Genomic DNA, 72089 nt, shown 5'->3' with positions numbered 1-72089 from the left:
GGCTAATTGGGTGGGGAAGCATGGTTAAGTCCAACCCTCCAGCCCCTGAGAGAACAGCTTGCATGCTGCTAGTGAGTGGAATATTCCAGAGGGGTACAAGTGTGCCAACCAATTCTAGAGGGCCACATCCCAAAGAGCCCTATAGTTTGAAAGCCAATGAAACATTGTATAATTCATGACATGGAAGATGACTTCACTAGGGGTGGGCACAGCTGTCCACCTGACCTTAGCGATCCAATCACACTCCTGTTCCCCATAGACAGTATACGTATATGTTCCTCTTAAGCCTATCATAAACCCCGTAGGTTTTTGCTTATTTTGCCACGTAGTATGGCATCACGTATGACAAATATTTGTTATAGATATGTTTTTTTTCATGTGAAACATTGAGAATGCTTGTGCGGTGTCCGTTGATGCCCGTTGTACTCCCTCTTTAGATACTTGTTAATAAAACAGCTAAAGATTTGGCAACTTCGTGAGTCGGTCTGATTATTGGTGCGAGAGTAAGATCCGCATCCCCATCCATCCCATAGAGCACTACCTTGCTTAAAGAGCCTACGGATTCACGTGGTAGCAGAGGATGGTTTCGATCTATCGATTAGTAGGTTTTAGTGTTTTCGGAAAATCGGACTGCCTCCCCCATCTAGTCAGAGGATCGCAAAGCTTCCTGTGGAGAGCGGCCGATATAGAACTCTTGCAAGAAAATCGAAACAGGTGGGACAGGTCTCTCTTTGACGAAATCCCTCCTGGTTTCCACAGGCGCTGAGCGGACTGAAGGCCGATGGTGGTCGATTGGAGGAGGGGGACGATGTCGAACGTCTTGAGTTGTAAAGCAAATGGTGAGTAGATTAAGGGGACTGGCAAAATATGGGAATGGGATTGTGGTAATGTAGATAAGTAATGGGCCGGGGGTTGTTTAGTATATGGTGAGTAGTGTGTAAACGAGGAACGTTTTGGAGATCCGGGGTTTCCTACCTCAAGGTAGGTCTAGAAGGAGTCATTTCAAAACCCCAAGGGGGTAAATAGGCGGCACATAAATAGGTTTATGACAGGGAATGGCTCAAACTCCAATCAGGGTATTTTAGGGACTAGGAGAAAAGGAGTACCATGGTGGATATGTGTAAAGTCGACTAGTCCGTCTGTTTGTGTACTTTGTAATTGAGAAAAAGTGTCGAAGACCGACAAGAGCCAATTGTGAGGTTAAAGAACAGATAAAAAGTTGTTATCTATCTTTTAGTCATTGTCGGCGCCGGCTAAAATGGATAGGTTGAGATAATTGAGAAGTAGAGGCTTATAGCAGCGAGGTTGGAGGATGCTCATATTTGTTGTTTTTCTGAAACGTATCCGTGTAACTAATGGTAAATATTGACAGTCAATTGAGACTTGTCTCCAATGGGGGATGTTACTCCACTGATGCATTTGTGCACGAGTCTGCCAAAACACATGCCTAATCTCAAACAGTATAGTGCGGAGTGGGTAAAGGGCACACCAGACAAGATGTTCATACCATGGCCACAAGAGGGATCCCTGTCAAAGGCTGTTTTGCAACACATGACCACGTACTTGCAAGCTGCGTACACAGGGAAGAAATTGGAGAAAAGGCTAGCTAGTTTAGAACTTTGGAAAAATTCCCAGGCGGAGCGGGAGGATCCACCTCCTGAGGACTGGATGCTTAATCAGTGTAGGGATGAAGGTGCTGAGCTTTCTGCTCCCCTTAACTTGCCCGAAGTAAACAGCGATAGTACAGACAATGTAGGTTTGTATTCGTTAAAGGAACTAAAAGCCGTGACAGGATATAGTAATCCGATATATGAACCGCTTGCCTACAGCAGTGACGATAGTCCTGAAGAGACTAAAAGAAAGGAGGAGATATTTAAGGTCTCAAAGGACAAGGAGGAGAAAAGTGAACGACCGGATATATTGGCAGGCAGAGAACGAGAGATTAAGAGATGGAAAGGAGAAAAGGATGAAGCTGACGAGGTAACACTCGTACAGAACGAATGGACGGGTGGACAGATATTGCTCAAGTTCAATGGGAAAAGTATCGAGGAAATTAGGCAAAAGAAAGATCAAGTGGAAAAGGATAGAAAAGACAGAGAACGAGAGAAGAGACTGAAGGAATATGAGTACAAGAGAAAGAATAGGCAGAAATGAGAACAGATGTATCAGGAAGAACAGCAGAGAAAGGAAGAAAGGGCAGAGGAGCAAGAGAATTATGACAACAGGCAGAGAGCAATAGAAGAACGAGATAGGCAAGAGAAGAGGAGAGGAAGCACAGAAATGTAGGGATAAAAGAATGCAAAGACAAAGGGAAGAAGAAGAGCGGAGAGTGAATGAAAGAAGGCAAGGGAAAAAGACAATGAAGAGGAAAGGGTTAGATGGGAATCAAAAAAGAAGACAAAGGGAACACAACATTGATCGCATTCAGAAAGAGTCAATGGAACTGAGTCCAGTCATATCATGGGGCCATAGAGAAAAGTTCCTCCCAGCGCAGGGAGCAATGGCAGGGCCATCTAGGATAACCCTAGAGGAGAATTATGACATAGGCAGCATCGGGGAGAGGATCGATAAAGCCTATCAACACTTAAGAGAAAGCAGCAAATTGGGAAGCCGAGAGAAAGGAGAACAATCACTGGTCTTCCAATCACAGGGTGAAGAAAGAGACCTGTTCAGTCTCGAGCATAGAGCCTTGTCCTTAGACGGGCTGACTTTAAATAAGGGTGATGGGGACGAAAGCCATACTAGTTTGAGACTAAATATGTCAGACGAAGAGAGAGAAACCTTCCATGGAGAGGAGGGAGAAAGTGCATGTGGTGCCGAGGGATGTCTGCAGACATACAAAGAAGTGAGATGGTCTGATATAGGGCATCCTAAGGATAGGATGCCAGATCCTATGGTGTATCCAGAGCAATATAAAGGACGATCGCATAGTGATAAGGGAGAGTCGCCATCATATATGAGCAGGCTGAGGTCATTACCAGGTAGAGGGCGACCAGGAACCATTGTCCCCACTATGGATAGGCAGACGATGGGAGCCGATTACGGATTTGGGTTCACGCAGTTCCATTTATTGGAGAAAGGAGGGGCCAGATGACAGTATATTCCCTGGCCACAAATGGATAAGGATAGTTTAAGAAGTAAACCTCTCAGCTTAATGGCAGGTGCGAGGAAATGGATTTATGAGCTTGAAAAGATGACAGGAAGAAATACTCTAGCAATAGGGGACATTAAGGGTCACCTAGCAGCCATTCTTGGGGAGAGGGCTGATGACATTTGGATGAGAGCAGGCTACTCAAGTGTCATGGCACAGAACACAGCGCATGATGGAGCGCCATTTAATAATTGTAGAGCAGATGTTTGGAGAGCACTCAGGGTACAGTATCCTGATACGTCAGATATGGGTGCTATTATGGCACGTAAAATGAAAGATGATGATCTGCTTGCTTACATTCAAAGCATTCAGGAATGCTGGACACTTGAAACGAGGGAGCCGTGGGGGAAATCAGTGGCAGTATTTTACCACATTTTGTGTCAGGAATTACTGGAGCAGGTACAGAGACAGATCAAGAAATTAGTGGGAATGGAAGCGAAGCCATGGGCAGAAATAGAGTTCACTATACCGCATCACTGCCGGCTGTTACAAGAGAAAAATAAGAAGAAGGAAGATGCTAGAAAATTTGAGGAAGGCAGGTTAGTTCAGAAGAAATGGTCAAAGTACACCATAGAAGGGGAGCTACTGACAAGCAGTGTGTGCATCACAGGCGAATAATCAACGCTAAATGGACCAAAGAGGGAATGGGTTTATGCCGCAAGACAGAGGAATGTGTTACAGAGCAAGGGGTGGTTTTCAAAATAACCAAGGCGGGTTTCAGAATATGCAGAATGATAATCAAAATGTGCAAGTAGGATTTAATCAAGTGGGGCTAGTCAGAAGAGCTCCTCTTGTAAGTTGCACATGTGGCATGACAGGGCACATAGTGCGAACATGTGGAAGCGAAGGGTATGTACAGAATGGGCAATTCTCAAGAGGGTGGCCAGCTTATACTCCAGCATATAGGTCACACGCTTGTGAAACCTGATAGTATGGAGAAGCCTGGTTTGTTTATCATTATGGAATCATTACACATTGTTAGAGAATCATTACCCATTTAGGGATCCAGTTATCCATCATTGCATCCTGTTTAGTTATCCATCATACATTCTGATTAGTACTGATTAGTAGTGACATGAAGTAGCATCATTAGACTATGTACATTATTCTGCCACTTTGTATGCATTTGAATAGAATGAGGCCTGTTATATATTTAGAGAAACATGTAGAGATATGTTATGCATTATGTATGCATTGTAGAGAGACACGCATTGAGTGTGCATTTAGAATATGCATTGAGCTTTGAGTATAGTGCTTGGTATGAATGAATGTGTTAGGCACTTCATTCGAGAATAGAAAGCATGAAGCCATTCCACTCAATGAGACACACAGAATCACTGCGGAGTACGGAGAGATTGTTATGAGTTACAGTGTACAAGTATTCGTAAACAGTTGCTTCGCAGAGACCGATAACATGACCCTTGTCCGAGTGGAGAGAGATGCTGGCCTTATCAGCATGGCTGGTGCTTCGCAGACAGAGAAAAGGTTGGGGCAGCGCCATGGAGAGGAAGAGCTTGTGCAGGGAGAGACATGCATGAGAAGGATAGAGGGAATGAATGAAGAAATATGAGGAGATGGTGTAGGCAGACAGAAGATAGATATGGTATAGATATGTAGAAAATGTCACATTGACCAGAACACGTAGTGATGAAAAAGTACAGACATGCATTACAGACATTTAGGCACTGCTCATATTTGGTATTGCTGACAGACAGAGAGGCATTTTAGCTTGGAGAGAGCAAGTGTAACCAAAGGGATATGTATACATCATTGAATAGTATAACCAGAGGTGAGGAGATTGTAGTTTTTAGATGTAGATGGTGATGACTTGGAGAGAGATGTTTTGGTTGGCATGAGATCGAGAGGCGAATGAAAGGAAGTTGCCATTGAGGGAGCAGCAGAATCCAATGGCTTTGGGAGTTCGGAAGCTTGGGGAAGCATTCTGATGAGAGCAGCAGCTTGGCAGAGGCATTGAGGCAGTTCGAGTGACCAGGCTATTTGCAGAGTTAGCGGGACAGGAGAGACAGAGCAAAACAAGAGAAAAAGGGAGTATTGCTGAATAAGACACGTGCATGGGGAATTAGAACAGACACTCACACAGAGATATAGATGGGGTAATCAGACAGGGTTTGTCTTAGAGAGAGAGTGTGAAGTATGGGGTGGAATGGAGAGGAATTGTGTGCTTATTAGATCTCTTGCATTAGAAGACTGTAAGGCTTATGGTAATTGCATTGCTGGTAGATTTGCACCAAAAGCATAAAAGGGGAAAATTCGGGATGTGCATTATAGTAGTGTTTGCATCATGCATTGTTATGTATGAATAAAAGTGTTTCAATTATTGAATTGATTAATGTGTTTTCTTATGTTAGTGTGTCCTAGGAGTATGTTGTTAGGAGTAATCTAGGAGTAACACAGGGCACAAAGGCCCAGAGATACAAGAGCAGGGGGGGAGGCATAGTGATCCACACCCCCCTGGGAGATTGTCTAAGACTGATGCATGGTCGCCCACTAGGGGTAGGCCAAAGGCAGATTTGTCTCACTGTCTCACAAGCTAGGGAAGGGTTTGCCCAAGATCAGACAGCGTATCAAGCACAAGCGCAGCAAATGCAACAGGCATTGCAGCCACAGCAAGCACCATTGAATCCGCTGCAAGGGCAGTCACAACACGCACCCATGCAGATTCAGCCGAATGCAAACACAGGACAGTTATTGACACCTGGAGTAGGGGGTGTCACTGTGGTGGGGGGGAGTCATTTTACAGGGGCAGGCAAAAGTATGTACCCACAATAGGACAGCTCACAGGGTGACTTGATGTGTTCAGTACTATCAGTGACACCAGACCCCCAAGAGGAACCAAGGGTTGATGTGACAATGGGAGGAAAATCTTTTTCTTTTTAAGTAGACACTGGGGCTACTCTTTTATGTACATGAAAAGGCAAATATCCAATGTCGGGAACTGCCATGAATGTGCAAGATTTCTCTGGAGCGACAAGTAGAGTTCCTTTTACTGATGAATTACCATCTTATCTCCATAGAAGACTGTGACATGTCTGTTCCATTATTGTATTAAAGGCGGGCACTGGTAAACATTTTGGGAAGAGATTTAATGACAAAGCTCAATATGACGATTTCTTTTACTGATGAAGGCATAGTGTGTTCTACTCCAGGGATACATTATATAAATGTCGGTGAATTTATATTGGTGTTTACAGGGCAAATGGCTCTGCGAGTAATGCCATTAGAGCCAGAAGTCTTTCTTTGTGGGGTATGCATTTTGTTGACATGGATACAAGGCCTAGTGGGAAAGATTATGAGAATACCTGATGAATTTGTATCCAAGGCTATAGATACCTATGGAGGAAGAGGGGGGACAAACTATTCCTCTAGAGTTAAATGCAGCGATAGTGCGAGGGGAATTGGCCATGCTCGAAGGAACAGAGGAGGAGGGCAGGCCATGGAGAACAGTGATCACCATTGAGGAAGGGTACAGATTGACTGACGTCACTGATGAGGATATGTTTAGAGATGATCCAGCAGATGATGAAGTAATATTCGAGATGAGTATTACCTATTGGATCAGAATAGAGAAAGGGGAAATCCCACAGTGAGTGGTGATAGTTCAGCAGCGCCCCGCATGTTTTGATGAAGATTTTGAAAAAGTGCCAAACTCCTTATGGACTACAGGCCCCTAGGACGTAGGCCTATTGAAGGGGATAGGGAAGGTTAAGATTGAATCGGAGCCAGGAGCAATTTTACCTCGAGCAAGACAGTACCCAATGTCTCGAGAGGCGGATGAGGGTATTGTTAAGACTATATCAGCCCTGATGGAACAAGGCATTTTAGTGACACCAGAGTCATTGTGTAATACCACGTTGTACCCTGTGAAGAAATCGAAGGGGGGTCGTGGAGATTTATTCAGGTCATGAGACCAATTTACTAGATTGTAGAGGCTGAGTTTCCTTTAGTTACAAATCCAGTGACGATATTGTGTAGTATCCCAGCAGAGGCACAATATTTCATTGTGATTGGGCCTCATTCTAAGGTGGGTCGTAAGGGGTTAATGGCACCGGTAAGGGTGCCGGTGCTGTTAACCCCTTACCGCCGCATTACGAGGTCCTTTAGCAGGTCCCGCTAAGGGCGGCTGGTTTTACTAGGTGCCCTTAGTGGGAGCCGCTAAACGACCAGCATGCTAACAACGGGCCCATTATTTACGGGCCCGTTGTTAGCATAGTCCCCATTCCCATTGAGCCCTGTGGGGGCTCGAGTGGGAATGGGGATGGTTTCCCTGAATGGGAAAATACCGGGTCCTCCAAGGTTGGAATGGCCCGGTAATTCCCCATTCAGGGAACCCGGACCCGGTGGGTAGCCATGGGGCTAATTGCGCCATGGCTACCTACAACCTAGGAATGAGGCCCATTGACTTGAAGAATGTGTTTTTCTCAATCCTGTTGCATAAGGACTCCAAAGACCTTACGTCATTTATGTTTCGTCAAACCAAGCTGAAGAGCACTTGTTTGCCCCAAGGGTATTCTGAGTCTCCATCGATCTTTAATAGGGTCCTGCGATGGACCTAAGCAATATTGATTTGCAAAGTGTTGTGCTGCCGTACATTTTAGTTTGTAGCATGACAGAAGATGAGTGCAGGCAAGATTCGATTCAGTTAATGACTATTCTAGCAGACAAGGGATATGAAGTGGACAAGGAGAAATTGCAATATTGTCAAGAAGAGGTGTTGTATATACGTCAGTTAATCTGACATGAGGGAAGAAAGTCACACCTGAAAGAGATGAGGCGATTATGAAAATAGCAAAACCGCACACGATAAAACAAATGCAGCAGTTTATGGGATTGTGCAACTATGTTAGAGCATGGGTATTTGATTATAGCGCATATAGAAGCCCCTTTTGTAGGCTCTGAAGAAAGCACAAGTGAACAAGGAAAACATAGAATGGACTGAGGAAATAAAGGGAGGGTTTGAAGAATTGAAGAAAGCAATTTGTACAGCTCCAGTTTTAGGAATTTCCAACTATGATGAGGAATTCTTTTTGTTTTAACATACGAATGGGACAGTTATGACAGGAGTGTTAACACAGATGACTACATCGTGGTACCAACCCCAGGCATATTATAGTGGGATTCTAGATTCAGTTATGAGAGGGTACTTTCCTTGTGAACAATTGCTGGCAGCAGCCGTGTTCGCTATAGAGAAGTCTACTAGTATTGTGATGGGGTGTTCTTAGACATTGTTGAGCATACTTTGTTTTCCATTTTGGAGAAACCTAAGGGTACATTGACATCTCAGAGGGCTTCTGCATATGAGGTAGTTAGATCGAATCCACTAATCAAATAGTCAGGTGTAAAATAGTGAACCCTGCCACTTTTGTAGCTGAGCCTGTGACAGAGGATGAGCATGTGCATGATTGCACTAAATAGGAGTTCTACGATGATATTACAAGAGTAAAGGAGAATGCGTTAGCAGAGGGGGAGATTCTCTTTATTGACGGGTCTTCAAAAATTGATCAAACCAATGGGGAAAGGCATTCAGATTCAGCTGTGGTAAGACACAGAGCCAATGGTGAATTTGAGGTTGTAGCAAGTGCAACCTACCATCTCACTTTTCGGCACAAGCAGCAGAATTGGTGGTGCTTATTGTCGCGCTCGAGTAACACACAGGGCAGGAAGTAACGGTGGGCTAGGACATTGGAAAAGGAGGGGCTACCTCTGAGCGGACGGCACTCCAGTGCAACATGCAGCATTATTGGACAGGCTTATTAAGGCACTACAACTCCCAGTAGCCATCGCAATAGTTAAATGTGCAGCACATAGTAAGTGAACAGACTTTATCCCTTGCAGAAATGAAGCTGCAGACGTGGCCAAAAGGGTTGCATATTCACCAGATATTTCAAGTTTTGATACTTCAGATGTAAAAGAAAAAGTAGTCACAATTATGATTGTAAATGAAGGGTTTAATCATTTGTCAAGAACATATTTGTTGAAGGTTCAAGGCAGTGCACCACAGGAAGAGCAAAATTTGTGGAAGCAGAAAGCCGGTGATGCCTGTAGCTTTGTTGAGGGTAGCGCTTAAACAGCTGCACTACCCTGCGCATGTAACTAGGGAAAGCCTCGCAGCAGCTATTGCAGAGGACTGGTTCATACCGAACCTGTTAGAACACATTGCATTTAAGTAATAAATTGCATCGTATGTCAAATGTTTACCGCTGGGCACACACTGCAAATAATCGGAGGTGTGATATCTCGACTGAATGGTCCTTTTCAGCATTTACATATTGACTATGTTGATATTATGCAAGTATGTAGTAGATATAGGTAAATGATAGTGGTTCTGTGTCCCTTTTATAGGTGGATAAAAGCAGGTCCATGTACACTCTCTGATGCCACTTGCGCAGCAAAGTTTTTAGTCCGGGAAGATTGTCCTAGATGGGGAGTATGTGAGGTGCTGAGATCCGACAACGGGCTCCATTTTGTTAATGAAGTATTTGAACAGATGAGCCTATTGCTTAGTATAAAACACAAGTTTTCTTCTGCCTATCACCTGCAAGCGAATGGGATATGTGAGAGACTCAACGGCCTCCTTAAATAGAGAATTGCCAAATTGAAGTTGACACTGAAAAAGGGATGGCTGTACTGCCTGCCCCTTGCAGTATATGCATTAAGGAATCATCCTGTGTCTGACCACCACCTCACACCCCACGAGCTAATGACAGGAAGGCAAATGAGAACGCATTTGTCTCCTCCATCAAGGAACAGAAGTGATGCCCAGACGACTGCAGAATTGTTAGGAAATGAGTTACGTGCATATTTGACATGTATGACCGCTAATATCTCAGTCATTTCAGATCAACGTAAGTGTAAGGGGCGTCGGTCTCAGGACACAGATGAAGACCATTCAGCAACCAAACTGCAAGAACTACTACCTATACCTAAATTTTTTGTGGGAGATTCATTCCTAATGCGCAACCTCACAAGGAAGTGGCACGAGCCTGGTTTTAGTGGTCCCTTTATTGTTGAAAATATTACTCCCTCAGCAGTAAAAGTCCAAGAAAGACATGCTTGGATACATTTGGGTGACATCAATCCATATATTGGTGAGACCGTTATACCTCCAATCGTTGATTCGGAAGCAAGACAAGAAGGAGTTCAGCACGTGCAGACTTGATCAATGACAAGGAAGAAGGATGCTAAGATTGCTGATTAAATAAATGCAAGTGTGTATTTGGACTGTGGCTCAACCCGGACAATCTTTATAGATATTTTAGCAGGAGTGCTAAGCAAAGTTCTTGAGCTGCAGGAATCTTTGAATTGGACTTTAGAAAGTGTTGATGTGCTAAAAATGCCAAATCTAGAATTTGAGTTCAACGACTGGAAAAGGGAGCAGTTTCCCGATTCATTCCTCACCGAGTTTCTCTTTGGCTAACCTCATGGTTCTGTCAGATGTTGATGCCCAAAGACTACTTCTCGCTGTCTTCATATACATACTTCAAGCTTATCCTTCTCTTGTTTGGCGTAGTACTAATATATGTGTGTTTCTGCAACATCTTTAAAATGGCCCTGCAATTAGTAGGTTACGTATGACGAAAGTTGAACAGATCCTGCAGCTACCTGAACATTTAACAAGGCATTAAAAATGTTTCCTTCCTTAAAGCAGTAAACAGCCAGGATATGGACTTTTGAGAATAATACAGTTCCAGAAAGTGAGCAAACCCAATGACGTGTGGAGAGTCAAAAATGGTGGGCTCTTTTGGTGCATAATGTATGCTTGCTCATCATTTATTATTGTTTTTCAGATTTTGCTAATCCATACTGTCTGCTTCATTGGCCCAAGTAAGACAGAAGTCCCTTTGATTTTTCTCACTCCAGTGACTAATGCAGAATTATCTGTTGCCAAAAGACCAAGGCCATTTGTGATTATCTCTACACCAGTGACACATGGAAGGTCACCCATTTCTCTGACAAGTGTTCCTATGATTCCCCCTGTAGGAAGGACCCTTATTGATGTACCTCATTAGCATTACGCACGCACCTTCCTTGCAAGAGGGAGAGACAAGAGAAGCACAAGGAAAGATGATTACGAGTTAAATAATTATCTAGACAGTACAGCACATTTGGGGAATAACATTTGGTATCAGCACATGAAAGAAGTGGGAAAAATGACCTCTAAGGAGAGTTGTTATGTGTGTGCTCTCCTACCTTATGCTATGGGGAATTGCAAGATATTCATAGATGTAGAAGTGGGAGTCCAGACAGCTCATTGCCTGACACACCTTGCGCTCTGCCATACGAAAGGTCAGTTCCGGGGTCGAGCAGCATCCTCGGTATGGATAACTGAATGGACAGCTCCAGAAGAAGATGATTACGTGCAAGATTTAAATACAAGAGAGAAACCATACACAAGAGATTATGTGATAAGATACGAACAGGCTGGAATGAAGGGAGCAGGAATCAGATGGGAAATAAGTAAAAAACTCAATTGTCAAGGAAAGAATGATGGAGAAATATGAAGATGCAACGAGAGAGGCCAGATGTAAATCAGGGGAACAGTACTTTCTCCAGATGGTTGGGAGGAAGGCATAGTTGTATGCAGAGCGGTAGCAGTAAAAGGACATTGCAAGCCAGTTATAGAACGTGTGGAAAAGGGATGCAAACCTCTATGGCCAAAGCTTGCAAAGTTGCTGACATGGGTTGATGACAAAGGAGGCCCGTTGCAGATGTGCCTCTGGCTAGTGCAGAGCTATGCTTGAGAACCAATGGCACAAGAAAAGTTGCGGTCGAATCTTAGATGTACCAGGAATGAAGGATGGAACAGTAGTGATAATGGACCACTACTGTGCCTATGGATCAAGACCATGCATGAAGTTGCCCAAGGACTGGGGAGGGCTGTGTTCCATAGTAATTGTCCATGTTCCAGCATTGGTGATTCCAAAGAGTGACCTGAAAATTCGAGAGTTTACAAAAGCAGATGCTCACCTGAGAAAAAAGAGATCAGTTAAATTTCTCAATCGAACAAAGAGAGAGAACTACTTTGCAGCTAAAACGATAGCAGCCTTTGATTATATTCCGCATGAACACCGCTTGTTCAGTCAGACTTCAGCAGTATTCACAACAATGTTCATGCCAGGGATCCAGACGATGGAGCTCCTGCAGATGATCAACACTATCAAGGAAGAATTGAGAGCCATAAAACTGATGAGTCTTCAGAATAGATATGTCTTGGACATGATTACAGACATGAATAGTGTTTGTGCCAAAATCAGAGACTCATGTTGCACTTTCATACCTTTTCAGGATGAGGAGAATGGGACCTTAACAGAGGCCATAACGATGCTCACGAATTTGCACATCAAGATGGAAGATGAAGTAGAAGATATTGCTGATGACAGCTGGTTTGCATCGATCTTATCATGGGTTCCACAATTGATGGCAAATATCTTCAAGTTCCTGAGAGCATTGTTGGTGATGATCATGTTTGGGTTCTGTGTGATCAGAATAATATTCACACAGTGCAAGAAGACAGTAAAGAAAGCAGTAGGAATGAAGATCATGATCGATGTCGAGTCAGGGTTTGGACCCAAAGAGCTGACAGATGAAGAAATCAGAAAGTATATTGAAGCCAGCATTTTAGCACCTGTGGGAATGAAGTTCCTGTATCTGAGAAACCACAAGAAATATGTGGGAAGATGGATCTACTGCAGCCCGAATGGACAATGTAGTCTCATGACCTGGAGTGTTGATGAGCATGTAAAATCAGTTGGATCTCTGAAAGGAGTAAAGGACCTATGGACTCCAAAGAAGCACTTTTTTCAGATGAGGATGTCTAGATGTGAAGACTGATCGGAGAGTGGTCGATGAATCAACCAGAGGGGGTTGTGCAGAAGAGGAGCCAAGTGCCTCTACTGGAAATCCGACCCCCATATTGCCTATATGTTGGAAACCAGAATTTTCGACATGCGCAACGCCAGTGATGGTACCTATACCATGAAGAGTCCTTAACAAGGTATCCATTGAGAAAACCCTATATGATGTACCCACAGAGAAATGACAGTCTTCTGAAGGATGTTCCGGAAGAAGTATGAAGATGAATGAAAGAAAGGACTTGTGACGTCACATGAAGCAGAAATGACGCACCCAGAAGAGATGCCAATGAAGAGAATATATAGACCTTATAGAATCTGATGGTGAAGTATAGAATTGAGTAACATTTCATGTTCAGAATGAAGATTGCACGTGCGGAAAGCACTGAAGAAAATGCAAGCCGTTTTATAATTGTACAGATGCTGAAATGCATGTAGTCTAAGTAATCATGAGGCCGGCTATACGTAGTGAATAGACTGCAGGCAGTGCCGCCAATATATATATAAGTGTGTATAGAATCTGGATGTTCCACTGCGCAATTTAGCAAACTGGGACCCCATGAATTGAAGGTCTGAAAGTGTGGCGGAGTACAAGAAAACAGCTGAAGGAAGATTTGAGAAGGCTTGTCTGGCCCAGTGTCAATGGTTGGGGCAGCTAAGAAACTGGTTATCATTTTGAGAAGATACAATGAACGTGATAAGCGAGATGAGCTCCTGTTGAGGAGTAATGGAAAAACACTAGAAGCGCCAGGTTTTATTCATTTAATAGTGTTAAATGGGAAGAAGGAGCTCAAAACACGGTCTCCTGTCACACGGTCAAGTTGAAAACAGACTTTGGGCAAGCTACACCGAGACCAGAAGATAAGACCATGCTCACACTCCCTTTTATTCTCAGGCACAGTGATCCTTTGCAAGGCTGAGTTGAAAGAACTAACTGAATGGCAGCCAGCAGGAGTGATGAGGGATGATGGGCTAATTGGGTGGCGAGGCATGGTCAAGTCCAACCCTCCAGGTGCTACCAGCTTGCGTGCTACTAATGAGTGGCATATTCCAGAGGGGTAAAAGCATGCCAACCAATACCCGAGGGCCACGTAGCAAAGAGCCTTATAGTTTGAAAGCCAATGAAACATTGTGTAATTCAAGATACGGAAGATGACTTGCACTAGGAGTGGGCACAGCTGTCCACCTGACCTTAGTGACCAAATCATGCTCCTGTTCCCCATAGAAAGTATACCTAGATGTTCCCCTTAAGCCTATCATAAACCCCCGTAGGTTTTCGCTTAGTTTGCCATGTAGTATGACATCACATATGACAAATCATTGTTATAAATGGCCGGCATCTCTTGGAATGCCCTCCCCTATCACATCAGGTCGATTGACTTCCATACAGACTTCAGGAAAGCTATCAAAACCAGGCTCTTTGTATGACAGTGCACATGAACCACCTGTATGTTTCTCTGACAGTGCACAGTTACTACCTGTTTGTATCTCTGTTTATGTAACTTAGCAACCTGTACTAAGTAATTTTGTTGGGCCGCATTCATGTAACCCTGAATTAAGACTTTTTACGCTCCTATTATACACCTCAACGCCCGTGGCTGTAGTGCACTCTAAAAATCCCAAAAATAATAATAATATATAAATATGTGTTTTTTCATGTCACAAATTGAGAATGCTTGTGTGGCGTCCATTGATGCCCTTTGTACTCCCTGTTTTAGATACTTGTTAATAAAACAGCTAAAGATTTGCCAACTTCCTGAGTCGGTCTGATTATTGTTAAGCAATCCCTTTTATATTCAAATACACAACATGCATTTTTTAAACCGTTGCAAAAATGAGGGATTTCCCTTCAGAAAAGTAAAGGTTAAAAATGATGTATCATTTTACAATATGAAATGCATGCCTATGCTTAAGTCAAGCACAGAGTTCCCACAGGTGGCAAAATGATGTTTAGAAGCAAGCACTAATTTCCCTCCACGGCACAACATTTCACTGGTCTGTGGCTGCACAAAAGGTGCAAGCATGAAAAAGATCATAGAGGAGTAAATTTGAATGCGCAAGTGCTTCAAGAAGCCTTTGAAAGGATACCCAAAGCCATAGAAGGGTAAAAACAACAACTGTGTGCCAAAGGTGGACATTGTTTAGCTCTAAATGTGCCCCGTAAAGATATCCATGCAGCCATCTTTACAGAAGCTCCTCAGTGCTTAGCAGGCAAATGGCATCCCTGCTGGGTTTATCACGTCTCTTTGATGACATTCTGCTGCATGCTGAGTACTACCAGGAGAACCAACTTCAAAGTATGTCACACAATGCATAAATGTGGTATTTATAAGTAATCTTTACATTAATAATATTTTAAATACAAGGTAGGACTTGTACTGTAAAACAGTACTTCAAACAACAGCAGGACATCTATATCTATACGCACACATTTCAAAATGTTCTTATGTATTGTACTGTCCAACCAATTCTATGGAGTTAACAAACATTTTAAATGACCTTAAACGCAAGCTGGCAAGACCCATAGCCTAAACCACACACACAAAGGTAATATTGTGCTGGAACGCCTGATGCATTGCTCAATTTTACTCTTGGAGTGTTGGTTATTTTGAACAATTGCACAAACAGCAGCTGGATCCCTGTGCAGGCGCCATGCCTCAATGCAGTGTGATCGAAGCTTATTATGTAAGTGTACCTGCTTACTCCATACATTGGTTGGTTCCTCTGGAGTGACCTCGCTTTCGAGGCATCAGTCAATAAACACAGCAGGTGAATATACCTGTGCAGTAAGTGTCACATGGCTCTAATGAAACCAGCTCTTCCCTCTCTCCACTTAAATAGGAAATTGGCTTTTAATCAACAGTTGAATGGTAATTTTAAACATTATTTTCCATAGGAACTTTTTTTTAAAACAACAATGCCAATATATTTTTTTTTATTATGGGCAACATTTGTAAAGCAATACATTTTTCAATGTACTACCCCTTTGAAGAGGAAAACGGATTAATGTGAAGGCATGGACTCATATTGTATTCAGCAAAATAAAGGACAAACATATTCTGAATACAGATTTTTCACACTAAGATGCATGGTATCTTTCCCATTCAAAGATGGCAGCTAGTTTTGGCCTGTTTCCAGAGAGCTTCCTTGGAACAGTCATGCAAGATGGCTGCCTTCATGGAACAGCTCAGAGCTCAAAGAGTTCTGAGATGGGCAGGAATGGATGGGATTAGCCATAGGGATTAGCATGGCTAGGGGCAGAGAATGAGAGGGATTTAATAACCAAACAACTGTGTACCCCTTCTCATATGTCATCTGGCATTGAAAAGCATTACAGACCCCCATTCAAAGCCTCTATTTGAAGCTCTTATGTTAAAGCTCTTATTTTAATGACAATAGTTTCGGCTTAAAGGTAGCGCTTTGAGCGCTACCTAAAAGCCCAAGCTAAAAATAGAAAGGAATACAATTAGATTTCCGTGCTCTGATGCTATAATTCCTGCTGTGGCCACCAATGGTCGCATTGTCAGTCATTATTAATCTCTCTGTCTCTGGAGATGACTTTATAACCTTACTGAACCGTACAAAGTGCTAGTTCTTTCTCAGATCGGTGCCCCAAACAAGCATTCAAAAGCCTCTGCCGTCCTTATCTACTGTTATACCAAATGCCTTCTTCGCATAGCCATATCTCCCAGAGTGACCACAATCCTAAAAACCTATCCATGACTGTTCCAGCACCACAAAGGTTCGACCAATCTCATAGCTTCTGATGGTGACATATTTCTTATATAGTGCTACACACCGATAGGTCTCAGAGAACTGAAATAACAGAAGCAATTATTATCCCACAGAGTGGTACAAAGAGCCTAAAAGAAGTGGTGGCCAAGCAGTTGAGCTTCATCATTGAGTCATCAAGCCAAGTCGATCCCTTAGGAGCAGGCCGTCATGCGGAACAGATGAATGGGATCATTATCGATTACCATTCTATGTGATATCTGTAGAGCAAGGGATGATGGCGGTGCTGTGGTCATGTTTTTATTAGACCTGTTGGTAGCATGTCACAACATCATCATCTGTTGCATGCTCCAGGTCCATTTGCACGGCCTCATTGCCTGCTAACATATTTCCAAATGTATAAAAGATGGCTTGAAAAGTACACAAACCATAGTAAGGTACACACACAAATATATAAATCCTTGTATTTGTATATTTGTGTCCACATGTTACTATGGTTTGTGTACTTTTCAAGCCATTAAAGAAATTGTGCAATTTTTAAACTATTATTTCGAACATTTCCTTTGATCAGAGTTCAACTGCTAGCTCTGCCTCCTCTTAACTCCGCCTCCTCAGAACTCTGCCTCTCCTCGTAACTCCACCCCTGACCCTTGTTGGATCCCCCCTTCAAATATTTTCCATTTCCACCACTGTGTGAAATTCGATCAAGATCAGGGTGTCACGCATGTACATTGCATCCCTCAAGTAGTTCCAAGTCCCCTGAAGGAATGTCCGGCTTCTAGGCCATCAGTGTGCCCTAGCAAGGCCAACCCTCCAACTGAAAACAAAACAAAGAAATCAAATGAGCACGCCAAGAAAACTATTTATGGTCTCAGTTTGTGACAGTGCACAAGCATCTGCATTACACACGCATAGCAACCATCTTCAGTGACCTGCCTAAATTCTGCGGAACAGGTGAACAGCACTTCCAGCTGAACGGTTCGGTTAATTTCTTATCAGGACAAGGGGATAGGCTACAATGTTAAACTAAAAGGACTGCATTGGTTACATGTTCCCGGACATAGCCTTGCCGTCATAAAAACCAGAAGTGATATCTCGCCATTCCTCGAACACTAATCCTCTTTTCACTCCTCGGTTCCCCCATCTTCTCACTACATCACACATGGCTTGGGACGTATGTGTCCCCTTTGACAGCCATCTCAAACATCATGGATTCCTTACCTCTAATACAACAGGTGCTATGCTCAATCTTCTTAGCATTAGGGACATCTTTTCCTACCTCCATTTCAACTCTGACACACTGATCTCCACTCTAGTCCTCAGAAAATGTGTCTGCTTCAGATTCCTTCTGTGATTCCCACTATACTCCTTTGCCCCTCTCAACTAAATTCACAACTTTGCTATCAGCACCCTCTTTAATCTCCATCTCTTCTCACCCACCTCTGTTCACCACCGCCAATCCGGTTGGCTCTTCATGTAACTACTCCATTTTAAACTCTAGTCTTTAAATGTACACACAGACTCGCCCTGACCTATCTTACTCGATCACCTGCTACTCTACATGTTGCACTCACAGATGCCAAGCTCTTATCTACTTTTCCATCCCCTGCTGGGATGTGTTGCCTGCATCTTCAGCTCATCCCCCCTTCCCTCCCTTGCCTCAAAGTATTGGCACACCTTACCCCCTAAGATTAACACCATCTGCTCTACCTTGAATCAACCCCTCACCCCTGCACTCTCATCACCCCATAGTAATTATTAACTAACTATAACCAAGTGTAACTATTGCATGTATCATTAATATTGTTAGCCTCCAGTATATGTTTGTAACTTTCAGTCTGTGCTATTCCAAGTCATTGCCACTTCAACAGGTTCCTGTATCATTGATTATACTTTGCTGTCGATTTTTAGGCTCTTTGGCGAGTAATAGGGTTGCTAAAGCCACCAATATGACCTGATGAAGGTACTGACAACTAACTAATAAATACAAAGAAGGATAGCCATGCAGATGAGGAACAGCATGGTAATGACCATTCCTTAACTATATTCCACAATACTGTGGGTGGGAAATGCAATTCTCTAGAAAGGACTCCAATGCTACATGCTTGCAATATGCAATGAAAGCGTTGAGGAATTATAAAATGCCCCTGAAGTGCTCAGCGAAATTGATATGGGAAGGAACACTGGGCAATTGGAAGATAGGATGGACACACTGCGCCTCATTCCAAGTTGGGCGTCTGGTAAAAAAGTGCTTCTATTCGTGGAAACCTGCGTTTTACTGGACCGCCCAACTACGGGTTTGCTGGTAGGGTGCCAGGCATATCTGCCGCTAATAATGGAAAATCCCCTCAAGGAGTCCTGTGGGGCTCCATGAATCGGGATTTACACTGTCATTGCAGCACACGGAATCCAGCGGCAATGTCGCTGGACCAAGTACCGGAAAAAGTAACAACATTTGCCGTTATCCTTGTGGCTATACCGCCAGGATTCCAGCAAACTTAGAATAAGGCCCGCTCTGGTTATAACATTTGCTAGAAACACAGCGAGGATATGTAATGTGAGTGCTGATGAGGTGAGGCTTTTTTTTAAAATATATTTTTATTTTATTTTTTCAGGTCAAACAAACACACTACAACTGTTTCAAAACATAGAAAGCATCATATTCCAACACATTTTCAAACTTCCCAACTCACCCCTCCCCCTTTAAACTAGAGCCGGTTCTCACATATTGTTTACGGGAACATCATTGGGTGGCACACTACCTAGACAGCCATCAATTGGGTCCTCTGTTTCGTTGTCACCCTGGTGAGGGTTTGCTAACGAGGCCACCAATTGCCGCCAGGCCAGCAAGGGCCCTGCTTCTTCTTCGCCCCCCTGGTGACCGCTTCAAACCAGACTACGGATTCAGCTTCCGCACACCTCAAGAGGTCTGTCCACCATAACTCCACCCTAGGTCTGTGGGCCGCCTTCCAGCCCATGGCGATCCTACGTTTGGCCAAGACATAGGCCAGGACCTTCATCTTGCTTATGTGTTTCAAATGCCGGGGTCTAGGGAATAGTCCAAGCATGCATGAGTCTCGTCTTGACCTCGTTCCAAAATCTATGCACCTCCGGGCAAGCCCAGAACATGTGTAGCAGTCCCGCGTTCACCTCCCCACACCTGGGGCATTGCTGCATAGCTGATCCCCCGAACTTTGCAATCTTCCCTGGGGTTAAATAAGCCCTGTGGGTAACATACAATTGAAGCTGTTGGAATCTCGCGTTACGGGACACCTTTTTATGGTACCTCTGGGCCCGTTCCCACTGCCCATCCGTCATGGGTACCCCCACCTCCTCCTCCCAATCTTGTCTCAATTGGAGCAACTCCTTCCCTGCCCTTGCTCGCAGGAGCTCATATATCCTCGATATTTTGTGCCCGCCCTCCGATACATCATACATGGTTTCCAGTGAGGCATCTGGATCCCCCGCGAGCACTGTCTCCGGCCATCTTTCTCTAGTCTTTTTCACCAGCCTAGTGTAGGTTATATATTGGCCATCATGTACTCACGTCTCTTCCTGCAGCCGCTGAAAGTCCACCGCCTCCCCTTCCTGCCATATGTCCCTGAGGGTGGCTAGGCCTACCTGTTCCCAGTATCGGCGGACCGATTCAAGTAGTTGAGAGTCGCTCCCACACAGAGCCGGCAAAGGGGCCTGCTGGGAGTATGGTTCCGAGTCCCCCCCAATCTTCCATGTCCTGTGCCAGATCTCCCAGCCCAACCTCAGTAGCCGCCCCTTGCCCACCAGTTTATCTCTGCCCAACCACACCACTTCCATCAGAAAGTATGGGGCTGTATCTTCGCGCAGGAGGCTGGCTTCTGCCGAATCTTCAGTCGAGAGCCACCTGGCCACGTACTGCATCTGCCCCGCCAGGTAATAGAGTTCGAAGTTAGGCAGGCCTATCCCCCCTGTCACATGGGTTCTGGAGCTTCCACAGAGTCACCCTATTTCTGGAGCTGCCCCACACAAAACCCCTACACACGCTGTGAAGTTTCGCGAATAGACTCCTGGGTATCAGAAACGGGACGTTTATAAAGAAGTGCAAGAGTCTAGGCAGGACCACCATCTTGAGCAAGGCCGCCCTCCCCATCATGGTCAGGGGCAATCTGGACCAGAATACCATACTGTTCTTAATCCCCTCTATCGCCTTTTCCGTGTTGTGCTTGTGTTCTGTCTCGATCTTCTGATAAATGTTTATTCCCAAATACCTAAATGTTACGGGCTGCCATGGTATTGGCAGAACAGGCAGCCTCTGCACCGGGACATTCCTATATCTACCCAAAGGGAACAGGCTGGACTTCCCAGGGTTCACTGTTATACCAGAGAGGACGGCGTACCGTTCTATCACCTCTAGGACGTACTGTAGGTTTTCTTCTGGGTAGAGCAAATAAAGGAGCATATCATCCGCATATAATGATATCAGATGCTCTCCACTGGCCGTGTTTATGCCCACCTCCCCATATTGTTGACACAGGCATATTGCCAGCGGCTCCAATGCCAGTATATATAGCATAGGTAACCAGGAACATCCCTGTCTGGTCCCCCTGCCCAGTTGCCAAGAATCTGAGACCGTGGACCCCGTCTTGACCCTCGCCATCGGGGTGCTGTAAAACAACTGTACCCATCTGGGGTATCCAGGTCCCACTCCGTACCCCTTCAGGACCGCTTTCAGCCAGGGCCATCGTACCGAGTCGAAGGCCTTGACCGCGTCTAACGACACTATAGCCAGCTCGCCCGTGTCCTCCTCAGTTTGGTCTATGACATGGTGTAGCCTCCGGTGGTTATCGGTGATGTTCCTACCCGGAACATATCCCGTCTGATCTAGGTGTATCAGTTTCTTAATCACCCTCTTCAGTCTATTAGCCAGCACCGCCGTGAGTATTTTGCTGTCCTGGTTGAGCATGGACAACGGTCTGTAAACCCCGCGCTCCACGGCCGGTTTGCCTGGTTTCAGGAGTGGGATGATTACAGCCTCGCGGAGGGACAATGGGAGTTCTCCCTTCTCATAGGCTTCGTTGAAAGTGGCAAGCAGTGGCTGAAGCAACTCTTGCTGGTATAACTCGCTGGGCAGCCCATCCGAACCCGGTGCCTTACAAGTGGGCAAGTTCCGAATCACTACCTCCAGCTCATCCGAGGTGACGGGTGCGTCCAACTCAGAACATTCTAGATCATCTAAGGTGGGCAGCTCAATGTCCCCCAATGTGTCTAGTATGTCTTGGCCCATGTCCTCCCCCGTGTCCTCATACAAGTGTCTGTAAAACTTAAGGAATTCCTCATTTACCTCTTTCTGGGTGTTGCATATGCTACCTCCTTCGACCTGAATCTCACTAATCACCGAGCGGGGGGTCTCACTCTTGTACAGCCAAGCCAGCAATCTGCCCGGCTTGTCGCCCCCTGCGTGTATCCTCTCTGTATATTTCCTGTAGCTGAGACTGCACAGTCTATCCCAGAGTGCACTGCAGGACAACTGTAGCTCCTCTACTTTGTTTCTGTTATCATGAGCGGTGCTCACGCAACGCATGAGCTCCTCTAGCTCCCTTTCCGCCTCCCGGAGCTCCCTTTCAACCCCCCCCCTGTAGCCCCTTAACTTGGAAGATAGCTACCCCACGCACCACCACCTTAAACGCTTCCCACAATGTGCCCACAGAGCTTACGCTTCCCGTTTTTGTATCAAAATATTCTTCAATGGCGTCCCTCAGGCCCTCCCGAAACCCCTCATCCTGCAGAGCCTCGGTCCTAAGTCTCCATGTAGGGATCTGTGGTCGTGGGGGTTGGTGTCTCCAGTCTACCACCAAGGGCGAGTGGTCCGACAGCACTCGGGCTTTGTATTCTGCTCCTTCTATTTCTCTCACTATCCCGGCTGTTACAAACATGTAGTCTAACCTTGTGTACAAATCATGTGGCGCTGTGTAGTGTGAGTTCTGTCTATCCGTGGGATGCAGCCTTCTCCACGCATCCTCTAGGCCTAGGTCTTTCAGTAGGGCACTCAGCACTTTAGCCGCCGGTGCCATTTTTCCTGCCCTGTCCTTGGACCTATCCATACTGGGGTCTACGGTACAGTTAAAATCCCCCCCACACTACCGTACCCCCGCCAGGGGGCCCAGTTTACCGTAGAGGGTCCTAAAGTAAGCCGCTGTATCGTTATTGGGGGCGTACAAATTTATGATGTGTACTTCTCTGTTTTCCAAGAGACCCGTAACCACCACCATTCTACCCTCCGGGTCCACCGTAGAATCAAGCACTCAAAACGGCACGTGGGGCGCCACCCAGGTGACAACCCCTCTGGCATACGCTGAGTACGCCGCCCCCACAACGGTGCCCTTCCATTTCCTCCCGACCACCTCCAGCCTTTCCCTAGTGAGGTGGGTCTCTTGCAGCAGGGCTATGTCTACACGCATCCTCTTCAAATACATCATCACTTTCTTACGTTTAAGGTAGCTGTTGAGGCCCCGTACATTCCAGGTCACAATTCTGAGATTACCCGATGCCATCTAGTCGGTCTATCTCCGTCCCATCCCTCCCCATAATGTTCCCCATGTAGGGTCGCTTCCTGGCTCTTTCCATTCTGTTAACGAACCGTGCCCCCCTCCCCCTTCCCCAACCTCACACCACTGCACACAACTCCCCCCCACCCCACCAACCCCCAACAATAGCCCAGCTCCATCCCTGGATCTCAGGCCTACCCACGTCTGGACCCGTCTTGTGACCAAGAACAAGGACCCCGCGGGGTGTCACCAATCTAACAGTGACCTAACTAAGTGTACTACTATCGGGTGCAGAGGTTGCTCCCCAGGAGCTCCCAGTCATCTATTTAGGAGAAGTGAATTCAACAGGACCCGCCGGCAGATGCCGTGACTTCCCCCACACAAGCACACTATCAAACTATATTCTAGTCCCAATGTCATAGCTATGGCCTCACGGGTGCCTCTGCAGCGTGCTACTTATCTCCATCCGCTTCTGTCTGGGCATCCGATTCCTGTGGTCGACCTTGCATATCCAACCATTCCATCCCGTCTCTCGGCGTCTCAAAGAAGAGGGATCTGTTCTTATGAATCACCTTTAACCTAGCGGGGTAAAGCAACATGTAGCGGTGGCCTGCCTCTCTGAGCCTCCTCTTCACCGTTCCAAAGTTCATTCGACTCCGTTGTACAAGCAGCGTGTAATCCGGATACGCTGTTATATGCGCTGACCCCCTTTCTATCGTGCCCCCTTTCCGGAAAAATTCAAGAATCTTCTCGCGGTCACGATAGTTCAAGATCTTTGCAATCAACGGCCGCGGGGGGGCTCCTGGGGCCGGTCTCCTGATCAGGGCCCTGTGCGCCCTTTCAACCGCGAACCCCTGGGTCAGCTCTCTGCCTGTAATCTCCTGCAAAAGCATGGTTTCAACAAAATCCATGGGGTTCGATCCTTCCATTCCCTCCGCTACCCCCACTATGCGAATGTTATTGCGCCTGGCACGCCCCTCCGCCTGCTCTGCTCTGTCCTCCAAATTGCCCACTCGTTGCACAAGGGCATGAAGTTCCTTGGCGTGTGTATTGCACGCCTCCACAGTCGGGGCCAACTCCTTCTCCAGTTCCCCAGTGCGCTCCGCGATCGTTCGCACATCCTGGCGCAACAGGTTCACTTCTTCTCGGACCGCTCCTATCTTGAGGTTTAGGCCCTCTTGCAACTCTTTCATGGCCAGGCCCAGCTTCGTCTCCCAGGCCACCTTCAAGTTGGCAATTGCTGCCAGCACCTCCTGGATAGTACCCGGTGGGTCCGTCGCTGCCGCAGGGGTTTCTTTGCTCTTGCCCTCTTCCGCGCCCGAGGGCGACCTAGCATAGGTCTCCATCGTAGGCTGTTTGATCCGGGGCAGCACCGCCTTGGAAGACATCCTGTTGCGTCGATTGGGCCCACGCGCCCAGCTGTATCCTCGCGGGGTTCGCTCGTCGGCCCCTTCACAGCGAGGTTTCGCTGAAGCTGGATTCACTCTGCTGGCTCGCCACGGCCCATGGCCTCTGCAGTGGGGGCTCGCCCTTATGTTCTTGCCTTCAACCCGAGGCGCATGCGACCCGCCTATCTGGTTGGGCTCGCCCAAGTTCCGACCAACCTTGTCTTCCTCAGCTCGTCGGACCTTTTATGGCCCTTTGTCCACAGGCGGCCATCTTGGGTGCTCCCCTTCCTTTGCACAACCGCCACCTTCTTCGGGGTCTGGTTCCCTGAGTATGCAGTCTCGCCGTTGGGGGGGCACGCACCGTGTGCCCCCCACTGTCATACTCCTTTAGATGCACCGTGGGCTTGAACGTCCGCCAAAAACCATCACTTTTTTCCAGGATTAGGATCGGATCATCGGGAGCTCCTCCAAGGAAAGTCCTCTCACGTAGCCATCAAGCCACGCCCCCGCTGATGAGGTGAGGCTTAATCTCTGAGCTGTTATAACATGCTGATAAATTATGTTGCGATTTAGTGTGAGTCGCTCAGCTATTGAAGCGCTTATGATTCAGAGTGGGGTCCTTTCGAACTATTTAAAGAAAATTGACTGATTTTCAGAGGATTTCCTGTAGGTGTGATTTGTGTCAGGGTCACCTGCTACCTTAAAGATGAGAAGATTCTGCATTTGTCTTTTAAAATGTTAAAATTAATTGGATCCATTGGATAGTGTTGATGGTTATTTTCACTCAGGTTGAACACATGTCTATCTGGCAATGTGGGCACTCTCTGGCCCACCCCATCTGTGCCCTTCCCTGCACTCCATTAGAAGGAATTCTTAACTTAGCCTGCGTCGGATCTAGATAGAAATGTGAATGTTAGCATATGCCACACATAGATGGAGTCCTTAACTTTGGCCTCCATCGCATCTAGACAGGATTTGAATGATGGCATGTGCCACACCTTGATGGAATCATGATCACTGGCCTGCCTCAAATCTAGACAGAATATTGAGGATTGGCCAATGCCACACTCAGATGGAATACTGAATGATAGCAAGCATCACACCTAGACACACTTGCAAGGACAGCAATGCCAACCAACCAATCCACTAATAATTTCATCCCTCTGCATACACCTTTCAAACTCTAACCAAACACAACCACAAACCTCAAACGCAGCAATCCACACAGACTTCACTACACTGTGACAACAAAACAAACCACACATAGACTTGCGCAACAGCACACAATGACTACCAGCTGTAAAACACCCCAAGCCCAGCCAACGGACCCACCGGGCTGAGGCTGCCATGATCACATCACTGCTCTCTTGCATTTTTCCATCTTATTTCCACTAACTCATCCCCCTTCTCCCTTTTCAGAGCCACCAGAGCACCAGGGGACCACTCCGGTGGTGATAGTGCGCGGTACAAATATCCTTTATCATTAACATAACACTCTTGTGAATCCACCATTGCTGATCATAGTTTGGCCTTTGCGTTGTCTACATTTTCTGTGAAAAGTATGTTCTGATATTGCTCCGGAGCCTCCCCCTTGGCGACTGCTTGATCTAGGGGCGCTCGTCCAGTGACAGATCCTTGGACGCATTTAAGGTCTCCTCTCACACTGGTCTCTCCTTGTGGATATCCTCTCATGACGTATGGTAAGTTACATTGTATTCACTAGCCCTTAACCACGTGACGTCTGCAAACAGAAGAGGGGAGCAGCGGGATTGGGCAATGGTGATGCTGCTAAGAAAGAGGACAATGTATGGGGTTTCTGTTCTCCTGCCTTTCAGCTCAACCAAACATGTGCCCTTGAGCAGGCCATGCCATGGATGGACTGGAACCTTTGATGTTTGACAGTACTGACATTTCTTTGTAATAACAGAGATCATCCAAACCTGCATTAGATAGGCTATAATTTCGGCCACAGGTTCCCAGCAGGAAGTTATTAGCTGACATTTGGGCGCCTATTATATGAGTTTTCAATAAAGATTCTTTAAAAAAACTTACAACGGACTGTCATCCAGGCCAAAGATCATTTAATTTCCTGTGATGTCACTGCAGTGAAAAGTTATGTGATCTCACGCCACTAAACCAATGTTTTTGGTGAAATGACCTCTGAGGTCTCCTTGCGACCTCTAAAAAAACTTGAAAACATTTTTTTTTAATGCAAGCTCCTGGGCTATGGCCAGCACCATGTGGCTCTTTACTTCTGGAGTGGCTGGATTTCTTGTTCAGGCCCCTTAAAAAAAGAAGAAAAATAAGAACAGGAGTGCCACAAGTCTAACACTTTCAGCACTGACCCTAAATAAGAAAGAGTAGGATTACCAAATAATGTGTCTTTCTGGAATTCTATACAATAATTGCTAGACTCATTAAAGGTTTATTTCAGGCACACTTCAGGGGGTGAGTCACTGAATAAGTCTGTTCTTAAATGCCTCAACTCAGCCATTCATCCTTCTGTGGTCGATAAAATGAGTACCAACACAGGTTGGGTGATATTGGGTGTATATTTTTTTCTATATGAAGCGCTTAAGCGTAAGTGCTATATAATTACACATCATTATCATTTGGTCATGGACATCTGCTTGCATTCACAGTATTTTGGTAATATGGGCCTATACAACCTGATCTTAACTATACATATGGCAATCCATTCTTGTATGAAATGTACATCACATTATAGTGATATCGTAACCATATTTTTCGCAGTCTACAATGCTATGTGATGCCACTTCCTGTTTTGTGAAAGGGTGAAAGGTCGTGTTCCATCGCTTCCTGCGATATCACTTCCGGCTGGGGTCAAATGACATCACTTCCTGTGATATCATCAGGGGTCAAGGGTCATGTGATGTCACTTCCGCTACCCCTAGAATTTTGGTGAAATGACTCCCTGGACACCCCCGACCACGATCGTGTCTGTAACAGAGTTGAAAAGCAATGCCTTCTCACAGAAAAGAAAAAATCACAACTGGAAATATTGTTCAGATCGTGACGCCGTGTCTGTGAATACCATTCTCTGCAAGGGCATTGGGTTGCGTCTTCTGGTCTACCCTGTACATAGCTGCCAAGTGTCCTAGTTCCTTGCAGTATCTTTGAGCCAGTCCTGTGCTTTTTTTCGCACTACATGCAGGGAGTTGTAGGCCCACCCTTGCAATGGGGAAAACAAAACTACAAGTTCCAAAATGCAACTGGAAGCAAAAAAGCAGGACTGGCTGGAGGTGTCACGCATGGAACTGGGACACTTGGCAGGGAGGCCTGTAGATTCCTGGCAGACATGAGGGTGTGGCGATCTTTTGAAGAACACTTTCAGTCACATTTTTGCCCTCCCTCCTCCCATGCCATGGCCTCTCCAACTTTCACTTGTTACACTTGCAGTAACATTGTGCAATTGACCACAAAGACAAATACGGGCATGTGGTTGAGTGCAGGAAAAGAGAAATTCCTGGCCAAACCACACTGGCCCAAATGAGCTCTCACAAGCATCCCATCCGCCTTTATCAGAGCCCTGCCACCTTGCTCCGGAGAGCTGCTGCACAGCTTCCTCCCCAGCACGGCCTGGACAAGAACAAGGGAAGAGGCAATGAACATGCCTTTCAAAATTACGCAAGAGGAGAAAAGAAATTAGGCAGGTGCAACAATGTGCGTCAGCTCCAACTCCTACCACGCAAGAGGTCCAACTAGAATTAAATAAATATTTGCAGAGACGAGATCTGCCTCCTGCTGGGGATCCGTGGGAACTCGGGGCCTACCTCACAACACTTGTATCTAATTCAGGGGTCTGCAAACTTTGGCTCTCCAGATGTTTTGGACTGCAACTCCCATCAGCCCTAGACAGCACAGTCAACGGTGAGGAATCATGGGCGTTGTAGTCCAAAACATCAGGTGGCCCCTAATCTAAGACATGCTCCCTTGGAATCATGGGAGTTGTAGTCCAAAACATCAGGAGGCCCCTCATGCTGCCATGCAGATGCAAGTGGTTGAGACGCAGAAATGCCTATGTGCATTAGGCTCCCATAACATAGCAGTTTGTCTCAAGTAGATGGATTCTACTAACCCTTTGACTGCCGTTAGGATGCGTTTTTATATATATACATATATATATTTATATATATATGTATATATATATATATATATATATATGTCAAAACATCTGTTTTGCTATTAGGATGTATTCGTATATCCTAAGGTGGGGAAGGGGTACCTGTGTGCATCCCATGCTCAGGATCTGGGGTCAGAAGTATTTTTCTGGTTATTAGTCACAGGCATGTCCCTCCATGTTGTTTTAAAGATTGTGTACAGGAAGAAGGAAGGCAGTGTTAGAGCTTTTTTCTTTAATAAAACACAATAGGAAAATAATTTGAGATTTTGAGAGATTATACCTTTATGAGGCATACCAATATGGTTGTATGGCAGCTTTCATGTCCACATAGGCCTCTTATGTGTAGACGTGTAGCTCCAGTGGCAGGTATTAGCCATCTACAGGAACAGGAGCAGCATGCTCCAGCAGGTACCACTCTCCAGACCTTTACAAGGGCATCATCCGTGAGGCCACACAAGGGCTGGAAATAAGGGTATAGTGTGCAAGGAACACTGATACCCCAATCTTGGCTGATTGCTACGCCAGTAACTACAGAGGGAGATGTGGGGGAGCACCCTTCATGCCAATGTCTCTTTATTCCCACAGACCTACCATAGGCTGTGACCCCAAAGACTTCAGAGACCACCCTGGCTGCTCTGGCTAATCTCCTAACCTGTGTCTGCCTTATGTTATGTTATGTTATGTTAAGCGATCTTGTAAAGCGCATCTTACACCCAGAGGCATCATGGCGCTGTAGAGATCCAGTAAGACGCAGCACAGAATTAGAACACTCACAACTACTGGAATAGAATGGTTTTAAGATGGCTTCAAAAGGCTTGGTGCTCTGTAATATTTCGAATATTCAAAGAAAGCCTGTTATATGATTGTACAGCTGCGACAGAGAAGATTCAACTGCCTAACCTAGCTCGTCCGACTCTTGGAACTGAAATATGAAATTCCAAGGAGGAGCGGGGTGATCGTGTTAGCACATAGCGACAAAACATTTGCTGCAAATATTCAGAGCCTTGGCCATTGAAGGCACGATGGACTTGGAACATCGCCTTGAACTCAACTCGCTGAGCCACCGGGAGCCAGTGGAGGCTACGCAGTCCTTGCGTGACATGGTCACGATAGGAGAGCCCAAGATCCGCCCGTGCTGCAGTATTTTGCAGCACCTGTAGTCGATCCAAAATGTAGGCAGGTTGAGACAGATAGAGGGCCCTGCAGTAGTCCAATGGACTCAAAATCAGCGAGGCTACCACTGGGGCCTGTAGTGGAGTAGAAAGAAACCGAAGTACTTTGCGCAGGACTCTGAGTTTAAAATGGCCTTGCTGACAAACTGCACTACCTGTGCCTCCATAGAGAGTGAAGCTGATATCTTAACACCCAGATTCTTTACCATTGACACAGGCTGCAGAAAAGGGAATATGGACGAAGGCCAATAGTCAGGTGTCCACAGGGAAACGACCGATGACGGCCCAATAATTAAAATCTGTTTTTTTGCCTTTATTTAAGCCAATTCTGGCACATCCAAACCTCAACCGCTTTTAGACAGGTATTAAAATTGGCAGCCCCACAGGGGTTATCCAATTTAAGAGGAACTATAATCTGAGTGTCATCTGCATACATATAACAGCGCAGACCAAAAGACTGGGTAAGATGAGCAATGGGCTGAACGTATATATTGAAAAGAATGGCAGAGTGTGCAGACCCCTGAGGAATACCACAAGAGAGTGCACGAGGGGATGACAAAAAGGCAGCAAAGAGAGAGTTTGTGAACGATCAGCCAAAAAAGGACCAAACCAATCCAGCACCACTCCAGAAATGCCAGTCAACGACAGCCTGTGAAGCTAGATGCTGTGATCTATGGTGTCAAAGGCGGCCGACAGATCTAGTAATATCAGGACGCCTAATTTACTTTGCAAACAAAGTGCAATAGGACAATGGTGACCTTACTTGTTTCTAGAAACCGAGACTCACAAAACAGGCTGTGTGTGAATTAATTGCCATGATTGAATACACAATTGCTTCAATGAAGTCTGGTTAAGCTGCCTTATTGCCTGCCTTCGTCGAGAGGGTTCACTGGAGAAGGATAGTGTAGAAAGGGTGTAGAGAGGGCATGGAAGAGAATTGTCCATGGAAGAGAATTGTGCGGGGGGACCTTATAAGGCTCTTCATTCGAGACGTTTTCTTTATAACTTTGTGGGGCCAATTGTAGAGGACTTCACCAACATCCGGCCCAAATAAATGTTGTGGCCTCAAGGGAATCTAATCCGGGAACTTTGCACTGGAGTTGGAGAAACTTTCTACTGGAACCCGGAAAAATTCTATGCACATGATTCTTTGCGATATTTGCCAAATTCCTTTGGCACCCAGCCAGGGATAGAGATCTTTACCAATTCTAATTAAGGAGATGGTCTGTGGCAATGACAGCTGCTGCTTTTGGTGCTGAGCACCAGGGTAGCATCATCTGAGTGGGATTCTAAATGATTATTTGTCAGTCATGACTAATGAGTATTTTCAGTGAAGGGGCCTAAATATTTCCCCAAAGTAGCAAGAGCAACCAAGTGCAGCAAGGGAGCCCAAAACAATATCATCGTGTTTGGGGGTTGCAGGGATCTCCAGCAGAGAACATTTTTAAAATAATATGTTAAAATTGTTCATTTTATGGCACAGTGTTTGTGAATAATGGGGTAAAAGGGCATTCAATTTACAATTAGTTTACTAGGGTAACATGAAAGTAAATTTCATGTCACCAATAGTACACAGGAACTTTTTCAAACATTTTAATGAAGCCGCGGCCATGATCTATGTTTTCCTGCAAAGGTCACAATAAACCTCTGCATGAAACTGTAGTCATAATCTATCTTTGCCACTAATGGGCAATGAAATCACTTGCAGAGGCTGTGGCCACAATCTACCTTTGCCAGTAACGGATGATGCATACCACTTGTGTGAAGCTACAGCCTCAATCTATCTTTGCCAGTTTTGGTTAGTTTATCACTTTCATGAGGGAGTGGACACAATCTATCTTTGCTAGTTCTAGTGACTATCTTTGCCAGTAGTGGTTATTGTAAATAACTTGCACGAGGCTGCAACCACAATCTTTCTTTACCAGTCACTGTAAATTGCTTGCATGAAGCTGTAACCACAAGCTATCTTTACCAACAACTGTCACTGTAAATTACTTAGCGGCAATCACAATCTATATATGGCAATAATGGCCCGTGTAAATCACATGCATGAGGCTGCAGCCACAATCTATTCATGTAAGTAATGGCCACTATAAATCATTTAACTGGGACAGCAGCCACAATATATTTTTGCCAGTAATGGTCTCTGCAAATCACTTGCATGAGGCTGTGGCCACATTCTATCTTTGCCAGTAATGGTCGCTGTAAATTACTTGCATAACAATGCAGCCATAATCTATCTGTTCCAGAAGTGGCCACTGTAAATTACTTGCAAGAGATAGTGGCCACAATCCATGCCAGTATTGGTCACTATAAGTTACATTCAAGAGGCTGCATCCATAAGCTATCTGCACCTGTAGTGCTCATTGTAAATAAATTGCATGAGGCTGTGGCCACAAGCTATCTATGCCAGTAATGGGCACTGTACACCACTTACATAGGGCTGCAGCCACAATCTATCTTTGCCAATAATGGTCTCTGTAAATCACTTGCATTATGCTGTTGCCACATGCTTTCTATTCCAGTAATGGGCAATGTAATTCACTTGAAAGAAGTTGCAGCCATAATCTAACTGTTACAACAGTGTTCTCTGTAAATCACGTGCATGAAGCTGTTGCCAGAATCTATGCCAGTAATGCTCACTGGGAATTACTTGCATGAAGATGAAGTCATAATCTACCTATTTTCTTTTCTTTATTGTTGTGCGTTTGGCTAATCATAACCTTTGGCACATAAAAACAAAATACATTTCATAAACCATAAAATGCAGTCATCAACAATGATGTTCTATGACACATAAAATCTTTGCTTCAAAACATTAGAATAAAATAATCTATCCATACAATTATTGTTCACTGTTAATCACTTATATAATGCTGAGGCCACCGGCTGTCTATGCCAGTAATAGTGACTGTAAATTACTTTAATGAAGCTTAGCCCACACTACAGCAGCAGCAGTGTCAGTGGTCATTGATCTGCTCCCCACTATTCAAACATTTGCATCCTACGCATTGAATTAATACACACACACACACACACACACACACACACTCCCTCTTTCTCTCTCTTTCTCAAACAAACACACACACATGCACTTTCTTACACGTAAACTCTCCAAACTCGTGCGCATATATATACACTGCACAACACACATAGGTGCATGCATTTTATTCAAACATGCATGCATACATATATACAATATGAAAGATTTACTTTTACACTTACCTCGTCATCTGGCAAGGGAGAAGCAGTACCACAGGAACAGTCCGATCCACCGGCAGAGATGTTGTGCTCTGATATAACTTGAGCATACACGCCTCTGTCTATGCTCCTAGCTGTGGCACTCTGAGTCGGAGACAGCTGTATGTGGGCAAGGCAAGTGTCTGAACTAACTGTTTAAGCACTGTTATTAACCTTACCCCACCTCTGACCTGTCTCTCCTGCCTCACTGGTCCTGTGGACTGAGGACCAGCCAGAGGTTGTGCGGCTATAGGAAGGAGGGACGGTGCTGGAAGGCAGGGTAGAGGGTAGGCAGGGTTCAGGCGGAAGTGTGTCAACTCCCCCAGCTATAAACAGGCACTACATAATGCTCTATGACAAGGCTTCCATATATTTACAAGAGGCAACACACAAATAAAACACTGACCACTTCATCTCTGGTGTACTGATTTCTTTAGTTATTTTATTTTCTTAGATGGTCTCAGGCTTTGCCCTGGGTGAAAAAAGAGCAAAACCATACAAAGTACAACAGTGCTTTCTGTATTTTTGTATTAAAGTATTTTCAACTCACAGGCTCTAACCTAAATTCTAAGAAATCATTTACATATATTAAACAGCTACCCATCTAAGCAGCTGCAGTAAAACATATAAACACATATTAAAATATAATGTGTGAACTTTGAAGAATTCTTTATACAAAAGAGTTCTTACTTTGGAACAAGCAGTCTGATCGGGGCTGCTGAGGTGCTGTTCCTTTAGGTTCTGAAAGGAGGAAGCAGGAGGGGGCGGCCATAGATTGGTTGGGGGCCAACCAGGAAGTGTAGTAGCATGGGCCGCATATGGTGGGCATCCTGGATGAAGTTTAAATCCTGGCCCGCTTTCAAGGGGCGACCCAGGTGAAGATGCAACTGGGCGGGACAAGCGTGAATGGACATTTCGGGCTGCATCTGCCAGCAGCATCCCAGGTGAAGATAGGTTATGGGAGCTGGTGCCAGAAGCGTGCCAACTGCAGTGTCTTTGGTGGTGGTCCCATGGCTCCAGGAGCACCACACGGAATGCAGGATGACTCGGGTTGCAACAGTGAGTTGCTTGGTGCTCGTCCTGCTTGGGCATCGAGTTGTAAAGCAGGAGCCCAGGCAGCAGCAGTGAGGTGTATTGAAGCCCTACTGGCACAGTGGCACTGCATTGAAAATTTAAACTGGTGAAGGATCAATTAGGTAATTGGAGCACTACGAAGGGCCTAAGGAGGGAAACTGGATCACTGGAGAAAAGCACTAACACAACCCTTCTATGTGAAGGTCAGGCAAACTGAATTAACAATGCTTCAAAGCACCTACATAAGCATTGCAAAGGTTATTTTTGAAGACTCCCTGAAGTGGCACACAAGCTTCAGAGATAGTCCATTTGGGTTCAGACCAAGGGAGCCTGGGCCGTACCAAGAATAACAACATGTACATGCTTAATTAAAGTATTATTTTATTGCTTCCACATTTGAAGATGATAAGACTCCCTTATTTAGTGCTTCCCTGTTTTGAAATATCTTAAACCCCAAGGAAAGCTTTCACCTGACTGATGAAGGTGTTCAACCATGATCTTGTTTTTACAGCCGCCGGTTGCCATGCACTACCCTGTATCTCGGGCACCTCGTAAAGTACCCCTGAACTCCTTGGAACCTGTGTGAGTGTGAAGAGAGGGAAGGCTGGGAAGAATGTACAATGGGAACTTTGGCAACTGTACCTGTGAGGAATCAATGGTTAACTTAATAACTGGTCTGGTCTGCTCTGCTTGGTGGAATGGCAGAGAGCATAAGTGGTTTCCTTAAGAGTCTCCTGAACTGGCCAGGGCCCCCCTAATAGGTACCAGTGAATGCATGTGTGAGGTATTCACAATAGCAGGGACAATGGGATAGGGTTTTGGACAAGTCTCGGGTATTTTTGAGGAGGGACAAGGGTATGTTCAGGGTTTTCAGGAACAGAGTCTGGAAACATGGGTGTGAGAACCCACACTTGTGACAGGTCAGAGTAGTGGGCACTATTAATGTCAGACTGATCACTTTCTGTGTTAGCATTATCTGCTTCTGGATGGGCATCTGCTAGTCTTGATGTCACAGGAGCTTGAAACACTTTTGGGGTTGCGTCAGAGCAATGTACCTCCATTCTTCAGTGCAGAGTCACTGATGTCTGGTCACAGCACAGTGGATAGCAGATCCTTGGCCTCTTCTTGGAGGTAGATCAAACCTTTTTCCCTCACTTGGAGCAGGTGGTTATGGTGCAAGGTCTTGACATTTTTTTGGCTGAATTTCCTCATGCAGTTGGTGGATGGGGAACTCGATCACCTAGCTTGCTTCTTCCAGTACTCCCCAGACTGTGGATCAGCACATGATCATCAGGCGCAAGGGCCGGAAACTGTCACAATCGCCATACCTTCTGCAGCTAACAGGAGTGCCATGGGTCCACCACCTCCTCCACCAGGTCTTCTGGAAATGGAGTAATGTACAACTCCAAAAGGCCCACTAAAGGGAAGGGCATTATGGTGTGTGTTTATTCTTCCTCCCCTTTCTATTGCTGTCCTCACTCCTTGGTGCTGGTGTGGATGCTGTGAACAAGAGGACTCAGATTAGCATGCTCCCATGGTTTCTATGACCTGGTCCCCTCCTTCTTTCCCCTACTTTTCCGCCCACTTTCTTTGGCCTCTCTATGAGTGTTACTTGGGGTTTGGAACTGGGATGCAGGGGAGGGTATCCATCAACTTCTCCGAACCAGTCATCAGGCAGTTGTTAAGGTGGTCTCAAGTATATCCCAAGTAGACCCAGAGGAGTCAGAGTCAATCCAAACTACACTCAGTGACAGAGTAGATCAAGTGCACGACAAAACCCAGCTTTATCATCAATAAAACAAAGCCAGGACAGCATTGGAATCCCATCGCTCTTGGCATGTGAATAAAAGCAATAGCTGAAGTACCACAAATGCATCATCAAACGATGTCATAACATAAACTCAGTTTACTTAACCTACATAGAATGGGGATAGGTTGGTGAGTTTGGCTACATATAGATTGCTTAGGGGTTAAACATTTAATTGGGTTACAAGTATCTTATGACTCCATCTGGAGCCACCCCTATATTGATAAAGGTAAAAGAATAAAAAAAGAAATTCAAATGGGAAAGATGCCTCTTAAATGTCACTGAAGTGATATTCTCATGACTGTATAGACTCTCACAAACTAGGAAGGTCAAACTAATTTATTTTGTAACATCTTATTTGAGCCAGTGCATTTAATGTTGTATTAGCATGGCCAGGACAAAAGGGAACAATGTTGCTTTGTAATTAATAATAGCGGACGTCAAGAGACAGGATTGCTCTAATGCAGTAAAATGCTTTCATAGTGCTTGTATATTTGGATTTTTGAATGATTTTAATTGACATTGCTGTTTTAAGTTCAATTATTCGTTTTATTGTTAAAATTTGTTTTATTGGGCAAACAAAGTCTTTTTGTAAAATTGTTGAAAAGTTGATTAAATTCAACTAATACAATAAAATAAATTTTAAAAAGGTACAAAATACATAATCTCTATGACAAGTGGTTGGCTGGCATACTACTTGATGCGTGGCATGACACTAGGGATTTTGATAGGTTGGTGACGTGAGCTCGTGAGCAGGAAATGTCCAGCAGACAGGTAAGTCGATATTAGTAGCTTTTATTGTTCTTCTTGTGCGGTATTACCATAAGATGGTAAGAGCGACACCGGCAACATCCCACCCGCTGGTTGGGTAATCTATAGTGGTGCAGCTGTATGGGGTATGGCTGTGATTGGTGTAGCTTGAGCAGGTGCATGCTCGAGTTGTTTTGTTTTGCCGTTAGTTTCAGTTGCAGAGGTGTTTGCCTTTGAAGGTATCTATTTGTGGTTGTGCAACTGTTATGGGTGGCATTTTCAGGTTTACGTGCAAAGGAGTTTTCTCTTTAGGGTGTTAAGTTGCGGTTGTGCGACTGATATTGGTGGGATGTTTTAGGTTATAGGGGTATTTCTATGGTTTTGTTTATTGGTATGGGTAGCATTGACGTTGGGCTTAGTAGCATCTAAGCCATGGGTGCACAACATACGGTCCGCAGGCCAGTTGCGGCCCGCCATGCTGTTTTTTCCGGCCTGCGAGGCACAAAGACTTTCCTAATGGAGGGCGGCCCGCAAGCAGCATCGGCTGCCCTCCATTAGGAAAGTCTCTGTTGTCTTCCGGGCCAGACAAAATACTGGCCGTCATTGGCTCAGCACACACGCACCACGTCACTCCTACCAGCCACGTAGTGCGTGTGTGCTGCACCAATGGAGTGCCAGCACTACGGCTGGCATGGTCAGTAAGGCTTGATGCCGGAAGGCATTTCAGCCTTGCTTGTCACGCCAGCCGTAGTACGATTCCACTTACCTTGCCAGCGTTCCAATTTACCTGCCTTCCAGCAGGTCTCCGGTAAGTGGTCTGTGTGTCAGGTCTGTTCTGCTGTATGTTTGTGTTGTATATGTTGAGATGGAGGGTGTGGGGGGTGTGTCGGATGTGTATGAATGTTTGTTTTTGAGTGTTTGTGTGTATGTTGAGATGGGGGTTGGGGGTGTGTCGGATGTGTATGAATGTTTGTTTTTGAGTGTTTGTGTTGTGTATGTTGAGATGGGGGGGTGGGGGGCGTGTCGGATGTGTATGAATGTTTGTTTTTGAGTGTTTGTGTTGTGTATGTTGAGATTTCGTGTCCGATGTGTATGAATGTTTGTTTTTGAGTGTTTGTGTTGTGTATGTTGAGATGGGGGGTTGTGGGGGGGCGTGTCGGATGTGTATGAATGTTTGTTTTTGAGTGTTTGTGTTGTGTATGTTGAGATGGGGGTGGGGGGAGCGTGTCGGATGTGTATGAATGCTTGTTTTTGAGTGTTTGTGTTGTGTATGTTGAGATGGGGGTGGGGGGGCCAGTCGGATGTGTATGAATGTTTGTTTTTGAGTGTTTGCGTTGTGTATGTTGAGATGGGGGGGTGTCGGATGTGTTTGATTGTTTGTTTTTGAGTGTGTTGTGTATGTTGGGATGGGGGGTTGGGGGGGCGTGTCAGATGTGTATGAATTTTTGTTTTTGAGTGTTTGTGTTCTGTATGTTGCGATGGGGGGTGGGAGGGAGTGTCCGATGTGTATGAATGTTTGTTTTTGAGTGTTTATCTTGTGTATGTTGAGATGGGGGCTGGGGGGGTGTGTCGGATGTGTATGAAGGTTTGTTTTTGAGTGTTTGTGTTGTTTATGTTGAGATGGGGGGCGGGGGGGGTGTCGGATGTGTATGAATGTTTGTTTTTCAGTATTTGTGTTGTGTATGTTGAGATGGAGGGGGTGTGGGGGGACATGTCGGATGTGTATGAATGTTTGTTTTTGAGTGTTTGTGTTGTGTATGTTGAGATGGGGGCTGGGGGGCGTGTCGGATGTGTATGAATGTTTGTTTTTGAGTGTTTGTGTTGTGTATGTTGAGATGGGGGTGTCGGATGTGTATGATTGTTTGTTTTTGAGTGTGTTGTGTATGTTGGGATGGGGGTTGGGGGGGGCGTGTCGGATGTGTATGAATGTTTGTTTTTGAGTGTTTGTGTTGTGTATGTGGAGATAGGGGGTGGGGGGGCGTGTCAGATGTGTATGAATGTTTGTTTTTGAGTGTTTGTGTTGTGTATGTTGAGATGGGGTGGGGGGGCCTGTCGGATGTGTATGAATGTTTGTTTTTGAGTGTTTGTGTTGTGTATGTTGAGATGGGGGGTGGGAGGGAGTGTCCAATGTGTATGAATGTTTGTTTTTGAGTGTTTATCTTGTGTATGTTGAGATGGGGGTGGGGGGGCGTGTCGGATGTGTATGAATGTTTGTTTTTGAGTGTCTGTGTTGTTTATGTTGAGATTGGGGGTGGGGGGGGCGTGTCGGATGTGTATGAATGTTTGTTTTTCAGTGTTTGTGTTGTGTATGTTGAGATGGAGGAGGGGTGGGGGGACGTGTCGTATGTGTATGAATGTTTGTTTTTGAGTGTTTGTGTTGTGTATGTTGAGATGGGGGATGGGGGCGTGTCGGATGTGTATGAATGTTTGTTTTTGAGTGTTTGTGTTGTGTATGTTGAGATGGGGGTGGGGGCGTGTAGGATGTGTATGGATGTTTGCTTTTGAGTGTTTGTGTTGTGTATGTTGAGATGGGGGTGGGGGGCGTGTCAGATGTGTATGGATGTTTGTTTTTGAGTGTTTGTGTTGTGTATGTTGAGATGGAGGGGTGGGGGGTGTCGGATGTGCATGAATGCTTGTTTTTGAATGTTCGTGTTGTGTATGTTGAGATGCATGTATGGGCGCATGCTTCAGAGTTTGTGTGCTGAGTTGGGGGGTTTGGGTCTGTATGGGTGCATGCTTGAGAGTGTGTGTGCTGAGTTGGGGTGTGGGGGTTTGGGTCTGTATGGGTTCATGGTGTATGCTTGAGAGTATGTGTGCCGAGTTGTGGGGGTGGGGGCTTCGGGTCTGTATGGGTGCATGTTTGAGAGTGTGTGTGCTGAGTTGGGGGTGGGGGGTTCGGGTCTGTATGGGTGCATGTTTGAGAGTGTGCTGATTTGGGGGTGGGGGGTTTGGTTCTGTATGGGTGCATGTTTGAGAGTGTGTGCTGAGTTGGGGGGTGGGGGGTTCGGGTCTGTATGGGTGCATGGTGTATGCTTGAGAGTGTGTGCTGAGTTGGGGGGTAGGGGGTTCGGGTCTGTATGGGTGCATGTTTGAGAGTGTGCTGATTTGGGGGGTGGAGGGTTCGGGTCTGTATGGGTGCATGTTTGAGAGAGTGTGTGCTGAGTTGGGGGTTGGGGGTTCGGGTCTGTATGGGTGCATGGTGTATGCTTGAGAGTGTGTGTGCTGATTTGGGGGTTGGGGGGTTCGGGTGTGCATGAATGTTGGTTTTTGTATGTTTGTGTTGTGTATGAATGTTGGTTTTTGTATGTTTGTGTTGTGTATGTTGAGATGCATGTATGGGTGCATGCTTCAGAGTGTGTGTGCTGAGTTGGGGGGTGGGGGTTCGGGTCTGTATGGGTGCATGTTTGAGAGTGTGCTGATTTGGGGGGTTCGGGTCTGTATGGGTGCATGCTTAATTGTGTTTCATGTATAGTGTTTGGTTGGGGTTGAGGGGGCCATGGGGCGTAGTGTTTGGTTGGGGGAGAGGGGGCCATGGGGCATAGTGTTTGGTTGGGGGTGAGGGACAGGGGGCAAAGTGTTTGCTTGAGGCATGGGGGCCATGGGGCATAGTGTTTGGTTGGGGGTGAGGGGGCCATGGGGCATAGTGTTTGGTTGGGGGTGAGGGGGCCATGGGGCATAGTGTTTGGTTGGGGGTGAGGGACAGGGGGCATAGTGTTTGCTTGAGGTGTGGGGGCCATGGGGCATAGTGTTTGCTTGAGGCATGGGGGCCATGGGGCATAGTATTTGGTTGGGGGTGGGAAGCATGGGGCATAGTGTTTAGTTGGGGGTGAGGGGGCCATGGGGCATAGTGTTTGGTTGGGGTGAAGGACTGGGGGCATAGTGTTTGCTTGGGGGTGAGGGACAGGGGACATAGTGTTTGGTTGGGGGTGGGAGCCATGGGGCATAGTGTTTGGTTGGGAGTGAGAGACAGGGGGCATAGTGTTTGCTTGGGGGGTGAGGGGCAGGGGGCATAGTGTTTGGTTGGGGGTGGGAGCCATGGGGCATAGTGTGTGGTTGGGGGCTGAGGGGGCCTTGGGGCATAGTGTTTGGTTGGGGGTGGGAGCCATGGGGCATAGTGTTTGGTTGGGGGTGAGGGACAGGGGGCATAGTTTTTGCTTGAGGCATGGGGGCCATGGGGCATAGTGTTTGGTTGGGGGTGAGGGGGCCATGGGGCATAGTGTTTGGTTGGGGGTGAGGGGTCCATGGGGCATAGTGTTTGGTTGGGGGTGAGTGACAGGGGGCATAGTGTTTGCTTGAGGTGTGGGGGCCATGGGGCACAGTGTTTGCTTGAGGTGTGGGGGCCATGGGGCATAGTGTTTGGTTGGGGGTGGGAAGCATGGGGCATCGTGTTTAGTTGGGGGTGAAGGGGCCATGGGGCATAGTGTTTGGTTGGGGGTGAAGGACTGGGGGCATAGTGTTTGCTTGGGGGTGAGGGACAGGGGACATAGTGTTTGGTTGGGGGTGGGAGCCATGTGGCATAGTGTTTGGTTGGGGGTGAGGGACAGGGGGCATAGTGTTTGCTTGGGGGGTGAGGGACAGGGGGCATAGTGTTTGGTTGGGGGTGGGAGCCATGGGGCATAGTGTTTGGTTGGGGCTGAGGGGGCCTTGGGGCATAATGTTTGGTTGGGGGTGGGAGCCATGGGGCATAATGTTTGGTTGGGGGTGAGGGACAGGGGGCATAGTGTTTGCTTGAGGCGTGGGGGCCATGGGGCATAGTGTTTGCTTGAGGCGTGGGGGCCATGGGGCATAGTGTTTGTTTGGCGGTGGGAGCCATGGGGCATGGTGTTTGGTTGAGGGTGAGGGGGCCATGGGGCATAGTGTTTGGTTGGGGGTGAGGGACAGGGGGCATAGTGTTTGCTTGGGGGGTGAGGGACAGGGGCCATAGTGTTTGCTTGGGGGTGGTAGCCATGGGCATAGTGTTTGGTTGGGGGTGAGGGGGCCATGGGTCATAGTGTTTGGTTGGGGTGGAAGCCATGGGGCATAGTGTTTGGTTGGGGGTGAGGGACAGGGGGCATAGTGTTTGCTTGAGGCGTGGGGCCATGGGGCATAGTGTTTGGTTGGGGGTGGGAGCCATGGGGCATAGTGTTTGGTTGGGGGTGAGGGGGCCATGGGGCATAGTGTTTGGTTGGGGGTGAGTGACAGGGGGCAAAGTGTTTGCTTGGGGGTGAGGGACAGGGGGCATAGTGTTTGGTTGGGGGTGGGAGCCATGGGGCATAGTGTTTGGTTGGGGGTGAGGGGGCCAGGGGCATAGTGTTTGGTTGGGGGTGAGGGAGCCATGGGGCATAGTGTTTGGTTGGGGTGGGAGCCATGGGGCATAGTGTTGCACTCCAAGAGTGAACTCAATAATAAAACTAAAACAGGCACAGTTAGGAGATGTACATCCTTTGCTTTTTTGAGGAAACCTGACTCAACGAAGGCCATACTCCTCTTGGGTAACCCAAACAGCAAACTATAGCAGTCCAAAATAACGGAATGTCCAATCAAGTGTCAATAAAATATATATAATTTAATTAAACAGACGATATACAATAACTAAATCGAAATAAATGATAACAATGGAAAATGTGTAGTACAAAATGCAAGTTTGAAATGCAATAAAAATCGTTACCCCTCAAAAACATATTCTTTTTCCATGTGTTTAATACAAATTGGGTGTTGAAAAAGCCTCCTGACATGTCCCGCCTACCGCCCAGCCCACTTTTACTTTTTGGCCCACTATAACCCTCATGTAAGGTACTTTCGGCCCTCTGTCAAAATCAGTTGTGCACCCCTGATCTAAGCGGTTGCTGTGGGAGGCGTGTTACTATGGACGGCACTTATGGCTTAGGTTATAGGTGTTGCTTTTGGTTTGTGTTTGAGTGAATTGGTGTTATTGGTGCTGTGGAGTTGGGTTCCCGGATGACGTGGCAGGAAGTGCTGGGTGTGCTGGGTAACAAAACAGAGCATCCACCATTCCCAAGCTGCCCCTTGGGACATGGGCCTGCCACACCCATAACATGCCAAAATGAACACACTAACATTATAACCCCCTCAAGCACCAACACCTTCCGTCCTGAGCTGCCCCTCAGGACAAAGGACCTGCCACGTCCGAGTACATTCCCGCTCAACCTAGAGCAACTACTCGCTACCTGCTGAAGAGCCCGGCCACCCTCAAACTAAATCCCAACATAGCTCCAAACCGGAACAACTCCCACAAAGTTCAACACCAGAAACAACCATATGCCAACCAACCAACAACTCCCAATACGTCCTTTGGCCCCAAGCCATTGCCAAACACCAAACAACTCCCTTGGCCCCAAGCCATTGCCAATAATTCCACGAACACCCCACAAATGTCAACCTAAGCCCCTGTCAATGGCAACCTCAGCCACTGTCATCCTCCTCTAGCAAGCAATAAGGACACAACTCCACTTGGCCCCCAAATCAGAGGCCCCTACTCCTAAACTCTTAGGACAATTAATCCTTACAACCTACCACCGATAAAGAAGTTATCACAGGTGATACACTCACCGCTCTTCCACAAGCATGCACATATTAACCACAAATTCATTGTCACATACCTTTAAATATGTATTGAACATCAACCCCAAAACACCCCCAAGCGTAGGAACTCCCAGGGTATTCAGAAAACTAAGCACATGGCAAGGAAAAGTTCCTAATGAACACAACCCTTTAGTCATGCCCATAGTGAAAGGTCATATGTCATTATGAACAGACAATGCCCGTGAAAAAGTTGAACCCGCCCCCCAAAGTCCAACCTATAAAAACGAAATTGCATGTAAAACAAGTCCCGAAAACATTCCCCAAAAGTTCATACTGTAAAGGAAAATGTTAAAACACAATTCCCATAGAGTCCTTCCCGTAAAAATATTAAAATTTCAATAGTCTATGCCCCAAAAGTCACACCTCCCCCCCTGGAAGGGAAAACAAAATCACAATCAAACAATCCTGAACCTGTGCAGTACTAAACCTGTACTACAACCAGTGAAGTCAAAGTACAAGGAAAACCCCACATTTCCAACGTTTCATTAGACGAATCCCACCCTGCAAGGGAAAATTATAATGTTAATTGTCATCACAATTCAGAAAACAAAATGCACACATGACAGGGCCACTACACAAAATATTCCATACATATCATCCACACCATCCGCACCACACGGCTCACACAAAGACGAAACGGAGGCCACAAACGCTACCCACTCACACGCACTCATACTGGCCTCGACAACACGTAATTATTCAATTCTCACTCAAAGTGAGACCTTTTAGACCCATGTAAAAATCATATAAATCCGGATCAAAACCCTTGAGGCTGGCCAGCAAGGAACAACATCCGTCGCAAAAATCCTCCCTGCTCCATCCATCAGCTCCACACGACAGACATCCACGCTCACATGTCCTCTTTGGATGTACACAGTACCTCAGTCCACTGTCCGACTCCGAACACCTCTTCCGTGAGGAGTGGCAGGAACCCTTATTCCTCTCCACTACCACTCGCTTCTGTGGAGTTTTCTGTTGAATCTGGTTGTGTAAACTCTCCGTGAACACTGGAGGCATAACTGCCTCACAATCCGTGGACACACCGAGGGAGACAGAGCATTGATGTCACCGACCCCTGTCGAGGATGTCCCCGCGCACCTCGCCTTCACCATTTTGCTTGCCATGAGGGGACACAAACGCACTTCAATAGCCATGTATGCAACGCCTTCTCTTTCCTCCTCCCAACGGTGGCGCACGACAGCTCCTCCCACTGGATGCAGGGAAAGCAACATTGGAAGGAAAGAACGCCGTCAGTCGCCGCCTCCACCAACGGCACGGCGAAGTCACTGGCTTGGCGAAACACCAGCCAAACCGCCCCCGACACCTCCAGCCAAACAGGAGGGGCACTCCCCAAACTCGCGCTCCAGGCCTGAACACCCCAGCTGCCGCCGCACAAAACAGCCTACGAGGACCCAGTACACCGAACACTCTGAGTGCAACGCCAGCACAGCGCACAACTTCTCTGGACCAGGGGCACTGGACACCCCGCTGCGGACACCAGCAAGCTATAGCGGCCAACACCATCCACCTTCACTCCCCAACACGCCGGACACAGCAGGACCAGCACGAATGAGGAACAACCCACGAGAGGACAGCGCCATCGCACCGGACAGTTATCTGAGCACTGGCAGTCCCCCTCTCTGGTCAGTGCCCCGCCAGGTGGGATGTCAGCGCTGGAGGGCAATGTCACACTGCGTCGGCTGCCCCCTCCGCAGCAGCAATCCCATCCTTGTCGCCAGTGACGTGAGCTTGTGAGCAGGAAATGTCCAGCAGAAAGGTAAGTCGATATTAGTAGCTTTTATTGTTCTTTGTGTGCGGTATTACCTTAAAATGGTAAGAGTGACACCGGCAACATCCCACCCGGCAAAACAGTTCGCCCCAACTGACAAACATGGAACATAGCGCCGCACTCGAACACTGCACGTTCTCATTCCACAAGCTCAGCAACACCTTCACGTGCACCTCATTTATAACGCGTAATACACATTATGACAGTTGGTTCTCTGCTAACCAACCTTAGACATTTGACAGGTTGTCAAGATACGAGCCAGAGAGAGAGTAAGGAGAAAGAGACCCCTGGACTCTTCTTTGTTCAATTAAAATGTTACAGTTCCTCATTCTCAGGCCATGAGACCGGACAATCTCTTTGTGCTTGGCTCTGTGTTGCAGCTCACGTCTATGTGTGCCTTTAGGGAATAATGCAGGTGTCCTATCGATGTTGGCTTCTAATGACTGGTCAGTATTCTCCAACTATGGATCATGTGCTAGTAGACCGAGAATAACATTTAATTACCTTTTATTTATTGAGGTTTTTAGCTAATATTAATGTGTGTGCGGGGACACTCTAGAGTTATTCTTCATGGAGTCTTTTGACTTACTGTTTTACTGCACCTAGCTAACAAAGACCGGTTGCACTCTTATAAGTTTTAATTAATCTGGGAGTATACTGCTTGCGTCTTGGGAATAGTTATCTTGTGCCTTCTTTCTGCCGTTCCAATCCTCCCTAATCTCACTGTAACCTTGGCACTAGCTGCCAGTTGCTGTCTGAGCTCTGTATGGATAAGCATTTCTATGGATTCAGCTTTTCAAGTTGTCCCAAGATCTAGAGGCCTTTGCTCATTCAAAACCATGCTGTGGCTTCCATTTTTAAGAAGATGGTTGTCCAAGTACACCCTTGTTATTGTGTTAGTAAGCTATATTTGCATGTTGTTCATTTTGCAATCACCTTATACATTGGTCATTTCAGTGTTCTTCATGTCTGTGGATGCTATGTTAATATTCTTCATGTGTAAATGCATATATTACTTATTGTACGTGTCCTTCATGTGGAGTGCATATCTGCTTCGTGTTTAATGCATGGGCTTGTTACTGTTACATCGTTAGTTTGAATGCTTTTGCCATCTTCAGCTCATATTGTCTGCACATCCTGCTGTACCTACATGGAATGAGGGTGGAACGGTTGTCTAAGTGAGTAACGTCTCTCACCTTTCTGGTGTTGGGGCAGAAGCTATGGATGATGTATTCATCTGCTTCCCAACAGAGTGGTAGAACCGGATGTAGACCGGCTACCTCGGGTTGCTTCTGGACTCTGTTGTCACCACAATAGTCCCCCTTCCGGCTGTGACACTTGTGTACCAGTTGCTTCAATGCCGTTTTCTTTGTGTCTGCAATGTTTGTCCTTGTAACATAATGTCTTAACACTATCGTAGTTGTCTTCTGTTCTTTCAGGTTCCTTGGTTGTTGGGTCATACTGGAAGAACGTTGGTGTCCCAGGGGAGCTTGCCGTGAGAAGGTAACAGACTCAGTGACTCGTCGGTGAACACAATTCTGTGAGTGAGTTGCATGTCGGAGATTTATTTGTGAGGGCAAGAGGCGCTTTCGGCAACTGAAAGCAAATGGAATCTGGCCGAGATGAAGACCATGCCGGGAGCCACCGAGAACCTGTGGAAGATGCACGGCTCAGTGTTAAGAGTAGAGGCAGCGGTATGCACAACAAATTACTCATGTTCTTTTGGAAGAATTATTCTTTACATGTTCCTATTTCTTCATTGCATGTTCTTTCGAGGATCTTGGTCCCGGCGGTAAACTGGCAGCAGATACTGGAAATCAGGTACGGGGTCTTAGTAAGGGCATCGCTTAAATAATGCTCCCACTGTCATGGCAGCCAGAGCCCTGCAACGGATGCTTGGAGTTGGAGTTCATGACCCTCCTCTACTTCCAGGCCCCTACTAACTGTACCCAAGTAGTTTGGTGTTTCTGCGTTTCCCTCAGACTTTGTGAGTGAGGGTGGATTAGCCCAAAGGGAATAGCCCTGACAGAAACTTAAACTTGGCATCATAGCAGCATTTGTCACTCTCTGCCATCTTTTCTACAGAAGTCTGGGCAATCTGGTAGGCTTTCTCTGGTTGGTTTTAGAGCAGCTGCTTCCAATACTTGACATAGTTCTTGCTGCCTATTCCATCATTGAGCACTCCAAAATACAGGTCTATAGTAAACTGGGCATCTCCTCTGAATATGAAGTAGTAGAGCGTACATCTGGTGGCATCATTCTTCATACAGTTGTAAACATGATTGAGCGTAGTGTGAGAAACCTGAAGGTGTCTCACCCGATAGTCCCCGGGGATCTGTCATCCAGGTGGCCAGGACACGGCCATCGCTATTGGATCCAGTTCCTGGGAGTGGACTAATGTGGGAAGATCACCTGGATGAGGGGTCTTTGGGGAATGGAAGTGGGACACCGAAGGGTGAGACGCGGTATCCCCTTTCCTGTAACACCTGTTCCCCATCCTACCCAGTACGATACCTGGAAGCTCAACCCCTTGTGAAAGTTCAATAAACATCCTTGAATTGTGGTCACTTGTGTCTGTCTTACTTCGATACCATGCCTTCCTTATGTAAAGTGTCAGGGAGAATTTACATTTCTGTACTAATTTCCTCCTACCTTAGAGACCCCCAGCTCTTTTGAGGAACTTGGGACTTTTTATTTTTAACTCCTGAGTGAGCGGGACCTTTTTCTCACTCCCTCCTGTGTTTTTCCCTGACTAGGAGTTTATGTTTCCACTGTTTTTGGAGTCCAACAAACTCCATATGCAACTGCCTTTTGTATAGTGACACACATCACCCTCAATGCAGTGTCACTGAGAAATCCCTTGGATTTCTATTAAGATTTAATAACCTTTTCTTGGGTGAATTTCTGTTCCCAAGAATAGTAAGGTGAAATTGATCTTATATACCTTTTTTCTTTGTAGGTGCAGCACACAGCATCTTATTTGGAGTGCTGTGGGTTACCTACTAGCCCCTTATCCTACTTTCTCGTGTAACATTTTTTGTTACCCTTACTCCTTTAAATGGCTGGTGGCAGTGGTTTACCTTCTGCTATCAGTGTGCATTTGTACAGCAGGCTGAACCCTCAGCTGCAGTACAGCACCCGTGGGTGACCCTTTTGTCAAAATGGCCCCTGTCTTATTTTGTTGCCACGTTCTGTTTGTAAGGTCTATCCTGGCTTTTATTCTGTAAGTTGAGACAGGTTTGAGCCCTTTGTATGTTTTGCCTTTTGCAGTCTTCACCCCTGAAGCCCACCCTTGGCTCCAGTGTTTCTGGAAGGACAGGAAGTGAAGGAGGGTCCCAAAACTCCCCTATCCTTTGTTTCTAGGTGTGCCTGAATGAAACACGTCCTTATTGGTTGGCTGTCCAGGAAGGACAGCCACCCTGCTGAGTGATTGACAGCCTATGGCTGTGAATGAATGAGAACAAGCTTGAAAGGTGAGGTTCTTGGGACTACAGGCAGAGTCGACCACTGGAAGAAACATCCAAAGAAGAAATCATGAAGGGAAGCCCACCGCAACTTCCTGGACCTCGAAGTGCCCGGTGAAGCCCTGCTGCTGTGCTGACCTCCTTTTTCGCATCAACAGAGAAGCTTCCGGCTGGAACATTTTCTCCCCTTGGGCTGGTGGGACCAACTAGTCCGAGAGGAACTCCACTTTGGTGCAACCCCCGACTTGCTTTGTCTCTTCAGTGCTGCAGAAGCCCAATGCTAGGGGTTGAGTGTCCATTCTCGAGTAAAATGTCTTCTGTGGAACAAATCCAGCAAAAGGCTCCAGGAGCCTCCTAAGGACACTCCAGAAGCAGCAAATTCTGATCCAGAGTCCCCTCACCAGAGTCCAGGACCAAGGGAGCAAGGGAAGTTCAAAGAGGGATACTCATTTGGCATCAGTGCTGTTTGTGCGGTGCTGAAACCACAAAGAGCAACTGAATCAAAGAAAATCCATAGCTGACAAAGTCCTCTCCCAAATACTGCTGCAGGAGCCCACAAGACCTCCTCCCTTTTGGCTCCACGACTGAGGCCCAGGAACAAGGGTCTGCTGGGCTGTAGCAAAAAGGAAACCGGCTGGAATACTTTATTCAAAACAGAAGTACTGTGGGGCCTTGGGGTACTTACTTTATTGCCATAAGTCATATTTTCTCACTTGAGAAGTGCACTGGCTTACCTTTTTGAGTTGATTTCAACTCCCCTTGCACAGGCTTAACAGCTTGTGTTCCTTCAGTGATTTTCTTGAACTATCTGACTTTGTGAAAGCCTTTATCCAAGAAAGTGCATCAGAACTATCGACTTGGTCCAACTGACTTTGGCTGTCCTGGCTCCTTAAAGCCACCCTTCTGATCTATTGACTTTGGCATTGCTTGTCCCTTTGTAGAGAAGAAGTCAAGTACCCCCACCCAAAGCTCCACCCCCATACTGCATATATGCTGGGAGCCAGAATGTGAGACACGTGCAGTACCGGTGAGAATGCCTGTACCTCCGAAAATCATGGAAGTAAGGTATCCACTAAGTAAACCATATATGCATTCACGAAAATATGATTTTCACTTGAACGAAATCCCGGAGGAAGTGTGAAAATGAGTGAAAAAAAGACTGGTGATGTCATGCTGACCCACCCAGAAAAGAGGCAAAAGGCTGAAGAATATAGACATTCTATAGGATCTAAGGAGGAGGTGTTAAAGATGAGCACATTTCGAGCTCGAGATGAAGATGCTCATGCTACAGAAACGATGAAGAAAATGCGAAATCATTTTACAATTGTACAGATGAAGCAACGCAAACAGACAAAGTATTCTTAAGGCTGGCTACGTAGTGAATAGATTGCGGTGATGCACCAATGTATACACATAGGAATGTATGGAATATGGATGTTCCACAACGCACTTTAGCAGAGTCTGGACCCCGTGAATAGAAAGTCTTTTTCACTGTGGCGCAGTTGGAAAACAGCTAACGGTGAAGGAGTATTCAAGAAAGGCTTGGCTGGCCCCGCACCAAGAAGTTCTAGGCCACCGTGGGCCTGGATGTTCATTCAGTAGTTACAAACGTGAGAAAAGAGCAAACCCATGCCTGAGCTGGGGTGGAATAACACTGAAGACATCAGAGGTTCATCATTTAATAGTATTTAATACAGCAAAAAGCTCTGAAACGTGGTCTCCAGCCACATGGTCAGATGAAAATACACACTGATTCGAGCTACATTGAAGCCAGGAGAAAAACTATGCCTATGCTCCCTTTTTTTCTCAGGCACAGAGAACGTATACAAAGACAAGTTCAAAGCTTAATTGTCTGGCAGACTGCAAGAGTGATGATGGATGCTAGCCTAATTAGTTGGGAAACTATGGTCAATACCAGCCCACAAGCACCTGGGGTACCAACCTGCATGCTGCTAGCGTGTATGGAATATTACAGACGGGTGCGAGGGTGCCAACCAATTATAGAGGGCCACGTAATAGAGAGCCCTATAGTTTATATAACCAATAGGACGTCATGTATTTGATGAAGTTCATAGTGACTTGCACTAGAGGAGGGCTTAGTTGCCCAACTGATGTTAGAGACCCAATAACTATCCCTGTCAGTCTGGAACATATACTTAGATGTTCCCTCTAAGCCTACCACTTTCACAAGTATGTTTTTGTAGTTTGCCACGTAGATTGATGTCAGTGATGATGAGTTTTTACTATATAACTGTGTTTTTTATTAAACTCGCTGAGAGAAATCAAGCACACTTCCGTTGATGTCATTTGTACTTCCTGTTTTAGACAATTGCAAATAAAACATACTAACTTTGCCAACTTCCTGAGACGGTCTGATTATTGATGTTTGAGTAAATTCCAAAGTATTGCTGCATCGTCTAAAAAGGGCCCTTAGGTACACAGGTTCACGTGGTAGCAGAGAGATGATGGTTGAAGACCCATCGACCAAGTAGGCTTTTAAGGGTCTCAGAATATCCTCTGCCATTTTGCTGGAGGCACATGAAGCTCCATGTAGATAGCGGCCAGTAGTAAAAACTTTCACGTCACTAAAAGATAGGTGGGACAGGTCCCTCTTTCACAGAATTCCACTCCCAGTTTCTACAGGCAGCTGAGCGGACCGAAGGCTGAGGTCAGGGGTGGACTGGCCTATAGGGAACTCTGGAGATTTCCCGGTGGGCCTCTGCACCCTGGGCCTCTTTTGTCTGGTAGTTCTAAATTGTCTCATAGGAAAAGCATTGGGCTTACTGAAAATGTGTCATATGGGGCCACTTTGAACATTATTTCCAGGGCGTCTTTTGGTTCCCAGTAATTATTTCCAGGGCCTAGTGTAGTTCCCAGCCCACCCCTGGATGAGGTGGCTGGTTGAGGAGGAGACGATCCCGAGGGTCAGAAGCTGAAAACGCGAATGGTGAGTAGATTCAGAGAAGTGGCAAACAATGAATGAGCACTGAGTGGGTAACGTGATAACGGGGAAAGAGTAACGGAGGGTTGGTTGGGTATTTTAGTCTAATGACGAAGAGCGTCAAATAAAAGTATTTGATTGTGGATGGGCAGCGATCCATAAGATAAGCCCATTTTATCCTACGTCAAGGGACGTCTAGAAGAAGTTTTTATAAAGTGCAAGAGGACATAAATAGGCTATGAACGATCAAGAATTGTTAAAGAGAATAACTTACACTCCGATTGGAGTAATTTTAGGGGCGAGAATAGCCACGAGAAGAGCGTAGGCAGAGATTTATGTTGGTGCCGGCCAGTCTGCCTGTTTGTGTATTGTATGTGTTGTATGTGGTAAAGAAATGATGAAATATTGAGAACGAAAAGTAATAGATTGTGGTAGAAGGCTGAAATTTGATTATTTAATTAACTGATGATGTTGGTTGAATAGATAGATTGAAGAAAAGTGAAACACAGAGGCTTGGAGCTACGATGATTGGTGCACGCTCATATTGTATTATTTTTCTGAAAAAGTATTTCTCTGTGTAAAAGAACGGTAAGTACTGACAGTCGATTGTGACTAGTCATGATGGAGGATGTTACTCCGCTTATATATCTGTGCAAACAGCTGCCAAAAGCCATGGCCACAAGGGGGGGGTCACTATCCAAAGCAGTTTTGCAACACATGACAACATACTTGCACACAGCGTACACAGGAAAAAAGCTAGAAAAGAGGTCAGCTAGCCTAGAGCTTTGGAAGATGTACCAGGAGGAAAGGGAACATCCTGAAGACTGGATGCTTAACCAGTGGATGTTGAGCCTTCTGCTCCCCAAACGTGCCTGAAGTAAATGGCGAAAGTACGGCAGATGAAGGATTATATCCATTGAGAGAGCTTAAGGCAGCGACAGGGTACAGTAATCTGATACATAAGCCGCCTGCATATAGCAGAGACGAGAGTCCAGAAAAGACTCCAGAAAAGGATGTTTGTTTGTTTATTCACTTTTTATGCGCACCAGACCCTTAGGTAACAGGGCGCAGCAGTAAGAAAATGCAAGGCTTGCAGAGTTACAAGAATATACATGTTGCAATAGAATACACTGAATCACAAAAATAGAATAAATCACACATAGTTTTACAAATAGTGACACAAAGATCAAATGGGAATATTGGGCGAGTAGGAGTATACTGAGCCAAATGCGGAAACAACCTAGAGGATGGGAGACTAGGGGTCAGTAGAGATGAAATGTTTGATGGCATTTTTTCTAAAGTGTAGGTAGGGTTGGTCTACTCTCAGATTTTGTGGCAGTAAGTTCCAGAGTTTAGCAGCCTTCACTGGGAAACTATTACCACCAATTGTAGTAAGCCTGTATCTAGGTACTGCCAGGCAACTGGCATTACCAGCTCTAGTTGGTCTGAGCGAGATTCTTCTATGAGGTTTATCTATGAGGTAACTAGGGGCCGCGTTGTTTAAGGCTTTGTGGGTAGGTGATATCAAATTTTAACTGTATTTTGTTGTTGGTAGAAAGCCATTTATGTTGGTTGCACTCTTATAATGTTTTAATTAATCTGGGAGTATACTGCTTGCGTCTTGGGAATAGTTATCTTGTGCTTTCATTCTGCCGTTCCAATCCCCCCTAATCTCACTGTAACCTTGGCACTAGCTGCCAGTTGCTGTCTGAGCTCTGTATGGATATGCATTTCTATGGATTCATCTTTTCAAGTTGTCCCAAGATCATGAGGCCTTTGCTCATTCAAAACCATGCTTTGGCTTCCATTTTTAAGAAGATGGTTGCCCAAGTACACCCTTGTTATTGTGTTAGTAAGCTATATTTGCATGTCGTTCATTTTGCAATCACCTTATACATTGGTCATTTCAGTGTTCTTCATGTCTGCGGATGCTATGTTAATATTCTTCATGTGTAAATGCATATATTACTTATTGTACGTGTCCTTCATGTGGAGTGCATATCTGCTTTGTGTTTAATGCATGTGCTTGTTACTGTTACATCGTTAGTTTGAATGCTTTTGCCATCTTCAGCTCATATTGTCTGCACATCCTGCTGTACCTACAAGGAATGAGGGTGGAACGGTTGTCTAAGTGAGTAATGTCTCTCACCTTTGTGGTATTGGGGCAGAGGTGGGGCAGAAGCTATGGATGACGTATTCATCTGCCTCCCAACACAGTGGTAGAACCTCGGGTTGCTTCTGGAATCTGTTGTCACCACAATGGTCCCCCTTCCGGCTGTGACACTTGTGTACCAGTTGCTTCACTGCCGTTTTCTTTGTGTCTGCAATGTATATCCTTGTAACATAATGTCTTAGCACTAACGTAGTTGTCTTATTTTCTTTCAGGTTCCTTGGTTGTTAGATCATACTGGAAGAACGTTGGAGTCCCAGGGGAGCTTGCTGTGAGAAGGTAACAAACTCAGTGACTCGTCGGTGAACACAATTCTGTGAGCGAGTTGCGTGTCGGAGATTTATTTGTGAGGGGAAGAGGCGCATTCAGCAACTGAAAGCAAATGGAATCTGGCTGAGATGAAGACCATGCCGGGAGCCACCGAGAACCTGTGGAAGCACGGCTCAGTGTTCAGAGTGGAGGCAGCGGTATACACAAGTAAAGTAGTCCTAACATGTTCCTATTTCTTCATTGCATGTTCTTTCGAGGATCTTGGTCCCAGCGGTAAACTGGCAGCAGATACTGGAAATCAGATACGGGGTCTTAGCAAGGGCATCGCTTAAATAATGCTCCCACTGTCATGGCAGCCAGAGCCCTGCAATGGATGCTTGGAGTTGGAGTTCATGACCCTCCTCTACTTCCAGGCCCCTACTAACTGTACCCAAGTAGTTTGGTGTTTCTGTGTTTCCCTCAGACTTTGTGAGTGAGGGTGGATTAGCCCAACGGGAATAGCCCTGACAGAAACTTAAACTTGGCATCATAGCAGCATTTGTCACTCTCTGCCATCTTATCTACAGAAGTCTGGGCAATCTGGTAAGCTTTCTCTGGTTGGGTTTAGAGCAGCTGCTTCCAATACTAGACATAGTTCTTGCTGCCTGTTCCATCATTGGTCACTCCAAAATACAGGTCTATAGTAAGCTGGGCATCTCCTCTGAATATGAAGTAGTAGAGCGTACATCTGGTGGCATCATTCTTCATACAGTTGTAAACATGATTGAGCGTAGTGTGAGAAACCTGAAGGTGTCTCACCCTATAGTCCCCGGGGATCTGTCATCCAGGTGGCCAGGACACGGCCATCGCTATTGGATCCAGTTCCTGGGGGTGGACCAATGTGGGAAGATCACCTGGATGAGGGGTCTTTGGGGAGTGGAAGTGGGACACCGAAGGGTGAGACGCGGTATCCCCTTTCCTGTAACACCTCTTCCCCATCCTACCCGGTACGATACCTGGAAGCTCAAGGCCTTGTGAAAGTTCAATAAACACCCTTGAACTGTGGTCACTTGTGTCTGTCTTACTTCGATACCATGCCTTCCCAGTGTCAGGGAGAATTTACATTTCTGTACTAATTTCCTCCCACCTTAGAGACCCCCAGCTCTTTTCATGAACTTGGGACTTTTTATTTTTAACTCCTGAGTGAGCGGGACCTTTTTCTCACTCCCTCCTGTGTTTTTCCCTGACTTGGATTTTATGTTTCCACTGTTTTTGGAGTCTGACAAACTCCACATGCATCTGCCTTTTGTATAGTGACAGACATCACCCTCAATGCAGTGTCACTGAGGAATCCCTTAGATTTCTATTAAGATTTAATAACCTTTTCTTGGGTGAACTACTGTTCCCAAGAATAGTAAGGTGAAATTGATCTTATATACCTTTTTTCTTTGTAGGTGCAGCACACAGCATCTTATTTGGAGTGCTGGAGGGTTACCTACTAGCCCCTTATCCTACTTTCTCGTGTAACATTTTTTGTTACCCTTACTACTTTAAATGGCTGGTGGCAGTGGTTTACCTTTTACTATCAGTGTGCATTTGTACAGCAGGCTGAACCCTCAGCTTCAGTACAGCACCCGTGGGTGACCCTTTTGTCAAAATGGCCCCTGTCTTATTTTTTTGCCATGTTCTGTCTGTAAGGTCTATCCTGGCTTTTATTCTGTAGGTTGAGACAAGTTTGAGCCCTTTGTATGTTTTGCCTTTTGCAGGCTTCGCCCCTGAAGCCCACCCCTGGCTCCAGTGTTTCTGGAAGGACAGGAAGTGAGGGAGGGTCCCAAAACTCCCCTATCCTTTGTTTCTAGGTGTGCGTGAATGAAACAAGTCCTTATTGGTTGGCTGTCCAGGAAGGACAGCGGCCCTGCTGAGTGATTGACAGCCTATGGCTGTGAATGAATGAGAACAAGATTGAAAGGTGAGGTTCTTGGGACTACAGGCAGAGTCGACCACTGGAAGAAACATCCAAAGAAGAAATCACGAAGAGAAGCCACCACAACTTCCTGGACCTCCAAGTGCCCGGTGAAGCCCTGCTGCTGTGCTGACCTCCTTTTTTGCATCGACAGAGAAGCTTCCGGCTGGAACATTTTCTCCCCTTGAGTTGGTGGGACCAACTAGTCCGAGAGGAATTCCACTTTGGCGCAACCCCCGACTTGCTTTGTCTCTCCAGTGCTGCAGAAGCCCAATGCCAGGGGTTGAGTGTCCATTATCGAGTAAAACGTCTTCTGTGGAACAAATCCAGCTAAAGGCTCCAGGAGCCTCCTAAGGACACTCCAGAAGCAGCAAATTCTGATCCAGAGTCCCCTCACCGGAGTCCAGGACGAAGGGAGCAAGGAAATTCCAAAGAGGGATACTCATTTGGCATCAGTGCTGCGTGTGCGGTGCTGAAACCACAAAGAGCAACTGAATCAAAGAAAATCCATAGCTGACAAAGTCCTCTCCCGAATACTGCTGCAGGATCCCACAAGACGTCCTCCCTTTTGGCTCCACGACTGAGGCCCAGGAACAAGGGTCTGCTGGGCTGTAGCAAGAAGGAATCCGGCTGGAACACTTTATTTAAAACAGAAGTACTGTGGGGCCTTGGGGTACTTACCTTATTGCCATAAGTCATACTTTCTCACTTGAGAAGTGCACTGGCTTACCTTTTTGAGTTGATTCCAACTCCCCTTGCACAGGCTTAACAGCTTGTGTTCCTTCTGTGATTTTCTTGAACTATCTGACTTTGTGAAAGCCTTTATCCAAGAAAGTGCATCAGAACTATCGACTTGGTCCAACTGACTTTGGCTGTCCTGGCTCCTTAAAGGCACCCTTCTGCTCTATTGACTTTGGCATTGTTTGTCCCTTTGTAGAGAAGAAGCCAAGTACCCCCACCCAAAGTTCCACCCCCATGCTGCATATATGCTGGGAGCCAGAATGTGAGACATGTGCAGTACCGGTGAGAATGCCTGTACCTCCGAAAATCATGGAAGTAAGGTATCCACTAAGTAAACCATATATGCATTCACGAAAATATGATTTCACTTGAACGAAATCCCGGAGGAAGTGTGAAAATGAGTGAAAAAAAGACTGGTGATGTCATGCTGACCCACCCAGAAAAGAGGCAAAAGGCTGAAGAATATAGACATTCTATAGGATCTAAGGAGGAGGTGTTAAAGATGAGCAACATTTCGGGCTCAAGGTGAAGATGCTCATCCTACAGAAACGATGAAGAAAATGCGAAATCATTTTACAATTGTACAGATGCAGCAACGCAAACAGACAAAGTATTCTTAAGACTGGCTATGTAGTGAATAGATTGCGGTGATGCACCAATGTATACACATAGGAATGTATGGAATATGGATGTTCCACAACGCACTTTAGCAGAGTCTGGACCCCGTGAACAGAAAGTCTTTTTCACTGTGGCGCAGTTGGAAAAAAGCTAATGGTGAAGGAGTACTCAAGAAAGGCTTGCTGGCCCCGTTCCAAGAAGTCGAGGCCAACGTGGGCCTGGATGTTCATTCAGTCGTTACAAACGTGAGAAAAGAGCAAACCCATGCCTGAGCTGGGGTGGAATAACACTGAAGACATCAGAGGTTCATCATTTAATAGTATTTAATACAGCAAAACGCTCTGAAACGTGGTCTCCAGCCACATGGTCAGATGAAAATACACACTGATTCGAGCTACATTGAAGCCAGGAGAAAAACTATGCCTATGCTCCCTTTTTTTCTCAGGCACAGAGAACGTATACAAAGACAAGTTCAAAGCTTAATTGACTGGCGGACTGCAAGAACGATGATGGATGCTAGCCTAATTAGTTTGGAAGCTATGGTCAATACCAGCCCACAAGCACCTGGGGTACCAACCTGCATGCTGCTAGCGTGTATGGAATATTACAGACGGGTGCGAGGGTGCCACCCAATTATAGAGGGCCACGTAATAGAGAGCCCTATAGTTTATATAACCAATAGGACGTCATGTATTTGATGAAGTTCATAGTGACTTGCACTAGAGGAGGGCTTAGTTGCCCAACTGATGTTAGAGACCCAATAACTATCCCTGTCAGTCTGGAACATATACTTAGATGTTCCCTCTAAGCCTACCACTTTCCCAAGTATGTTTTTGTAGTTTGCCACGTAGATTGATGTCAGTGATGATGAGTTTCTACTATATAACTGTGTTTTTTATTAAACTCGCTGAGAGAAATCAAGCACACTTCCGTTGATGTCATTTGTACTCCCTGTTTTAGACAATTGCAAATAAAACATACTAACTTTGCCAACTTCCTGAGACGGTCTGATTATTGATGTTTGAGTAAATTCCAAAGTATTGCTACATCGTCTAAAAAGGGCCCTTAGGTACACAGGTTCATGTGGTAGCAGAAAGATGATGGTTGAAGACCCATCGACCAAGTAGGATTTTAAGGGTCTCGGAATATCGGACATCCTCTGCCATTTAGCTGGAGGCACATGAAGCTCCCTGTAGATAGCGGCCAGTAGTAAAAACTTGCACGTCACTAAAAGATAGGTGGGACAGGTCCCTCTTTCATGGAATTCCACTCCCAGTTTCTACAGGCAGCTGAGCGGACCGAAGGCTGAGGTCAGGGGTCGACTGGCCTATAGGGAACTCTGGAGATTTCCCGGTGGGCCTCTGCACCCTGGGCCTCTTTTGTCTGGTAGTTCCAAATTGTCTCATAGGAAAAGCATTGGGCTTGCTGAAAATGTGTCATATGGGGCCACTTTGAACATTATTTCCAGGGTGTCTTTTGGTCCCCAGTAATTATTTGCAGGGCCTAGTATAGTTCCCAGCCCACCCCTAGCTGAGGTGGCTGGTTGAGGAGGAGACGATCCCGAGGGTCAGAAGCTGAAAACGCGAATGGTGAGTAGATTCAGAAAGTTGGCAAACAATGAATGAGCACTGAGTGGGTAACGTGATAATGGGGAAAGAGTAACGGAGGGTTGGTTGGGTATTTTAGTCTAATGACGAAGAGCGTCAAATAAAAGTATTTGATTGTGGATGAGCAGCGATCCATAAGATAAGCCCATTTTATCCTACGTCAAGGGACGTCTAGAAGAAGTTGTTTTAAAGTGCAAGAGGACATAAATAGGCTACGAACGATCAAGGATTGTTAAAGAGAATAATTTACACTCCAATTGGAGTAATTTTAGGGGCGAGAATAGCCACGAGAAGAGCGTAGGCAGAGATTTATGTTGGTGCCGGCCAGTCTGCCTGTTTCTGTATTGTATGTGTTGTATGTGGTAAAGAAATGATGAAATATTGAGAACGAAAAGTAATAGATTGTGGTAGAAGGCTGAAATTTGATTATTTAATTAACTGATGATGTTGGTTGAATAGATAGATTGAAGAAAAGTGAAACACAGAGGCTTGGAGCTACGATGATTGGTGCACGCTCATATTGTATTATTTTTCTGAAAAAGTATTTCTCTGTGTAAAAGAACGGTAAGTACTGACAATCGATTGTGACTAGTCATGATGGAGGATGTTACTCCACTTATATATCTGTGCAAACAGCTGCCAAAAGCCATGGCCACAAGGGGGGGTCACTATCCAAAGCAGTTTTGCAACACATGACAACATACTTGCACACAGCGTACACAGGAAAAAAGATAGAAAAGAGGTCAGCTAGCCTAGAGCTTTGGAAGATGTACCAGGAGGAAAGGGAAGATCCTGAAGACTGGATGCTTAACCAGTGGAAACGGGGATGTTGAGCCTTCTGCTCCCCCTACCGTGCCTGAAGTAAATGGCGAAAGTATGGCAGATGAAGGATTATATCCATTGAGAGAGCTTAAGGCAGGGACAGGGTACAGTAATCTGATACATGAGCCGCCTGCATATAGCGGAGACGAGAGAAGGATGTTTGTTTGTTTATTCACTTTTTATGTGCACCAGACCCTTAGGTAACAGGGCGCAGCAGTAAGAAAATGCAAGGCTTACAGAGTTACAAGAATATACATGTTGCAATAGAATACACTGAATCACAAAAATAGAATAAATCACACATAGTTTTACAAATAGTGACACAAAGATCAAATGGGAATATTGGGCGAGTAGGAGTATACTGAGCCAAATGCGGAAACAACCTAGAGGATGGGAGACTAGGGGTCAGTAGAGATGAAATGTTTGATGGCATTTTTTCTAAAGTGTAGGAAGGGTTGGTCTACTCTCAGATTTTGTGGCAGTAAGTTCCAGAGTTTAGCAGCCTTCACTGGGAAACTATTAACACCAATTGTGGTAAGCCTGTATCTAGGTACTGCCAGGCAATTGGCATTACCAGCTCTAGTTGGTCTGAGCGAGATTCTTCTATGAGGTTTATTATGAGGTAACTAGGGGCCGCGTTGTTTAAGCCTTTGTGGGTAGGTGATATCAAATTTTAACTGTATTTTGTTGTTGGTAGAAAGCCATTTATGTTGGCGTCTGATGGAGGAGATACGAGTTCTTTTGTTTATGCCGACAGCTGCTCTCAGGGCGTTATTCTGTAATGTTTGTAGCCTCCGGATGGTGACTTTATTAGCACCACTGTATAGGGCATTACAGTAGTCAATTCTGGATAGCATTAAGGCTCTGACCAGGATCATGCAGCTGTCAGAGAGGAATGGCTTGCCAGCTCTTATCAGCTTGCAAGTGTAGTCAGTGGTGGAAGCCAGGGTTTTTACCTGTTTGTCAAAGGAGATGGTGGAATCAAGGTAGAAACCAAGGGTTTTCACTTCTTTGGACACTTTGATGATATTCCTGTCAATATTGAATGAGGAAAATTCCTGGCCTAGTTGTTTAATGTTGGCATGTGTACCCATGATTATCTGCTCAGTCTTATCATCGTTCAGGCATAGGCCATGAGTGGCCATACTTGCTTGGATGATAAGATATACAGTGTTCACCAGCTCTGTGTCCTTACTATGATTCCCAGAAAGCGGGAGGAGAATCTGAGTATCATCTGCATAGTTAGTGTAGGTGATACCCAGATGGTCCAGTTCATCAAACAAGGGCTTGGTGAAGATGTTGTATAGAGTTGGCGAGACACATGAGCCTTGAGGTACACCGCACAAGATGGGGGTAGGGTCTGCGGCTGCCGATGGAGAGAATACTCTTATGGTTCTCTCGCTCAGGAAGGACTCGATCCATCTGATAGCCTCAAGGAGAAGTGAGCGGCAGAGTCCAGGTGTCTACAGAGGACCTTGTACTCCACTAGATCAAATGCACCTGAGAGATCAAGTAGGAGCAGAAGTGTTGTCTTCCCTTTGTCTCCCAGCTCGTCAATTTGGGTTTTTAAATCAATTAAAGAAGTTTCCGTACCGTGTAGTGGGCGGAAGCCAGATTTTCTAGTTCCTAGGAGTTTATACAGTTCTAAGTGTTTTTGAATCTGGATACAAGCAGCTTTATCCAGTATTTTAAGTAGGAATGGTACCATGGTAATGGGACGGTAGGTGGTGGGGATGAGAGGATCTAATGTCTGTTTCTTGAGGAGTGGGAGCACCCAAGAATGTTTTAGGTTGGCAGGGATGGTGCCTGAGGCAAAGGAGGCATTAATCAATTTGGCGATGAAAGGAGCTAAGTCTCTGGCAGCGTCTTTTATTAACTGTGCAGGGCAGATCTCCCCTTTGCAATTGGAGGGTTTAAGCGAAAGGATAATTTGTTTTTATTCCAGGGTAGACATTTTAGTGAAGTGAAATGTATTGTTGTGTGCCGTAGGTGGGTCACTGGGCGGCGGGATATTGGGCAGGTGCCGTAAATTCAGCATTTCTTTCTTTTGCTGTATTTTATTTTGGAGCATGTTTATTTTATTTGATAATGCCTGTTGGATGTCTGCGCACCAAGACTTATCCTTAGTGCAAATATCAGGTGTGGCTATTGGTGACTCTAGTTCTTTTAATATGGAAAAGAGTTCCTTCATGCTAGAGTTAGATTTGGCAATGCGTTTGTCATAAGAATTGCGTTTTACCAAGCAGACTTCATTCTTTTAGTGTGAGGAGAGGGAAGTTCATTTGGCTTTGTTGTCATTGGAGGGGCATAATCTCCAATTGGTTTCACTTTTTCTTTTCAGGAGGCGTAGGTCTCTAAGTTGTGGCGTAAACCATTTGTTTAAATGGGCTTTGGGTTTGCTTGATCTAAGTTTAAGATGGGCGATTTTGTGCATAGTAGTGAGCATGATATTGTTGAATACATGCACTAGATTACTGGGATCTAGATTTTCTGGCAGTGCATTTAGAGTGGGTAGGATAGCAGGGATAACTTTGTCTACTGTGATGCTCTTTTTGTTTCTGGTTAAACATGGTGGCGGTAGTAGAGGGGCCATAGGAGTGGTTCTGGTGGTAGATAAATTAAAGGACACCAGTGAGTGGTCAGTCCAAGGTAGAGGCAGGATGGATGAAATAGTAGCAGTGCAGTTATAGTCCGCTATCCAATCCAATGTTCTCCCCTTCAAGTGGGTAGGTTTGTTAACGTTTTGAGACAAGCCTAGTGTGTTGCTGGTATTAGCTATATCCGTAGCGTTTTTGTCCATGGGATCATTAAAGCCTATGTTAAAGTCCCCTAGTAGGAGTAGTTGAGAGGATAGTTTGCGGTTATTAGTAAGTATATTATGCAGATTCTCCTCGAAGGTGCCAAGAGGACCAGGAGGTCTGTATATTAGATGAATGGTAAGTGATTGTGAATTGTTTATCTGAAATTTAGCAGATAGAAATTCGCAAGGTTGTGACAGTTGGGTGGGGGCTAGTCTGAGGGAGAGCCACATTTTAGAGATAATAGCGATACTGCCTCCTTGTGCACCATCTCGGTCTTGTCTAGGTATTGTATAGCCGTCTGGGATGGCTAACATAAGTGAGGGTTCTGTCGCATTATGTAGCCATGTCTCAGTAACTTCAAGGAAATCCAGATTACCTTCTGTAATTAGGTCAGCTATGTCGAGGGCGTGGGTGACGAGCGATCTCGCATTGAGAAGTGCTCCTTTAAGGGAAGGGGCCTCAGTTACAGCTTTGGCCTGGATAGGCTTAGCTATGTTGGTAACAGTTGGCTTGGACTTGTGACTATTGGGTTGGAAGGTGCTTATATTAGAAGTAGAATGTGGTGATGGCAAATTGGTATGACTAGGTTTCATAATACACTGGTAGTTTGTTTTCAGATTGGTAGGTGGTAGGGATTTTCTCAGTGCTTCATGTAATTTGGTATGTGTGGCACAGAGTCTATAGTTTCTATCAGCCGTGGCACATGGTAAAGAGGCATAGGTTACTGTCCCTAGGACACTGTAGTGTTGAGAAGGTGGTGGCGTTATTCATAGTTGTTTTGGTCAGGGTAGGCAGGCTAGGAGCTGGGAGAGGTGCTGGTGGGATCTCAGTAAGGCATACTAGGCTACTGGTAGCATAGTGTAGAGTGACAGCCATTATGCAGAGCAGAGTTGTTACACTTAGCATCTTGCACAATTTAAATAGCAAAAATGTGTGCTGCACGTAGAGGCACCTAGGCCTGGACGCAGTCAGGCTGCGGAGATAGGGCAGTGCGTGTGAGGCACGTGGGCCCGATCACAATTAAGCAGCCAGGATAAGGCAATGCATGGGAGGCATCTGGGCCTGATCACAATTAAACAGCAAGGATAAAGCGATGCGCGTAAAGGCACCTGGGCCCGCACCCAATTAATCAGCAAAAATAAGGCAATGCATGAGAGGCACCTGGGCCTGATCACAATGAAGCAGCAAGGATAAGGCAATGTGCGTAGAGGCACCTGGGCCTGATCACAATTAAACAACAGCAGTAAGGCAATGCATGGGAGGCACCTTGGCCTAATCACAATTAAACAGCAGCAATAAGGCAATTCATGGGAGGCACCTGGGCCTAATCACAATTAAACAGCAGCAATAAGGCAATGCATGGGAGGCACCTGGGCCTAATCACAATTAAACAGCAGCAATAAGGCAATGCATAGGAGGCACCTGAGCCTAGTCACAATTTAACAGCAGCAATAAGGCAATGCATGGGAGGCACCTTGGCCTAATCACAATTAAACAGCAGCAATAAGGCAATGCATGGGAGGCCCCCTGGCCTAATCACAATTAAACAGCAACAATAAGGCAATGCATGGGAAGCACCTTGGCCAGGTCAGGTTGAGGAGAAATAATTATGGGATACAGGTGGCTCGCATGTGACCAATGCCTAATTGGGAGTAACAGCGAGTACGAAAGGTTGATACAACAGTCAGGGACATTGGAGGTGTGCGGGTAAGGTCAGCACAATTGGAATGCACAGCCTTTTTAGATTGGGCGCGTATGGCTCAAGTGGGCTCAAAGTAGCTAGAGAGTGTTGCGGTTCATTAGTCAGTGTGCACGCGTGGGAGGATAAATATAAGGCTCGTAGTAGTAGTGCACTAGGAGACTGATACATAAACAAAGTAGTCAGAGTAGATTGCTACTAAGGGCAGGGATCAGCGATTAGGCAGTGGCAGTAAAGAGTTACCTTGGTGCTGCATAGGGGTTAGTTCAGTTTATGCAGGGGTTCTGGCAGACGTCATGACGGCTGGTGACAGGCTGAGGACAGGTAAAGGCCTCGATTCCTAGGCCTGTTTGACGTGGGCCGGCTTCCGCCTGCCGGCTCAGGGGATAGGCCGTGTGAATTCTCCTAAAGGCCAATCGGTGACTCCGGAGGTGTGCTTAGCCTGGAAGGGTGAAGAGAGGCTAAGTCGAACAGGAGTCGGCCATCTTGGAGGGAATATCAGGACTAGCAAGATAAAAAAGACAGCGAATGAGAGAAACGATTGAAAGAAGACGAGGGTAAAAGAAAGAGTAGACAAAGACAGGAACAACTGTATCAGGATGAACAGTTAAGAAAGAAGGAGAGAGCAGAAGAACAGAGAAAATATGATAATAAACCGAGAGCAATCCAAGAATGAGACAGGCTAGAAAAGGGAAGAAAGGAAGAGGAAGAACAGAAATTAAGAGATAAAAGAATGCAAAGATGCAGCGTTTGAGAGGACATTTTCCATGCAAACAATCTTTGACTGCTGCTGCATTTGTGATTGAGAAGTCCACAAGTATTACCATGGGCTGTGGAATGACGCTATATATGTGGAGCACACCTTATTTGCCATTGTAGAGAAACCCAAACATACATTGACAACACAAAGAGCTTCTGCGTACGAAGTAATGATTTCTAATCCAGCTATTAAAATTGTAGGAAACAAAATAGTGAACTCAGCCATGTAGCTGAACCTGTAGAAGAAGGTAATCATGTACATGATAGCACTAACTATGTTGAATTGTATGATGATCTACCCTGTGTGAAAGAAAATGCTTTAGCGGGAGGGGAGATTCTCTTTATTGATGGTTCTTCCAAAATTGACCAAACTAGTGGGGAGAGGCATTCAGGATCTGAAGTTTTAAGACACAGATTAAATGGTGAATATGAGGTAGTGGTGAGTGCAAGACTACCATCCCATTTTTCAGCAGAGGCAGCAGAATTGGTAGTGCTTTTTGTTGTGCTTGAGAAACAAAAGGATCAGGAAGTGACAGTGTACAGTAACTCCACCTATGTGACATCAACTGTACACGCAGGGCTATCACGTTGGAAAAGGAGGTGTTTTCCCTGTGCAGCCAGCACTCCAGTGCAACATGCCTCTTTATTGGACAGGGCCATTAAGGCACTACAACTCCCAGTAGCCATTGCGGTCAAAAATGCCCAGTGCATACTAAAGTAACAGAATTTGGGCCTCATTACACGGACGGCGGTAAGGGTTTACCGGTACCGGTAAACCCTTACCGCCTTACTACGAGGTCCCTTTGCGGGTTGGAGAATTTAACGCCTGCTTTTTGCAGGCGTTAAAAACCAACCCGCAAAGGGACCACGGAGCTAATTATGGCACCGCCGCCGTAATTAGCACCTTCCCCATTCCCATTATGCCCTATGGGGCAAAAATGGGAATGGGGAAGGGCAATGGGGGAAGGAGGAATTACTGCCCCACCAACCTTGGAATAGGGCGGGAATTCCCCTTTCCACCAAGGCGGTGCCGGTATTTTACCGGCATGGACCAAGGTGCTAAAAGCACCTTGGTCCACCGCCGTCCGTGTAATGAGGCCCATTATCTCTTCCGCAAAGGAAGCCGCAGACTTAGAAACCAAAAAGGTTGCATATTCCTCTGAAATTTAAAGTTTCGAAACTGAAAATGTTAAAGAAGTATTGAATAGAAGCATGCTGGTACGAAAGGGATTTAATATGCTGTCAATTACACAACTACTAGAGATACAGAGTAGAGCCCCGCAAGAACTATAGAGACATAGGGGGTGTTCATTATCCCCCACGGAAGCACAATGGAGACAGGAAAGCACTGGAAAGCCAGTGATGCCAGCGGCATTACTGAAAGTTGCACTTGAGAAGCTGCATTACCCCGTGCATATAACCTGAGAAAGTCTAGCTGCCACCATTGCAGAGGACTGGTTTGTTCCCAGTTTATAGGAACACATTGCACAGTTCATTGTGAATTGCACTGTGTGTCCGAAGTTTACAGCTGGGCATGCACTAAGAACAATCAGAGGAGTAATAACCCATCCCAAATGTCCCGTTTCAGCATTTACATATCGGCTGTGTCGATATGCTGCATATATATAATGGTTTAGATATCCATTAGTGCTGGTGTGTCCCTTTTCTCAATGGATCAAAGCCAGTCCTTGTGCACACCCTGATGCCACCTGCTCAGCAAAGTGCCTAGTGTGCAAAGTATTTCCAAGATGGGGTGTGTGCAAAGTATTAAGGTCTGATAATGGCCACATTTTGTCAATGAGCTGTTTGAACACATTGGGCTTTTATTGAGCATAAAGCATACATTTCCTTCTGCTTATCACCCACAAGTAAACAGGATATGTGAGAGGCTCAACAGCCTCCTAAAGGAAAGAGTAGCAAAGATCAGATTAACTTTGAAAAAGGGATGGCTATTTTGCCTACCCCTAGCATTGTATGCCCTTCGAAAATAAGCCAGGTTCGGATCATCACCTTACACCCTGTAGAGGAGCAACCGAATGTCTCTGGAAGAAGTTCGCCCCCTACTGCCTGTATGTTGGAAGACTGAAACTGCACCATGTTTGACACCAGTAATTGTGACCAGACACCGACGAGTGTTCAAGGAAAGGTACCCACACCAAATGTACACCCGAAGAAATGACAATCTCTTGGAAGAAGTCCCGAAGGAATATGAAAACAAGAGAAAGAGAAACTGGTGACAACACACGAAGTGAGAGTGTTGCACCAAGCATATAAGAAGAGGATGTGTGGATCGTATAGAAACTGATGACAAAATAAGGAGTCGAGTGAACATGCTTATGCAGAAAAGAAGATTGCACGTATGAAGAGCACTGCAGAAAATCCAAGCTGTTTAATGACTGTATAGATGCTGCAACTCAAGTAGACTAAGCCATCCTAGAAGCTAGCTATACATAGTGAATAGATGCAGGCAGTGCCACCATTAAATAGTGTCTGGACATCGGTGTCACAATTTTAGTAAGTTCAAGCTCATAGAGAAAGAAGGATCGAAAGCTGTGTGTCACAGCAAAGAATTAGCTGGAGATCGCAGATTTGAAGGGGGAAGTTGTTTGGCCTGGTATTAAAGCTGAAGCAGGCGGGAACTGGTTATCTATCCATGAGGAACAGAAACCTTGAGATGTTGAATCATCTTGTGTTAAAGTACAAAGAAAGAACACCATGAGTGCCAAGTGTATTAATTCAATTCAATTAAATGCTCGAAAATGGGCCAAAATGCGGTCTCCTGTCCCGTGAGCCAAGGATGGAAATAGGAGTTGGGCAAACAGGAGTTGGACATGCAGACCAGAATTGTGATAAATGTGTGCCTGTACTCCCTTCTATCCCCAAGAGAATCTACTTCAAGGCCAAGTTCAAAGACAGTCTGCATGGCAGAAGGCATGGGCGATGAGAGATGAGGGGCTAATTGGGGTAAAGTCATGTCCACCTCCCGGCACCTGAGTATGAGCTTACGAGCTGCTAAGGGGCCGAATGTTCCAGACATGGCACTAGCGTGCCGACCAATTATAAGAGGCCATAAAACAAAGGGCCCTATAGTTTAAGAACCAATAGTATTCTGAAGAAGTGTTGAAGATGACTTGCACTAGGGGTGGGCATAAGTTGTCCACCTGACTCTAGAGACTGATTCCTGTATAGAAAGTATACTTAGACGTTCCTCTTGTGCCAACCACAACACCCTGTAGGTTTCTCTTCTTTGCCACGTAGTATGACGTCACTTATGACTAATTGTATTTGTATGTGATTTGCGTTGAGAGTTTGAGCGGACATCTGTCGATTTAGACAATTGATATTAAAACAGTTGAATGAGACTTTGCCAACTTCTTGAGTCAGTCTGATTATTTGGTTTAAGAGTTACTCTGCATCCCATCCATGCATAACAGGTTACTGATTAAAGACTATGGGCCTCATTACAACCCAGCCGTTAAGGGGTTAACGGCGCCGTAAAAGGTGTCGGCGCCGTTAAACCCTTAACACCTGATTACGAGGTCCCTTTGCGGGTTGCACTTTAACGCCTGCTTTTAGCAGGCATTAAAAAACCAACCCGCAAAGGGACCTAGGAGCTAATTACGGCACCGTAATTTACGGTGCCGTAATTAGCCCCTTCCCCATTCCCATTGAGCCCTATGGGGAAAAAATGGGAATGGGGAAGGGCCATGGTGGCATGGGGAATTACCGCCCCGCCAACCTCGGAATGGGGTGGTAATTCCCCATTCCGCCATGGCGGAGTCGGTAAGTTACCGGCAAGGACCAAAGGTCCAACGCCTAGGTCGTAATGAGGCCCTATAACTTCACGTAGTAGCACTGTGATGGGTTAAAAAGACCAACCGACCTGTTAAGCTCTAGAGCTTCGGATGATCGGACATCCTCTGCCATATATCCAGAGGATTGCACTGTTCCCTGTGGAGAGCGGCCGAATAGAAAACTTGCAAGAAAACCGAGACGTGGGCAAGGTCCCTCTTTGACGAAATCCCTAACTGGTTTCCACAGGCACTTTGCGGATGGAAGGTGTTGTCAGTTGGATGAAGAGACAATACTGAAGGCCTTGAGCCAAACAACCAAATGGTGAGTAGATTGAGGGGAATGGCAAATTAAGGGAATGGGGTTGTGGTCATTTTAAACATAACGAGAGTAACGAAAGTAACAAAAAGTAACGGGAGTAACAGGAAATATTGTATGAAGAGATAGAGATAGTGCCTAACGATTCCTGACTCAAGGGAGTTCCAGAAGAACTTGTCTTATACTCCAGTCAGAGTCTCTAGGATACGTATGAACAGGTTCATATAAGAAGACGAGTTATTTATTGTTTTTGGTGAAGGTATTTTTTATAAAGTCTGGTAAGTATTGACAGTGAATTGAGACTTATCACAATGGGAGATGTCACTCCTCTGATGCATTTATGTAAAACATAGCCAAAGCACCTGCCCAAGCTCAAACATTATAGTGCGGAATGGGTGAAAGGCATGGCAGATAAGATGTTCATGCCATGGCCACAAGGGGATCGCTGTCAAAAGCGACATTGCAAAACATGACCACATACTTGCATGCTGCGTACAAGGGGAAGAAATTGGAGAAAAGGTTAGCTATTTTAGAACTTTGGAGGAGTGAAGTGAAAGGCGTTGATATGGAAGACGTAGGGTTGCATCTGTTAAAGGAACTGAAGGCAGTGGCAGGGTATGGTAATCCGATATACGAACCGCCTGCTTATAGCAGTGACGATAGTCCAGAGGAGATTAAGAGAAAAGAGGAGATCCTTAAGATCATACAAGATAAAGAAGAGAAAAGTGAGTGATCGAACATATCGACAGAAATAGAACAAGAGATCAAGAGATGGAAAGGAGAGAAAGATAAAGTTGATGAGATAACGCTTGTGCAGAGCGAATGGATCGGAGGACAGATATTACTCAAGCTAGATGGGAAAAGCATTGAGGAAGTAAGGCAAAGAGAGGACAAAGATGAAAGATAGAACGAGAAAAAGGATTGAAGGAAGATGAGTGTAAGAGAAAGAGCAAGGAGCGATGAGAACAGATGTATCAGGAGGAGCAAGAGAAAAAGTAAGAATGGACAGAGGAGCAAAGGAAGTCTGGCAACAGGCAAAGAACAATGGAAGATAAGGACAGACGAGAAAGGAAGAGAGAAGAGGAGGAAGCACAGAAATTAAGAGACAAATGGATGCAGAGACGATGAGAAGAGGAAGAAAGGAGAGCAGAAGCAATAAGAGAAGAACAAAGGCAAGAGGAGAAGAGAATCAGAAGGGAGGCAAGAAAACAAAGGGAATAAAATGAAGAATTAGAACAAAAAAGGAGACAATGTGAGCTTGATATTAACCGCATTCATAAGGAGTTAATGGAGCCAAGTCCAACAATACGATCGGACAGAATAGAAGAGCCTCGAACACAGAGCCTTATCCTTAAGCAGACTGAACTTCGATAACGATGAAGGGGAAGAGAGTCACCCTAGTTGCAGACTAGACATGTCAGACAAGGAGAGAGAATCCTTCCGTGGGGAATGGGGGGAGGAGGCGCATGTGCTCCTGAGGGAAGCCTGCAGATGGACAAGGAAGTATGATGGGCAGATATGGAACAATCTAAGGAGAGGACACCAGATCCCATACCATATCCAGAACGTCCCACAGGATGATCATATAGTGAGAAGGAAGAATCATTGCCATATGTGAGCAGGTTAAGGTTGTTACCAGTGAGGAGATGGGTCAGGGCCATTGTCCCTGCCATGGATAGGCAGACGATGGGAGCCGATTGCGGGATAAGGTTCACGCAGTTTCCCTTATTGGAAAAAGGAGGAGCAAGACCACAGTATATTCCATGGCCGCAGATGGATGAGGATAATTTAAGATGCAAACTCCTGAGTTCGACATTGGGTGCGGGAAAATGGATTTATGAATGATAAAAAAGGCCAGGAGGAACTACATTGGCCATTGGAGACATTAAGTGTCTCTTGGCAGCCATTTTTGGGGAAAGAGCTGATGACATATGGAGGAGAGCAGGCTATATAAGTGTGACAGCACAGAACACAGCGCATGATGGAGCACCATTTAATAATTGCAGAGCAGATGTTTGGAGGGCTCTCAGAGTGCAGTAACCTGACACATAAGATATGGGTGCAATTATGACACGTAAAATGAAAGAAGATGAAGACCCTATTGCTTACATTCAGAACATTCAAGAGCATTGGACTCTTGAAACGAAAGAGCATTGGGAAAAAACGGTGGCATTATTATACCACATTTTATGTTAAGGGTTGCCAGAGCCAGTACAGAGACAGATGAAGAAACTGGTCAAAATGGAAGCCAAACCATGGGCGGAGATACAGCTGACAATAGTACATCACTGTCGGCCATTGCAGGAGAAAAACAAGAAAATTAGGCTAGGAAAACCTAGGAAGCTAAATTAGTTCAGAAGAAATTGTCAAAGTATGCCATAAAAGGGGTGGTATTGACAAGCGGAGAAGGGCTGGGGATACAGCAAGCAGTGGGTGCATCACAGGCAAATAATCAGTGCCCGATGGACCAAGGAGGAAATGGGTTCGTGCCACGAGGCAGAGCTATGGCATATAGAGGAAGGGGTGAATTTCAAAGCTATGAAGGTGGGATTCAAAACATGAAAAATGAGAATCAGAATGTGCAAGGAGGATTTTACCAAGGGGGACTAGTCAGACGGTCTGCCCCGAATGTTGGAATTGCGGGATGAAAGGGAACATTGCACGCTCTTGTGGGAGCCAAGTGAATGTACAGAATGGACAATTCACAAGAAGTGGGACAGCTTATCCTCCATCATATAGTGCAAAAACTAGGGAAGCGTTTGCCCAAGATCAGACAGTGTATCAGATGGAAGCACTGCGAATGCAACAGACACAGCAACCAGAACAAGTACAAATGAATCCACCCCAAGGGCAATCGCAACACGCCCCCATGCAGAGACAGCAGTATGCAAACACAGGACAACTATTGACACCTAGAATTGGCGGT

The sequence above is a fragment of the Ambystoma mexicanum genome, chromosome 3q (genome assembly GCF_040938575.1).
Source record: "Ambystoma mexicanum isolate Mex_15411 chromosome 3q, UKY_AmexF1_1, whole genome shotgun sequence".
Lineage (NCBI taxonomy): Eukaryota > Metazoa > Chordata > Amphibia > Caudata > Ambystomatidae > Ambystoma > Ambystoma mexicanum.
This window is presented reverse-complemented; position numbering follows the sequence as displayed.